The sequence below is a fragment of the Jaculus jaculus genome, chromosome 14, assembly GCF_020740685.1.
Source record: "Jaculus jaculus isolate mJacJac1 chromosome 14, mJacJac1.mat.Y.cur, whole genome shotgun sequence".
Taxonomy (NCBI): Eukaryota; Metazoa; Chordata; class Mammalia; order Rodentia; family Dipodidae; genus Jaculus; species Jaculus jaculus.
In genome coordinates this window covers 12,817,723-12,873,729 of record NC_059115.1, presented here as the reverse complement: position 1 = coordinate 12,873,729, position 56,007 = coordinate 12,817,723, and the positions used below count along the sequence as shown (strand labels likewise).

General features: G+C 42.7%; 3 protein-coding genes and 1 pseudogene across 3 annotated transcripts; 2 read left to right on the top strand and 2 right to left on the bottom strand.

Annotated features, from left to right (window-relative positions):
• Positions 1–5,338: 5,338 nt before the first annotated feature.
• Positions 5,339–9,873, top strand: Znf582 (zinc finger protein 582). Its single transcript, XM_045133320.1, is given in 4 exon segments — positions 5,339–5,372; positions 5,716–5,811; positions 8,361–8,732; positions 9,002–9,873. Coding segments are annotated over 4 exon segments (1,374 nt in total).
• Positions 9,874–13,653: 3,780 nt separating this feature from the next.
• Positions 13,654–21,643, bottom strand: LOC101612441 (annotated as a pseudogene).
• On the top strand, positions 16,927–54,655 carry Zfp28 (ZFP28 zinc finger protein). Its single transcript, XM_045133318.1, is given in 14 exon segments — positions 16,927–16,996; positions 24,479–24,571; positions 27,383–27,509; positions 29,353–29,448; positions 31,292–32,927; positions 33,335–33,357; positions 36,038–36,286; positions 36,906–36,997; positions 41,468–41,594; positions 42,038–42,133; positions 42,599–42,759; positions 43,805–43,919; positions 44,211–44,306; positions 49,713–54,655. Coding segments are annotated over 13 exon segments (4,545 nt in total). The 5' UTR covers positions 16,927–16,996; positions 24,479–24,538; the 3' UTR covers positions 51,407–54,655.
• On the bottom strand, positions 39,843–41,419 carry LOC105945011 (uncharacterized protein C15orf65-like). Its single transcript, XM_012952017.1, has 2 exons — positions 41,413–41,419; positions 39,843–40,153 (listed from the first exon to the last, which is right to left on the bottom strand). The coding sequence occupies exons 1-2, from the start codon at positions 41,417–41,419 to the stop codon at positions 39,843–39,845; spliced, it is 318 nt and encodes a 105-aa protein (XP_012807471.1).
• Positions 54,656–56,007: the final 1,352 nt, after the last annotated feature.

Sequence of the window (56,007 nt, the reverse complement as noted above, 5' to 3'; positions counted from 1 at the left end):
ACACTTCCCGTCGACCCACGCGCGCTCTGCTGGCCCCTCCTTCCTGTGTCCATGGTCTCAGCCCTGCTAGCAGGTGGACTCCCTCCCGGGCTGGTGTGGAGAGGTTCCCCTACGCCCTGAAATCTGGAGTGTTATACATACAGTAGTATGTGTGCTTTTGTTCGGTCTAGGATGACGTCTTGTTTTACGAGGGCCTCCAAGAGTCGCAGGTCTTCACAAAAATTAGAAACATTAGCTTAGAAGCAGTACTTGGGAACATTTAAAAGAACAAAACAACAACAAAAACCTTGCTTAAGTTATGTCCAACATTGGAGAAACAGTTAAGTCACAGGCTGTCTATATGGAATAGGATAGTGTAACCACAATAAAATAGTGCTTATAAAAGTGGCTTATGTGGGCTGGAGAGATGGCTTAGCGGTTAAGCTACTTGCCTGCAAAGCCTATGGGCCTACGTTCGATTCTCCAGGGCCCACATAAGCCAGTTGCGCATGGTGGCGCGTGTGTCTGGAGTTCGTTTTCAGTGGTTGGAGGCCCTGGTGCATCCATTCTCTCCCTCTTTTTCTGTGTCAAAAAAAAAGGAACTAAAAATTATTAAAAAGTGTCTACAATGAGGGGAAATGCCCTATTATATTATGTTAAGTAGCTTTTATAATTTTTTTCATTTAAAAATTTAGAGTAAAATTGCTGGGTGTGGTGGTACTGAAAGGCCCAAGAATTCAGAAGCCCAGAAATACTATCACGCTCCAAAGGGAGCTTAAGCGGGCCCCTGCATACCTCAAACTCCAGGCTTTACTCTCTGTTGAAAGCAAGTAAAGAATCCCTCTTCTCATTATATCAGAGCCCGCTCCTAATATAAAACTAGGTAAAAAGGGCATGAGATAGCCCTCAAGGATGGGAAATGAGTAATAAAGTAAACCACTTATTTGGTTTCTGTAAATAAGCCTTAATAGCCCACATTGTAAGCCTTAGTAGCCTGCACCATAAGCTATAGCAGCCTGCCTCAGACCACCAAGGTCATAGGAGACTGATACCACACTCTGCTACCCCCACCCAAGGACCTGCGCAAATGCTGACCTCCAAGGTCATAGGAGACTGATACCACACTCTGCTACTCCCACCCAAGGACTTGCGCAAATGCTGACCACCAAGGTCATAAGAGACTGATTGGTCCACGAGGGGCTTGAACAAATTAAACTAATTGGCTTAGAAACTATGGAGTGGCACAAACTGACTGGCTTGCACCCCGCGGGCTCCTGATGTTTAAAAAATGATTGGCCTAATACACAGGCTTTGTTAGAAACCCTATAAAAACTGTCCTGTTCCTGCATTCGGGGCTCTGCAGTCCTCTACCCCTGTGTGGTGTATGACTGTGGGCCCCAGCACGCTTTGAATAAAATCCTCTTGCAGTTTGCATCAAGACCGCTTCTCATGAGTGATTTGGGTGTCGCCATATCCGGGCAGAGCGTGGGGTCCTCGTTTGGGGGGGGTCTTACAGTACACACCTTTAATCCCAGCACTTGGGAGACAGAGGTAGGATCGCCATGAGTTCGAAGTCACCCTGAGACTACATAGTGAATTCCAGGTCAGTCTGGACCAGAATGAGACCCTACCTCAAAAACTGAAAAAAAATAAAATTAAATTAAAAAGAGTAAAATAAATAATTGTAATGTACAAAGTACCTCCCCTATACTTCTTACAAAGTACTATTTACAATGAAATTAAGAAGTAGTTAAATCATGACACCAAATACCAAAGTGCCTGTGTATTCCAGTGGGATGTTTTTATTTTTAAACCCATGTGTTGGTGGGTTGGTTGAATGTTTTCATAATTGTGCAAAAGATCTAATTGTGAATAAATTTGTTGATTAATAATCTTAATGTCATTTTTTTCCTTTTCTTTTTTTTTTTTTTATGGGTGCTCCAGAGTTTCTAGCCACTGCAGACGAACTCTAGACACATGTGCCAACACATGAACCTGGCTTTACGTGGGTACTGGGGAAACAAACATTGGTCCTAAGGGATTTCAGGCAACACCTGAACCACTAAAGCCATCTCTCCAGCCCTTAATGCCATTTTTATTTTTACATGTGTGTAGTATGTATGGTGTGTATGTTTAGTATTTGCACACAGTATTTGCACATGTGTGTGCATATATATGTTGGGGTTAGTGGAGAGCATCTGGTGTCCTCTTCAGTTGTTCTTCCGTGTTTTCTTTTTACTTGAGAATCTCACTGAACTTGGAACAAGCCCCAGGATTTCTGCTGTGTCCACACCCACAGCACTGGGTTTACAGGCAGGTGTTGCCATGCCCAGCCCAGCTTTTATTTTTATTTTTTATTTTTGTAATGCAAAATGGGATTTATTTTGCTCCACTGGGACTGGAAGAATGGGAAGGAAAGGTGTTTCCGGAGGCAAATGAAAGGGATCAGAATGTGTTAAGGGCCGTCTGTGCCAGGGGGGTTGGTCTTGCTGCCCTGGGGCATCTCTCCAGACTGGTGTAGCTCTAGCAGACTCTTCAGACACGCCTGCTCTTTCTGTGCCTGCTCCTCTGTTTGCATCTCATAGTTAATTTGGCTTTTCTGATAACTTTCATTCCTTTCCTGTTTATGCAGAAAAATCCTCTAGAAGGACTAATAGGTCCAGATCCCTCGTCCGGGTCACTAGGGTGTTCACGTCTTTCAAGAGCTTGGTTAATTCTTTTTCCATCTCCAGAACCAAGGTCAGGGCTTCCACAGAAGTTCCCCACTTTTCTATTTTAGGCCTATCAATAGATGGGGGGCTGACTTGACCATTTAGTTTTTTTACATATCTCAGGATCCGTCTAGTCTGAAACCTCTTCACTTCAGCCCGGTCATCAAAAAATGATGCAAAAAAGGACTTTTCCTTCTCTTTACTGTAGTGGGAGCTCATAGATAAATAAATGTCACTGATATTGATCTGGTGAGTGGCTATTTGGTTTATGAGAGGAATTGAGTTTTCAGGAAGAGATGCCATGCTTTTCTTTTCCTCAGCTTCTCCCTCAGCCTTGGGAAAACCCAACCTCAGATTACACCCAGCCCAGCTTTTAACATGAGTTCTGGGGATTGAACTCAGGCCATCCCATAGTTGTGTGGCAAACACTCATATCTACTGAGCTATACCCCCATATCATTTTTTTAAATTAATTATTTATTTATTTGAGAGCGACAGACACAGAGAGAAAGACAGATAGAGGGAGAGAGAGAGAATGGGCGCGCCAGGGCTTCCAGCCTCTGCAAACGAACTCCAGACGCATGCGCCCCCTTGTGCATCTGGCTAACGTGGGACCTGGGGAACTGAGCCTCGAACCGGGGTCCTTAGGCTTCACAGGCAAGCGCTTAACCGCTAAGCCATCTCTCCAGCCCCCCCATATCATTTTTGATAGTTGAGTGTCATTTCATTATATGGCTATGCCAAAAATAAGTTAACCTCTTGGCTGGTATTGGATTTGCCTCTTCATGCACTCATTTTGTATTCTTCAACAGATATTGTGTGGGCAGATTTGTACAGCCTTTCTCTGTGGAGGGGCACGTTTATATACTAATAATAAAGTACTGGGCCTGCTCCATCTGATTTGTCGAATTGTCCCTGGCAACTTAACCTTATTGGTTGACATGAGGCGAGCCCATGAAGTGATGTTCATTTAAACTTGTTTAGGTCGTGGGGTTCTCTGTGCATTTGGAAGTTGGAAAACAGCCAAGGAGATTTTTGAAGTGCTTAAATTTGATGCATGAGAAAATTAAATGGGAGGTCCTGGGAAGGTGTTGCTCTGGGCTGGGGCTGTGCAAATTTTGCAGGCTGTTTATACTCTCTGTGTGAGGACCTTTCCCTCTCTTGAGGTACATCTGGGTCTCAGTCATTGGAACAGGTCTTAACATTCCTGTCTTAAATTTCCATTAGCTATAAGTTTGAACCTCAGGTATTTTTGGGTAAATGAAAGGGAAATAACCAATGGTTCTGTGTTTCCTTGGCGGCAGCCATGGCAGGTTTCCTGGTGTTAGGAGAAGATCAAAGTTTTCCCCAGCTTTCTGTAATTTGGGGGCTAGGTGAGGACAGTCATCCTGGCATCTTTAAGGCAAGTTTAGCCTCTCATGTTTGCTCTTTGCTTTCTCAGCTCTGCCATCTAAGGATTCTGTCCTTCCTCAAGAGAGAAACCTGGAGGAGGACCCATCAGCCCTTGAAATCCTAGAAGTCATATCCCTTGTGAGTTTTTAAATAATGTAAATATTTGTTTTCCTTATCCTGAAACTTTTTTTAAAATATTTTTTGTTTATTTTAATTTTATTTATTTGAGAGCAACATACACACAGAGAGAAAGAGACGGTGGGGGGGGGGGTTGCGGGGGACGGGCGTGCCAGGGCTTCCAGTCACTGTAAACAAACTCCAGATGTGTGTGCCCCCTTGTGCATCTGGCTAATGTGGGTTCTGGGGAATCGAGCCTCGAACCGGGGTCCTTAGGCTTCACAGGCAAGCGCCTAACCGCTAAGCCATCTCTCCAGCCCTCAGCATTGTTTTGTAAGAGATTGATAGTTGCATGAAATTGAGGCTTGCTTGGAAATTTGTGAAAGATTGGTTGCCAGAATTAAGAGCTAATCTGTGATTGCACAGAGCAATGGACTGTGAGTTGTTTTCCATAGCTTCAGTTTAGAAGAGAAATGCAGACCTGAGCATAGAGGATGATAGAAGGTGAGATTATCAGCCCTGAGAGTGGATTTTCAGTCCTTGGAAGAACTTCATAGATATGGTCCAGCATCTGGAGTCAGAAAGCAAGGATGCTTGACTTGTCACTTAGAAAATTGTCAATAAAATTGATCTTCATCATTTTTCTATGTTCTGGCACACTGATCAACTGAGGTCTTCAAAAAAAAAAAAAAAACTCAGCTTTTTTTCCCACTGTTTTTGTTTTTGAGGTAGGGTCTTGCTCTAGCCCAGGATGACTTGAAATTCACTATGTAGTTTCAAGCTGGCCTAGAACTCACAGCAATCCTTTTCCCTCTGCCTTCTCTGCCTCCCAAGTGCTGGGATTAAAGGCATGCAACACCACGCCTGGCAAAGTTGAGTCTTTGAGAACATTTTATTGTTCTCTTTTCCTTGTGCTCATTTTGTCTGCTACTTGCTGATATCCAGATCCAGGGTTTTGTTCACTGGAACCCTACACACAGAGATCTTCAGCCACTCTCACCCACATCTCCTTGAAATATGCATATAGCATTCATGACTGTTGTTACAGGGTTCAGGATTGTTCAGGGATGTGTCTGTACTTTTCTCCCAAGAAGAATGGGAGTGCCTGAAGCCTGCTCAGAGGATTTGTACAAGATGTGATGTTGGAGAACTACGGCAACCTGGTCTCACTGGGTAAAGTGATCTGGCTGTTTGGAGCTTACTCTTGCACACTGTTACTGGTCTTTTTTATTTTTTGTAAGGTAGCGTCTCTCTAGTCCACCCAGAATTTACTATGTAGTCTAGTCTCAGGTTGGCCTTGAACTCAGCAATCCTCTTACTTTGGTCTCCCAATTGTTGTGTTTAAAGGTATACACCACTCTGCCCAGCATTACTGAGCTTAATGCAATGTCTACTGTCTGATGCTATGTCTTCCTGTAGCCATTTAATTACTTGTCCTGTTCAGTGACCAAGTGCTGGATCTGAACTCTGAGGACCCCCATACTGTGACTGTTGATTGTGTTTCTTTTCATCCCAGGTCTTGCCATATCCAAGCCTAATGTGATTTCCTTCCTGGAACAAAGCAAAGAGCCCTGGATAGGGGGCAGGGGGACAACAAGAGGCCAGTGTTCAGGTAAGTGAGGCACCAGTGGAAAGAGAACAGTCCCTGTAGGTAAGTCAGCTAGCAAATCATTGAGTAAATGAACCCATTACATTAGAAAGTTGTCCTTCCAAATTGCCAAATTCACAGGTTATGCCTTAGTATCTTTTTGTTTGCTTGCTTTTGCTTTTTTGAGGTAGCATCTCACTCTAGCCCAGGCTGACCTGGACTTCACTATGTAGTCTCAGAGTGGCCTCGAACTTATGGTGATACCCCTTACCTCTGCCTCCCAAGTGCTGGGATTAAAGGCGTGCACCACCACACCCAGCCCATGTCTTAGTATCTTATTGGCTTACTAATAAAAGTAGTTGTTCCTTCCTTCCTGAGACATTTATTAAAAATTCAGCCTGCATTTAGGGAGTGAATGCAAATATGGTGATTCCTAAGGAAAGCATTTTCTCTTTAGAAATATATCTGTATCCTTTGACTACGTTTGTAAAGGAATTTATGTTACAATTTTGGAGTGCTGAGACAGGACATGGATCCTGCCAAATACTTTCCATCATTTGAATTTTAAAATTGTAGTGAAGATACCATCATAGCAATTTAAAACATTTTATTTATTTATTTGAAAGAGATAGAAAGAAGAAGGGAGAGAAAATGGGTACACCCTGGTTTCCAGCCAGTGCAAACAAACTCCAGATGCATGTACCACCTTGTGCATCTGGCTTTTTGTGGGTTTTGGTCATTAGTAGGCCTTAACTGCTGAGCTATCTCTCCAGCTCTCATCACAACCTTTTATTTGTTTTTGTTTTTTTTGAGGTAGGGTCTCACTGTAGCCCAGGCTGACCTGGAATTCACTATGTAGTCTCAGGATAGCCTCAAACTCATGGTGATCTTCCTACCTTTGCCTCCCAAGTGCTGGGAATAAAGGTGTGCACCACCATGTTCGGTACAACCATTTTTTTAATAGAGGCTGGATGTGGAACCACACACCTTTATTTATTTTATTTTATTTTACTTTTTATTTTTATTTATTTATTTGAGAGCAACAGACACAGAGAGAAAGACAGATAGAGGGAGAGAGAGAGAATGGGTGCGCCAGGGCTTCCAGCCTCTGCAAACGAACTCCAGACGTGTGCGCCCCCTTGTGCATCTGGCTAACGTGGAACCTGGGGAACCGAGCCTCGAACCAGGGTCCTTAGGCTTCACAGGCAAGCGCTTAACTGCTAAGCCATCTCTCTAGCCCTTAATTTATTTTTTTTATTTATTTATTAGAGAGAGAGGGAGAGGGAGAAAGAGGCAGAGAGAGAGAATGGGTGCACCAGGGCCTTTGTTCGCTGCAAACGAACTCCAGACACATGTACCCCCTTTTGCATCTGGATTATGTGGGTCCTGGGGAATTGGACATGGGTCCTTTGGCTTTGCAGGCAAGCTCCTTAACTGCTAAGCCATCTCTTCAGCCTCCCATTTTTAACTATGCAAGTCAGTACTATTCATTCACAGTGTCATGTGTCCACCCTTATATCCATTCCTAGGGTATCTTGCAAAATGATTTCTGGATTTCCTGGCTGTCTGTCAGACTGGTCTTTGGATTCCCAACCAGTTTGGAAACTTGAGGACTCAAGACTATAATCTGTAAGGCTTTCCATTATCTCCCACCCGGGCGCGAGTCTACTTCATCAGCATGTTGCTTCAGAGATGATATTTTGGTATTATATCCAGGCTCCAACACTAAAAAATACAACAAAAACATGTTTCCTTTTTCCTTTTCCAGAAAAAGGAACTATAGTAAAAATTGGAAGGTTCAGACTAAAAGTAATACCTATAATCTCTTGAATGTGGCTAAAAAGTTATGAAGTGGGCAAACAGAACAGAGAAAGAGGGAATCCTATGAATGAAATGGGGAATGGAACCAGAAAGATAGTTCTAATGGTTCTGTAATGTTAGCAGAGATCTGAATTACCTCTGACTCACATATTAAAAAATAATAAAAGGATAGATTCTATGAAAATAAAATATAATCTAGAATGACTTCTGAAAATTGCAGTTTGTAATGGATGAAGCAAGAGAAAACCCCAAAAGGCACGAGGGAAGTGTTTTTGGTTTTGATTGGGTAGAGGTTACATGAGTCCCAGGCTGGCCTTGAACTTATGGCCTCCTGAGTGCTTGGATTAAAGCAAAGTGATGTTTTAAAATGTACTCTACTAGGATGGGCTGGAGAGATTGTTTAGTGGTTAGGGCATTTGCCTGTGGAAGCCTAAAAACACATGTTCGAATCTACAGGTACCATGTAGCCAGATGTAGTGAAACAAGTGTGCAATGTCACACATGCACTACAGGGGACACACACATCTGCAGTTCATTCACAGCAGCTGAAAGGCCCTGGTGCACCCAGTCTATCTCTCTCAAAAAAAAGTAATAATAATAAAGTACTCTACTAGGATATAATTTATATGCCACAAAATATACATGTTTTGAGTGTAATATTGATGAATGGTAGCAAGTTTCTACATTCATGTAAGTGTTCAGGTAAGTGAGGCACCAGTGGAAAGGAAACATGTTTTTGTTGTAATTTTTAGTGTTGGAGCCTGGATATAATACCAAAATATCATCTCTGAAGCAACATGCTGATGATGTAGACTCGCCTGGGTGGGAGATAATGGAAAGCCTTACAGATTATAGTCTTGAGTGCTCAAGTTTCCAAACTGGTTGGGAATCCAAAGACCAGTCTGACAGACAGCCAGGAAATCCAGAGAAACCATTAAGTCAAATGTTCATCAGTCATGAAGAAATGCCCACCTTAAACCAGCAAGTATCTCTTACTTATTATCACAGAATTCATACTGGAGGGAAAGCCTATGGATATTATAATAAATGTAGACAGGCCTTCTGGCAAGAGGAATTCCTGATTAATCGTCAAAGAATTCATACCAATGAGAAACCCTATAAATGTAAGGAATGTGGGGCTGGAGAGATGGCTTAGCGGTTAAGCGCTTGCCTGTGATGCCTAAAGACCCTGGTTTGAGGCTCGGTTCCCCAGGTCCCATGTTAGCCAGATGCACAAGGGGGCGCACGCGTCTGGAATTCGTTTGCAGAGGCTGGAAGCCCTGGCGTGCCCATTCTCTCTCTCTCCCTCTATCTGTCTTTCTCTCTGTGTCTGTCGCTCTCAAATAAATAAATAAAAAATTAAAAAAACAAAACCAAAAAATTAAAAAAAAATGTAAGGAATGTGGAAAGGCCTTTAAATATGGTTCCTGACTAATTCAACATGAAAATATTCATTCTGGAAAGAGACCCTATGAATGTAAAGAATGTGGAAAGGCCTTTAATTCTGGTTCAAATTTCATACAACACCAGAGAGTTCATACTGGTGAGAAACCTTATGAATGTAAGTATTGTTCAAAGGCCTTTAGTCGAAGCTCACAGCTAATTGAACATCAGCGAACTCATACTGGAGAGAAGCCCTATCAATGTAAGGAGTGTGGAAAGGCCTTCAGTCGGATCTCCCATCTTAAAGTACATTATAGAGTTCATATTGGCGAAAAACCCTATGAATGTATGGAATGTCAGAAGACCTTTAGTCATTAAGCTCAGTTGATTCAACATCAGACTGTTCATACTGGCAACAAACTCTATGAATGCAAGCAATGTGGGAATGCTTTCAACCAAGGATCCACTCTGATTTGACATCAGAGAATTCATACTGGTGAGAAACCCTATGAATGTAAGGTGTGTAGAAAAACTTTTAGAGTAAACTCACAACTTAAGCAACATCAGAGAATTCACAGTGAAGAGAAATCCTACCAATGTAAGGTATGCAGTAGGGTCTTCAAATGGGTCTCACATCTTACTGTACATTGCAGAATTCATATGGGCAAGAAACCATATGAATGTAACGACTGTGGGAAGGCTTTTAGCCATTGCTGTCAACTGATTCAACATCAGGCAATTCATACTGAGGCAAAGCCCTGTGAATATAAGGAATGTGGGAGAACATTAAGTCATGATTCAATAACTGTTCAGCACCAGCGACTGAATAATAGAGAAACATGTAAGAATGTAATTGTTGAAAAGCCTTCCATCAGCACTTAGCCATTATTAATCATCAGAGAACTTATGTTGGTAAGCAACCATGTGAGTGAAAAAAATCAGGAAAAAGCCATTAGCTTAGGCTAATCACAGCTCGGGCACTGTGGAGAAAGACTTGAACATAATGCAAATGAGAGTGGCCTCCATTTAGAGCTTGTAAATCAAAAAATTTCACCCCAAATTTTGTAATAAATTGCTTAGACCACCATTGTTAAAGAAGCAGGGAAAAGCTGGAAAGAATTTTGTCTCACATTTCAGAATCTCAATATCTAGCCAGTTTATTAACTTCAGCAAGTCTGCAGTTTTAGTTTTTTTTTTTTTGTTTTTTTTTTTTACTGGGGAGGGGGAGGAGAAGCCAAATGACTGTTAACAAGGAAATAAATATGTAGGTACTATGAGTAAGGAAAAGAATGAATTGCGAATCTTCTTTTCCTGTGTGGTATGGAACATATATGGCATATGCACGTGTGGGGGCTGATGTGGCACCACATGGTGATCAGCAGTAGTGCCTGCAGCAGCCAGAGGAGAACATCGAAGGTTTCCCTCCGTCACTCACCTACCTGCCTTTCCTTATCATAATAGAATCGCTTCACTGTTTCTGGAGCTTGGTTTTCACAAGCTCCAGTGATTCTGTGAACTTTGCTCCCTGCTGGACAGGTTGCAGGCATGCATGTCACTGCTCAGCTGTTTATGTAGATTCTGGAGGCTGACACTTGGGTGGTCTCAGACCCTCATGCTTGTGCAGGAAGTCCTCTTGAGTGCTGAGCCACCTCCTTCCTGTTTTCAAAGTTTTCCTGTGAAAATGTGATGCACCTACCTTGGAACCAAGAGGACAAAACAGCCTCAGAGAAGCTGACAACACTCAGCTTCCAGGCGCCTTAGCCTCTTGCCATTGCACATAAACTCCAGATACGTGTGCCACTTTGTTCATCTGGCTTAAGGTGGGAACTGAGGAATTGAACCTTGGTCATTGGGCTTGGCAAGCAAGTGCCTTTAACCAATGAGCCATCTCTCCATACCCTCTACCATTTAGTTGAGCATATTGTAAATTTGCAGCTCAAAGTATCCTACATTCATCTTCTTCTTCTTTTTTTTTTTTCAAGGTAGGGTCTCACTTTAGTCCAGGCTGACCTGGAATTCACTCTGTATTCTAAGGGTGGCCTCTAACTCACAGCACTCTTCCTACCTTTGCCTCCTGAGTGCTGGGATTAAAGGCGTGTGCCATCATGCCTAGCCATTCAACTTCAAATTTTAAAAAATGTTTTTATTTATTTGAGAGACAGAGAAATAGGGAGAGACAAAACGGCCATACAGGGGCATCCAGCCACTGCAAATGAACCCCGGGTGTATGTGCCTCCCTGTGGGTGTGGCTTATGTGGGTCCTAGGGAATAGAACCTGGGTCCTTTGGCTTTGCAGGCAGGTGCCTTAACTGCTAAGCCATCTCTCCAGCCCCAAATTTCTGTGTTATTATGATTGGTAAATACTACCTAAAAATACCTGTTTTCTTAAATTTTCTTTATGGCTTGGTACAAAACTAATTTTTGTATGTGTTTCATCAACTGAAAAAATGCATATATTCTACATTTTCATACAAGTTTCTAAATAAGTCCTTGGATTACAATTATGAAATTCTCTATGCTGTTATGTCATTTGATATGCTAGATCAGAATTTTCTAAAAATTGGCTTTTTAAATGAAAGATCTTTAATTTTAAGAGATTTTTGCCTATAGTTTATATCTTGTCTATAAAGATATTATTAACCCTCCACTTATAAACCATACCTTAAACACCCATTCTGCCTGCTGCGGGAATCTACAAAAATAGATCCTGCCGCCTATTTTATAGATAAAGGTTTGTTGTAGTGCAGCCATACTCATCTCACTGTTTGTGAATGCTTTTGCATCACTACAGTAGAGCTGACTACTAGCAACAGAGGCTGTGTGCCACAAAAACCGTATCGCTCTTTAGATCAAAAACTTACTTGGTCCTTTTGGCATTTTATTTTCTCATTTTGTAATACTAATGAATAGCAATGACTTTTTTGTTTTATCGAGGTAGGGTCTCACTCTAGCCCATGCTGACCTGGCATCACTCTGTAGTTCCAAACAGGCCTTGAACTCACTGAGATCCTCCCACCTGTGCTTCCCGAGTGCTGGGATTAAGGTGTATGACAGCACACCCAGCTAATGATTTATTTTTCTTTATGGGGCAGATTTTCTCCCCACCCACTTATTTTCAGTTCCCCTAATATTCCCTCCCTTTTTCACCCCCTTCTTTCCCTCCCCTCCCGAGAGATAGAGGATGAGAATGAGCTGATTTTTGCAAACTTTTTCTTTTAGTAATTCACATTTTCACTTCGTGTAATAATTCAGCTTTTAGCTTTGCTTCTTTCGTATCATGTGTGCTAATGTGTTACTTTGGGCTTTTCCTTTCTATATGTTGGGTGATTATTACCCTTTCTCACTGAAGTAGAATTTCTACTGTGCTTGGGATAGTGACTATGTGATGGAAATATAATGGACCCAAATTCTACCTCCTCATTCTTAAAAAAGAAAGAAAGAAAATTGGGTGTGTGTTGTGTATATGTGTGTGTCCAGAGGTCAATATTGGTTGTCTTCCTCAGTTGCTGTCCACTGTATTCACTTATTTTTATTTTGCATGGATGCATTAGTATGTTTGGTATGTACACGTGTGCAGATGCATGTGCCACACACATGAGTGTGGAGACAGAGTCTGTAGTGATTTGGGAGCTTGTCATTTTCACAGACATGTGTGGCTACACTCAGATGTGTATGTGGGTGCTAGGAAATCAACTCAAGCAGTTTCAACGCCTCCTTGGGTCCTTATGCTTGCACGAGCAGTGCTTTTAACCACTGAGCCCTCTGTGTAGCTATTCCACTTTATTTATTTTAGTTTTAAAATGTCCACGTTATTCTATGACATGTTCCAGATTTCACATCTGAGGAGGAAATAACCTATGAAACTTTATGATAACACCCTAAGAAATATAGTTCAATTTTATACATTTCTAGGCATCCTCAGACAAGTGTACCACAATGCAGAAATATGGGTATCACTACTACATTATACATAAAAGGAAGTATCAATAAACTTCAAAAGGTAGCAAATTCATCTGCCCCTTAAAATATGGGTATTCAATTGTTACAAAGCCATAGTAAGTGGTTTTATAAAATGCAATTTATTTTGTTACTCTGCTGTTATATTTGAGCAACATTTTCACAAGGCTTTTTGTGGGGACTACAGTCAATGATTAGCAATGCATAATATAGTGGTCCAACCCTCTAAAAATCAATCACTACACAAAGTGGACACCCTTTTACATGTGCACAAATCTGCATGGAAAAGTACTAAAATTTTACACGTGGACTTGTGGACTTTACTTCCCCTTTCTCCTGTCTTAAGAAATGGCATGCACTGTAATTTGTCAAAAGCAGGGCTTGCATTCTGGCAGCAACATGCTATTTCCACTACATGGTGAAAGGAATACCAGAACTACAAAGGCGGTGGGTGTGTGTGTGAATTTTTATTGGAAAGGGAAGATCTCAACTCAAACAGAAAATGAGGAATGAATAAGGAAACTTCCTGTTGTCGCAGACAAACATGACCTCCAAAATATGTGACATAGGAGGCATTTGGATTTGTGACCCCAAGCCCAGATACAGTAAGTGCTTTCCCATTCCATCTAATACTTCTGGATTCTTACTAAAAAGGGATATTTGGTAAGAGCATCAAAAAGCTGCTTTCTGAAAGGAAATCCCCAAAGAAGAGTCAGGGAGGGAATGTAGAAATTAAGAAGTTATGCATAATACTCTTTCAATTGTAATTGACTACATTTTCATATCTTCACAGTAATACAAAACATAGTCACTTGGTAGAACTGGTTCAGTTTACTTAAATTCAAAATAAATTTTTAGTCCTTTACATAAGTATCTAGAAGTTACTTAAATTTATATGAAATTAAGTTATTATACTGCTCTACAGCACTAACTGCACACCAGGAAGGCCAAGACAAACAAATCAAGGAATGGAGTTTTCCCAAAGCTGCAGTGTGAAAAGACTATGAACAGTTGATTCCATACAAATGAATGGGTTTCTGTGCTATGGGAAATCCGAGTGGAGTAAGGAATGGAGATGGAACAGGGTTTTCTTGACTGGAAGGAGGACACCCTGTATGCCTTTAGTGTTCAGCACCCTCTCCTGCAATGTCTGGTGTCCATAATGTCTCTAAGTAACTGCACAATGAGGCTGTTGTCTTTGTAGGAGTCTTCATTCAGTGTATCAAGTTCTGTGATGGCCTCATCAAAAGCCATTTTAGCTGGTGTGCAGGCAAGCCCCAGGTTATTAAGGATCTCATAGTAAAATACAGAGAAGTCAAGAGCCAGTTCCAGGCAGATTGGATGCATGGGCTGCAACTCTTTCTTGTTTATATCAAAATGCCTCTTGGTAAGCTCCTTGAGAATTATCTATTGTTGGTTTTCCATTATCACCACATGCAACTTCAGCAAGGTACTGGGAATGATCTCCCTTCATTTTCAGATAGAAGACCTTACTCTCTGGATTAACTGCATTGGCTATTAAATACTTATCCAACAATTCCTGGATCATGTTGCAAATCGACCTCAGCTCCAACTCTACTTTTTCCCCCACAGTCTTTACTAAGCTGCAACTTCTTGTTGGAGGTGTTGGTTTTCTGCTGAATGCTGGAGATAGCCCTCCAGGCGGACCTGCCAGCCCAGCCATGTTCTTGTAGGCCACTGAAACCAGATTGCACTCCTCACTGGTGAGCTCAGCATCCTGCCCTATCATGTCCTTCATGCAGGTGGCCCTATCATGGTCGTAATGCTCCGCTTGCTCCACCACCTTGCCCTTCTGGACCAGCTCCACTTTACCCGTGGCTGCTGGAGGCGGGTGCTGAGGGCAAGATGAGTGAGGATGAATGCCGACCTGGATGGGAGGAGTCCTCTAGGAGAGCTTCAGGTCTCCGCGTCCAGCACATTCCTCTTCGTTTTTTTGAGACAATTCTCTTGATGTCCAGTTTCTGCTTTAACATCTTTTCCTGCCGTCATGGAGCTTCCCTTCAAGGCTATAAGCTAAAATAAACCCTTTCCTTCCATCACCTGATTTTGGATTTAGGTGTTTTGTCCCAGCACCATGAAGGTAACTACCACAATGAACAAGCAGTGGATCCTTCCAAATACAAAATCAACCAGCCAGGCCAGATGTACACACCAGTGCCATAGTGACACATAAGTTATTGGGGTAATCAACCGAGGTCCACTCAGTGTGAGGGAATTCACCTGTGGTACTGAGAACTGAGTCAAAAACCATAGAAGGAAGCTTCCATTGTTCTTTGGCTAAATAGAGACAGTATGTCCATCAAAAAGCTTTCTAAATGTATATGTTTATCCACTTTGATTAATATTACTGTCACTCTTGGTTAGAGAATCTGCATTTTCCAGGTGGCCACGAATACTGGGAAGACCCAAGGCTTACCAAAATGACAGGAAGATAAAGCCATGTGCCTAGCACTGGAGGAGTCATCTCTGTCACATCCAGCAGGACCCTGGAAACATTGCAAAGGAAATGGCAAGATGAATATGGATGCTGCTCCCACTGGTAGCCAGAGAGCAAAACAGACAGAACTGCCTTGAAAGCTGAGGGTCCTCAGTGGAAAGGGGACAGAGAAGAGGGGACGAAAGATAATAGCCCCAAGGAAATATGACCAAATTACAGTATGTCCATATATTAAAGTGTGCAATAAAAATTCAAAATGAAATTTTCATTTTGACAAAGGACAGATAGAACAGTAGTCCCTCTGGTTCCAATGATAATATTTTATTGATTACCTCTCAACACTAATGATTCCCATGTTGGAGTTGAAAAATGTGGTACAATGTGCTAGTCACAAAGGTGATCAACATGACCGGTGAGGAGCCATAACAGTTGCCATTCTTTTATTCTTTATTTTTATTTTCGAGGTAGGGTCTCATTCTGGTTCAGGCTGACCTGGAATTCACTATGTTGTTTCAGGGTGGCCTCCAACTCACAATGGTCCTCTTCTGCCTCCCAAGTGCTGGGATTAAAGACCTGCGCCAGCACACCCAGCATTGCCATTTTTTTAAAAAACTATTTTATTTTTATTTGTTTATTAGAGAATGAGCACATCAGGGCCTCCAGCCATTGCAAACAAACTCCAGATGCATGCACCACCATGTTCATTTGGCTTAAGTGGGTACTGGAGAATCAAACCTGGAGTCCTTTAGGCTTCACAGGCAAGCTCCATAACCGCTAAGCCATCTCTCCAGCTCAACACTTGTCATTCTTACTGTGGCAAAGCTTAGCTTCAAAAGATCACATTTCTTCTGGCAGGAGCACCACGACTGTAATCCCAGCCCTTGGGAGGTGGAGGAAGGAAAGTCGGAAGTCTCAGGTCGTCCTTCGCTATATAGCAAGTTGGGAGGCCAGCCTGAGCTGCATGAGATCATCTGAAGCCTCTCCCCCGGGCAAATAAATGATATTCCCGCGGACGAACACGGAAGGACTGCGTTCAAACGGGTATAGGTCACAAAACCAATGGCCAGAGTAGCGCGGCGCCACCCTCCAGGTTCCAGGATCTCATCACCAGGGACGCTCCTGGTTTCCGGGCAACGAAGGGACGCGCACACCCAAGCGCTTGCGCGATCTGGTCCTCGCTGTCAGGGCCCCAGAATTCCTAGGCCACACCCTCTGCCACACGCTCTCGCCCGTTGCTCCACTCCTTACAGCGCTCTCGCTCTCCGCCAAGTCCCCCCCTCACCTAGAACGCCCTCAACTCGTCTTTCTCCACTCAGCATTGAGTCTCACCTCAGGCCCCGCCCCCAACGCGCCCTTCAAGCCCCGCCTCCGTCATGAGACTCCGCCTCCAACGCGTCCTTCAACGCCAAGCCCCGCCCCCTGTCCCAGACCCCGCCTCAGGTCGCGCGCCTTCTCTGGCAAGCCCCGCCCCTCACTTCCTGTCCCGCCCCCTTTCTTGGGCCGGGCGGCGCGTGCGCACTGGGCGCTCCACTGTTAAGCTGGCGGCGTCGCTGGGCGGACCGCTCCCGGGGTTTGGGAAGGAAGCGGCGGGTGAGTTGGGGCGGGGTAGGGGATCTGGAGCCCCGCAGCGTCGCGCAGGGGAGGCGAGCCGCTCGGAAACGGTCACGGCCGAGGGGGGTCCTCGTCGTCCCCCAGAGGCCGGCGTGTGCGAGTAGTCTGCGGCGGAGGACCGGGGCTCTGTTGGCAGGACTGACAGCTGTCCTCCGAGGGAGGGACAGACTTGGGGACAGGCCGAGGAAACCCGTGACGCCACGGTGTCGTCAGAGCTCAATAAGCTCCCGTGTGCGGCTGGCTCGGGGGGCAGGGAGGGGACGCACCGGTTCGGTATCGTAAAAGTGTGTGGGAGCTGGAGAGATGGCTCGGCGGTTAAGGCGCTTGCCTGCGAAGCCGTAGGACCCAGGTTCGATTCTCCAGGTCCCACGTAAACCATATGCACATGGCGCAGGCGTCTGGAGTTCATTTACAGTGGGTAGAGGCACTGGAGTGCCCATTCTCACTCTTTCCCCCACCCCGCTCTCTGTCTCAAATAAACAAATAAATAAAAATCTTTTTAATAAAGTGTGCGGAGGAGGGGCTCTGCTCACATTTTCTCTGGGTCACACTCAGACTGGGGGGCTCACAAACTGAGGGGTCCAGGATACGTGGGCTTGTGGGAGCGTTCTATTGCCCGGTCTTCGTGATCATCCAGTTGCCTCGCTGGGAGCAGATGATGGTGGCCTGGTAACCATGGCAACCACCGGATCAAAGCTATAAGCCGAGCTAGCTAGGTCAATGGCTATGGCAACGGAGCTGTTAACGCTGGTACCCGGAGAAGGAGCGGGGGGGAGGGTCCCTAACCTGGGCTTCCATCCAGTTTATTTCCTACTCCCCCCCCCCCCCCCGCACATCAGCTGCAAGTGATCTTGAGAGAGAGTTGGACGTAGGAAAACGTAACTCAAAGGAAGACTTGATGATGCACCATCCATTAATTAGTCATGATCATGTTAGGAAGAGCCTGGGGTGGTGAGGCAATTTTGGGGTGACCTATAAGGAACTCCTTGCAAGCCCAGATTGACAATGTCACGTTTGTCCTTTTGTTGGTCTGTCTGGGGGAAATGGACGTTTGTTCATCTCCCTAGAGTAAGTTCACACGGTGATATATACATATATATATATATATATATATATATATATATATATGCCTGAAGGTGAAAGATGAACACGTGCTCCTGTGATAGAGGGTGAATGGGAGGGACAGACAGACACAAGGCTGTGAAGACCAGAGAGTACGTTGGTATGTGAGAGAGAGACAAGTGGGCAGTGAGACTGACCTATTTCCATGTTGTAGTCTGTGAGGTTGTGTGTTTACCAGAGGCTGGTGTTATTAAAGATTCCACAATGTATTATGTGTATTAAGTAATTGGAATGAATGTGGACTACCACAGTGTGTGTGTATATATACATACATGTATCTGTGAAACCAAAGCTAGACTGTATAAGCAATCAGTGTATTTCTGAAAGATATCATTGTGTATGTGAGAAAGATATTTTATTTTATTGGTTTTTCGAGGTAGGGTATCAGTAGCCCAGGCTGACTTGGAATTCACTCTGTAGTCTCAGGTGGTCTTCAAACTCACAGGATCCTCCTACCAAGTGCCTCCCCATTATGTTTTGAAAAATCTATTTTGGGTTTAAATCATTCTATTGTTTGTTAAAATTAGCATACAAAATCATGGCTTTTATTATGGTATTTTCATATGTATATTATTCTTAGTGATTTTCTTCCCAAATTTTCCTAACTGGTCCCCTTGCCCCTCTCCTGTTATTCCCCAGTCACCACCTCCTCTGCTTTCATGTCAGTTTGTTTTAAAGATTAAAAAATATGTATTTATTTCTTTGTGTGCATGTGAGAGAGATGGGAGCAAATGAGAATATGGGCTCACCAGGGTCTCTGGCCACTGCAAATGAACTCCAGATGTATGCACCACCTTGTGCATCTGGCTTACATGGGTCCTGGGGAATTGAACCTGCATTCTTTGGCTTTGCAGACAAGCACCTTATATTGCTAAGCCATCTCTCCAGCCTCCCACACACACCTTAGACTTTTTTATTTTTGTTTTTTTGCTTTTTAAGGTAAGGTCTCCTTCCAGCCCAGGCTGACCAGGAATTCACTATGTAGTGTCAGGCTTGCCTTGAACTCACAGCAGTCCTTATACCTTGACCTCCCAAGAGCTGGAATTAAAGGTGTGAGCCACCACACTGGGGCCTCAAGTCACATTTTATTTATTTTTAAATATTTTATTTTTATTTGTTTATTAGAAAGAGAGATACAGAAATAGGCAGATACAGAGAGAGGGAGAGAACATGGGTGCTCCAGGGCCTCCAGTCACTGCTTATGAACTCCAGATGCGTGCGCCCCCTTGTGCATCTGGGGAATTGAACCTGGGTCCTTTGGCTTTGCAGGAAGATGCCTTAACCGCTAAGCTCTCTCTCCAGCCCTCACATTTTATTACTTTTTAAAATATTTTATTTATTTGTTTTCAAGCAAAGAGAAGAGAGACTCAGAGAGGGAAACAGAGAGAGAGAGAAATAAAGAGAAAGTTGGTAGGTATACCAGGGCATCTAGCCACTGCAAATGAACTCCAAATGTGTGTACCACTTTGTTCATCTGGCTTTACATGTGTGCTGGGGAATTGAACCTGGGTCAGTAGGCTTTGCAGGTAAGCACTTTAACTGCTGAGCCATCTCTTCAGCCCTCAAGTCACTTTTTTTTTAAAAAACCCATTTTTATTTATTTCTTTGTGGAGAAAGAGACAGAATTTGGGTGCCTTGGGATGTAAATGAAATTCACATGCAGGTGCCATTTTGGGTATCTGGCTTTACATAGGTACTGGAGAATTGAGCCTTAATGGGCAGCCTTTGCAAGCAAGAACCTTTAATGGCTGAGCCATCTCCTTAGCCTCTCATGTCATATTAAAAAATATTTTATTAACTAATTAATTTATTTATTAGAGAAAGAGACAGAGAGAATGTGTGTGCCAGGGCCTCTAGCCATTGCAAACAAACTCCAGACTCATGTGCCACCTTGTGCATCTGGATTACATGGTTTCTGGGGAATTGAACCTGGGTCCTTAGGCTTCACAGGCAAGCACCTTAACCGTTAAGTCATCTCTCCAGCCCCTCATGTCACATTTTTATGTATTGTCATTTTCTTTTCCTATTTCCTTAACATCTTTTCTGTTGCTCTTATGCTCCCCTTTCGAGTTTCATGACCTCCCCCCATATACATACCCACATGTACAAAAATTAAACTCTGGGGTCTGCATGTGAGAGAAAACATGGGGTATATGTCAACGTCTAGCTTATAAATTTATTATTTACATATTTTGTTACCTATAAGTCATATCTCCTATGTGCTTCATTACTGAAGGAAAATATCAAGATGTAATAAGTGCTTGCTTGTAGGCTTGCGGACCAGAGTTTGGATCTCCAGCACCCATGTAAAAGGAGCATGCCTGTAATCCCAGTGCTGATAGGGGTGCAGAGGTGGGATCCCCGTGGCTTGCTGGTTAGCAAATCTAGTTAAATTTGTGAACTCCTGGCTCAGTGAGAGACCCTGTCTTAAAAAACAAAAGGGAGCCAGGCATGGTGGCACACGCCTTTAATCCTTGCACCCGGGAGGCAGAAGTAGGAGGATCACCGTGAGTTTGAAGCCACCCTGAGACCACGTAGTGAATTCTAAATCAGCCTGGGCTAGAGTGGAATCCTACCTCAAAAAACCAAAATAACAAACAAACAAAAACCAGAAAGATGGAGAGTGATTGAGGAAGATAACATATGTTGACCTCTGGCTTCCACAGTCATGCACATGCATTTGCACACACATAAGCTCCGGCACACTAGAGACAAATATACAAGCAGGTTAATTTCTGCTCTGGCTCTCTATTTAATTACACTGGTCTACATGTCAGTTTTTGTGCAAGTGCCACGCTGTCCTTGTCAGTGTGGCTCTGTGGTAGAATTTGAGGTTAGATACTGCGATATGTCTAGCATTGTTCTTCTTTGGATTGTTTTGGATATATGGAGTCTTTTGTTTCTATGTGGATTTTAGGGGTCCTTCCCCCCACCCCCAGTGCTGTGAAGAATATCATTACAGTGGATAGTGATTGTGTTAATAGGTCACTTTTGGCAATATGCGCATGAAAAGTTTCTATATTCTACTATCTTTTAAAATTTATTTAGTGACTGAAAATTTTCATTGTAGGGTCTTTTACCTCCTGTGTTATATTTATTCCTAGGTAATTTACTATTTTTTTTTATCAAAGGGGTGGGGAGAAAATGGGCACACCAGTGCCTCTAGCCACTGAAATCTAACTCCAGACATGTGCACCATCTTGTGGGCATGTATAGCCTTGTGTGCATGTGTCACCTTGTGCATTTGGCTTACGTGGATTCTGGGGAGTCAAACCTGGGTCCTTAGGCTTGGTGGGCAAGCGCCTTAACCACTAAGCCATCTTGCCAGCCCTATTCATAGTAATTTTAAAAGTTATTGTGAATGAGATTGTTTTCTTTTTCTTTTTCTTTTTTTTTTTTTTTTTTTTTTGTCTTTCTGGCCTTGATCACCATATAGATGAGGATGACCATTGACTTCTGATCCTCCACTTTCTGAGTGCTGGAGTTGTAGATGTTTGCCACCATGTCCAGTTTATGTAGCACTAGGGATTGAACCTAGGGCTTTGCCCATAGGAAATAACTATTTTATCAACTGAGTTACACCCCTAGCCTCTTTTCCTAAATTTCTGACTTTTCTTGGCAAGTTTGTTAGTTTTGTATGTTATGTATATTGCTACTTTGCTGGGAGTGTTTATCAGATCTAAGAGTTTCCTGTGGGAGTCCTTAGGGTCTTTTGAGTATAAGATCATGTCATCTGCAAATATGAATAATTTGACTTCTTCCTTTCCCATTTGTATCACTCTTACTTCTTTCCTCTATTTTATTTTGCTTTATTTTATCATTATTTCCTCATTGCTCTGGCTAAGACTACAAGCACTACGTTGCATACAGGTGGAGAAAGGGGCCAGTTTTGGATTCTTTAGACGGGTTTCATTGTGTAGCCCAGACTGGCTTGGAACTCCTTATTTTGCTCAGGTGAGCCTCAAATTATCCTCTTGCCTCTTATTCCCCAAGTGCTGAGATTTCAGATGTGTGACACCATGTCCAGAAACAATCATGTTTTTTTAAATTAATTAATTAATGAATGAATTTATGTGAGCAAGCGAGAGAGAGAAAGAGGCAGATAGAGAGAATGAGTGCTCCAGGACCGCTAGCCACTGTAAATGAACTCCAGATGCATGCACTCCCTTGTGCATCTGGCTTGTGTGGGTCCTGGGGAATTGAACTGAGGTCCTTAGGCTTCGCAGGCAAATGCCTTAACTGCTAAGCCATTTCCCAGCCCCTTTTTTTTTTTTTTTTTTTTTTTTTTTTTTTTTTTTTTTTTAGAGTGAATAGGGAAGAAAGATTAGGAATTGTGAATGAGACCAAAATGAGTGGGAAAGAGACTATGCAAACCACAGTATGTTGTAAACAACAGTGTTTTTCAAATATTGTCTCTGTGAGGTTGTGGAATGTTTGCATCTGAGTGAGACATAAGAGGCTGTGAGCTGTGTGTGTGTGTGTGTGTGTGTGTGTGTGTGTGTGTGTGTGTATAAAAGAGAGAGAGCTGGACGTGGTGGCACATGCCTTTAATCCTAGCACTTGGGAGGCAGAGGTAGGAGGATCACCATGAGTTCAAGGACACCCTGAGAATACATAGTGAATTCCAGGTTAGCTTGGGCTAGAGTGAGATAAGAAAAAGAATAAAAACAGACAAGTGGGATTTCAATGTATTGACTGTGTCAAATCATGGAACAGAACCCCCAAAGGGAAGAATTCTGCCTATACTTATAAAATAGAGGAAATACCAGCTGGGTGTGGTGGTGCACGCCTTTAATCCTAGAAGACATAAGAGGATTGCTGTGAGTTGGAGGCTCACCTGGGACTACAGAGTGAATTTCAGATCATCATGGGCTAGAGTGAGACCCTACCTTGAAACACACACACAGACTTACATTCTACAGGAAATAACAGATAATGGGGAGGCAATTAAAACAAATTAGGACTTCAAGTGTAAAGGAAGCAATTGTAAATTATATTGCTTCAGTGACCACTGATTACCTATTGAGTTCCTTTTCTCATGAATGTGACAAAAGAAAGACCTGATGAAATAAGCTTAAGGAAGAAAGGGTTTATTTTGATTATGATTTGTGGGAATACCGTCCATCATGGCAGCAAAGCATTAGGAGGCTGGTCACGTTGCATCCACAGACCCAAAGCAGAGAGAGAGAGAAATGCAACTGTTTGGTTGGTTTCCCGTTCATCCTTTTTGTGTGTGTGCACATACATGCAGTTTGGTGTAGTGTGCAGATGTGCTTGCCCTGTGTGTGCGCACATGCAAATGACGAGAATTTGCGGTGACCTCTTATTGCTCATCCACGTATTTCCTTGAGACAGGGTATCTCTCTCTGAACCCAGAGCTACAGTCTTGACAGCAAGCCCCAGATACTCTCTGTTCTCTGCCCCCAAAGACTGGGTTTATAGATATGCATAGCTATGTCCTGCTTTTTAAAAAATATTTTATTTATTTATTTATTCATTTGTGTGTGTGTGGGGGGGGAGGCGCAAAGAAAATGAGAAAGTGGGGCTGGAGAGATGGCTTAGCGGTTAAGCACTTGCCTGTGAAGTCTAAGGATCCCAGTTCGAGGCTCGATTCTCCAGGACCCACTTTAGCCAGATGCACAAGGGGCGCGTGCGTCTGGAGTTCGTTTGCAGTGGCTGGAAGCACTGGCGTGCCCATTCTCTCTCTCTCTCTCCCTCTCTCTGTCACTCTCAAGTAAATAAATAAAAATGAACAACAACAACAAAAAAAAGAAAATGGGCATGCCAGGGTTTCCAACCACTGCAAGCAAACTCCAGATGCATGTGCCACCATGTGTATCTGACTCACGTGGGTTTTGGGGAATCAAACCTGGATCCTTAGGCTTTGCAGGCAAGCACCTTAACCATTAAGCCATCCCTTCGGCCTCTTCCCTGCTTTTTATGTGGTTTATGGGGAGTCAAACTTGGTGGTCTCTAGCCTGAGAGGCCCTCATGTTTAGGTGGCAGGTGCTCCTAACCACTGAGCCATATCCACAGCCCCCTTTCCTTCTTTGTTCATTTTTTTACTACAGCCCATGTCATGGTGCCACCCATGTTCAGAATGCTCTTCCTCAGCAATCCTTTCTGGAAGCACCCTCACAGAAATGCCTAGAGGTGTGTCTCCTCCTAGGTGATTCCAAATCCAAGTTGACAGTGAGGTTTATAGCCATTACACCCATTATTGAATAGCTCTGTAGACTTGAGACCAAATAAATGTTGTAATAAGATAGACTTCTTAGGCTGGTGATTCTGGGAGCACAGAGAAGACCTTGGCTTTCACTACCCTTTCTCTTCCTCTAGGCTGGCCCTCCCAAGAACACTGTTGTTGTTCACCCAGAGAGAATCCAGAAGAAGGCAAAAATGACTGTTGAACTAGTGAAAGCCATGTCCCAGGTTAGTTTTTATGTGCATTCTTGTCTACAAAAGGCAGTCTTGCTGATAAACACTTAGCAATGCCTCTCTTGAAAATTATAATTAACAGTCTTGTTCAAGGGCCTGGTACAGCTTTCCCAGAGGACCTGTCCTTAACATCAGCTGCTTTATAGCTATGTATGATGAGGTATAGAGCTTGCTTTGAAATGCTTTTCATTCATACCTTGTGTACTTTTTTTTAATTTTTAATTTTTTTTGTGTGTTTTTGAGATAGGATCTCACTCTGGCTCAGACTGACCTGGTATTTACTATGTAGTCTCAGGGTGGCCTTGAACACACGGTGCTTCTCCTACTTCTGCCTCCCAAGTGCTGGGATTAAAGGCGTGTGCCACCACTCCTAGTTTATTTTATTTTATCTTTATTTGGGACAGAGAGAGAGGCGGGGGGGGGGGGGGAGGAGGGAGGGAGAGAGAGAATGAATGGACACACCAGGGTCTCTAGCCTCTGTAAATGAACTCCAGACACATGCACCACCTTGTTCGTCTAACTTACATGGGACCTGGAAAATCGAACCTGGGTCCTTAGGCTTCACAGGCAAGTGCCTTAACTGCTAAACCATCTCTTCAGCCCTCCCCTTTTTTAGATAGAGCCTCATTATATAGCCTAGGTTGTTATCAAATTGTGGCAATACTTCTGCCTCAGTCTCCTGAGAACTGAGATTGTAGACATGCACTACCCTGTGCTAAGTACTGTGTTCATTTTTAATGCAATGTTGACACCTGACAGGGTGGCGCATGCTATCTCAGTACTAGTGAATTGTGTTCCAGGGTAAATAGAAATCCAGTGCCCCTCTCCTATTAATAGATGACACTGGAAATAACTTTTTGAAATGTTATTTATTTATTTGAGCAAGAGAGAAAGTGCCATAGACCTTGCAGGCAAGCACCTTTAACCACTGAACCTTTTCCTGGAAATTGCTTTTTAAAAAACATTTAAATTAATTTATTTATAAGCAGAGAGAAATAGAGAAATAGAATGATAAAGGGAATGGGCACGCCAGGGCCTTTTGCCACTGCTAACAAACTCAACTTGCATGCACCACTTTGTGCTTCTGGCTTTATGTGGGTACTGGAGAATTGAACCTGGGACATCAGGCTTTGTACGCAAGCAACTTTAACCACTGAGCAGTCTCTCTAGACTCAGAATTTCTTTCTGTTGATTTTTTTCCCCTCCATGTCTCTATCCTTAAACAACCTACAGCATTAGTTTGCATCAGCATTTGAAGAGGTACTGTGGGAATTGGCCCTCACCCTGTGGCACCTGATATGATTTCCGGGTATTTTATGTCAACATTGTATTAAATTAGAGGACATCCAGCTGCTGTCCATTGCAGAGCTGACTGGTCACCAATAGGGAGGTCCCCACATACTGGTGACTAGAGGTCACAGAAGTGTTGTGAGAGTGTAAGAGAAAAGGCATATCTATATTTATATAGCTAGCTAGCTAGCTAGACCTCTCACTCCTCATTGAGTTATTTTATGCTTTTCTTTTGTGTGTTTTGTTTCAAGACAGTGGGGTAGGGGAAGTCTCATGTTGTTTCCCAGGCTAGCCTTGAACTAGACTCAAGAAGTCCTTGGGCTGGAGAGATGGCTTAGTGGTTAAGCACTTGCCTGTGAAGCCTAAGGACCCCAGTTCGAGGCTTGATTCCCCAGGACCCATGTTCACCAGATGCACAAGGGGGCACACACATCTGGAGTTCGGTTGCAGTGGCTGGAGGCCCTGGCAGGCCAATTTTCTTTCTCTCTCTCTGCCTTTCTCACTCTATCTGTTGCTCTCAAATACATAAATAAAAAATGAACAAAAAAAATTTTTTTAAATGTCCTTATGTCTTGTTTCCAATTAGCTCACTCACACTTACTCCCTGTTTCCACCTCCAGCCAACTACTAATTTGTTCTCTAACTAGAGTTTTGAATTTTCATTTCATATAAAGAGGAATAACATATTTCATAGAAATGGTGTTGCAGTTGCCTTCTCACTGCTAGAACAAAGAACCCTAACCAAAAGCAGCTGATAGGAGGAAAGTATTTGTTTTGGCTTACAGTCTCAAGAGGATGCTACTTGATGGCAAGGAAAAGGATGGCATGAGCAGAGGCTGGGCATCACCTACTTGCACAGCAGGTGGAAAGTAGCAGCAAGAGACTGAGCCAGACTCTGGAAATAAGAGGGGCTATAGCATCCTTAACTTCACCCCAATAACACATCCTCCAGCAAGTTCCAGCTCCCAAATTGCCATCAGCTGGGAACTAGCCATTCAAAGCACATGAGTGTATAGGGGACTAATTCAAACCACCACAAATGGAACAATATATGGCGTAGACTTCTGTATCTTGCTTCTTTCACTCACTGTAATGTGTTTGAAATTCACCTGTGTTGTAGCATATGCCAACATTCCATTCATTTTAGTGCTGCACAGTATTCTGTTGCAAAGTGCATCACATTGTAGTCTCAGGCTGGTCTCGAACTCATGGCGATCCTCTTACCTCTGCTTCCCAAATGCTGGGATTAAGGCATGCTTCATGGACTTTTTTTTTTTTTTTTTTTTCGAGGTAAGGTCTCACTCTGGTCCAGGCTGACCTGGAATTCATTATGTAGTCTCAGGCTGGCCTTGAACTCATGACAATCTTCCTACCTTTGCCTTTCTACTGCTGGGATTAAAGGAGTGCACCACCACACCCGGCTTCATGGACTATTTTCAACATTGAGACACTTTAGCACATTGAGTTGGACTCGTGTGGGCAATCAGCATTGGTTGGTCAAAAATGTCATTTCAGGACTTGGTGACCTTCAAAGATGTGGCAGTAGACTTTTCCCAGGAGGAATGGGAATGGCTAACTCCTTCTCAGAGGAGCTTATACAGGACTGTGGTATTGGAGAACTATCAGAACCTGGTTTCAGTGGGTAAGGATCTTTCCCCCATGTGCAATTTAGAATCTACTTTAAAGCACTGTCTATGTATTGTGTGTATGTGTGCAAACTATTGAAATAACTTCAGATGCCTGCTCTTGGGGAAACTAATATAGACCCTTCTAAGTTCTGGGCCCACTTCATTAGATTAGCCATATTGTCTCTAGAAGTTTTTTGTCCCTATCCTATTGATCTGCTTTAAACTAAACATATCTTTAACAAAATCAGGGAAATGGGACTTTTTTTCTTGATTTTTTTTCTCCTTTTTCATCTCCTTTTGGGGACTTCATTTGCATTCAAATTGAGTCCTTTGATATTATGCTCACTTTCTGGTCTTTTAAAATATTTTTCAGAGTAATTTCTACAATTAACTTCCACCTTCAGTCATTAGGTAGCTAGTAATTTTTTTTAAATTATGCATGGTGGCACATGCCTTTAATCCTGGTACTTGGGAGGCAGAGGTAGGAAGATTACTATGAGTTCGAGGCCACCCTGAGCTAAAGTGAAACCCTACCTCAAAAAAACAGAAAAAAAATTTTTTTTGAAAACTATTTTGCAAGGAGAGAGAGAGTGAGAGAGATTGATTGATTGAGAGATAGAGAGGAGAGAAAATAGGTACATCAAGGCCTTCAGCCACTGCAAAGGGATTCCAGATACATGGGCCACTTTGTGCTTTGGGTTTTATGTGGGTCCTGGGGAATAGAACTTGGGCAGGTTTTGCAAGGAAATGCCTTTAACTGCTGAGCCATCTCCCCAGCCCTACCTGGTGATTTTTTTTTTAAATTTTTATTTGAGGCAGAGAGAAAGAGAGAGAGAAAAAGAATGGGCACACCAGGGCCTCAAGCCACCACAAACAAACTCCAGACACATGTGCCACCTTGTCCCATCTGGCTTTTGTGGGTCCTCAGGAACCTGGGTCTTTAGGCTTCACAGGCAAGTGTCTTAAGCGCTAAGCTATCTCTCCAGCCCCTTACCTAGTGATTTTTAAAGATACGTTATTACTAATTCTAGAATTCCATTTGGTTCTTTTTGCAGTTTCTGTTTTTTCCTGCTGAGATTTCTGTTTATTCGTGAGTGTGTGCGCACACCTGTATGTATAGATGTATGTGCATGCACGCGTGTTCATGTGCAGAGGCCAGAGCAGAATGTTGGTGCCCTCTTCTACTGCAAATTCAAATTCCAAGCAGTCTCAGTTACTACTGTGATAAACCTTTAAAAATAACTGAGCTAGAGATGGGCGTGGTGGTGCACACCTTTAATTCCAGCACTCAGGAAGCAGAGGTAGGATTGCATGAGTTCGAGGCCATCCTGAGACACATAGTTAATTCCAGGTCAGCCTGGACCAGAGTGAGACCCTACCTCGAAAAACAAAAGCAAACAAACAAACAAAATACTGAGCTAGAGTAGTTAATAAGGCATTTGCCTACAAAGCCTAACAGCCCAGGTTCACTTCCCTAGTACCTACATAAAGCCAGATGCACAAAGTGGCACATGCATCTAGAGTTCCTTTGCAGTGGCTGGAGGCCCTGGTGTGCCCATTTTTTTCTCTCTCTCTCTTTCCTCTCTATCACTCTTTGCTTGCAAATAAAAACATTTAAAATAGTACTGAGCTAAAATTTCTCCCTTCCCCCCACCAGTAAGAAGTAGTTTAACTTTTTTAGGGTTCGCTATTGGCAGCTCCCAGTAGACTATTCCAAAGTTTTACATAGTATGTCCTTCAAATGGGTTTTGTCTCTTTAACTGATCATTCTTATATGTAGATGTATCACAGTTAAACTATGCTGAGGTCCTGAAGTAACCCTAAATACAGCCCACTAATGTTCTTTTTTATATGCAGGAGCTTGCCTTTCTAAGCCACATCTAATCTCCTTGTTGGAGCAAGGGAAGGAGCCTTGGGAGGTGAAGAGCGTGATGATAAGAAGCCCATCACCAGGTGAGAATGAGAGATTGGATGAGGAATCCTTTCCCTAGGGTGGTTCAGCCATCTTCAGAGGGCCTAACCTCCTCACTTAGGCTTTTCAGAAGCTCTTCTTTAGCCTTACATGCCTGCTGGTAAAGTGAAACTTTTCTGTGGATGAACTTGCCAAATCTCTTCTACACTACTCTAGGCTCTCATAACTTGTTTTTCAATAAAGGGATCAACAAGACTGTTAACTGGCCTAAGAAGTGACACTTTCCCTAAGTTGTTGCAAGTGAGAAAATGAGTGAGGCCTGGTGGCACATACCTTTAATCGCAGCATTCAGGAGGCAGAGGTAGGAGGATTGCCATGAGTTTGAGGCCACCCTGAGACTACATAGCAAATTCCAGGTTAGCATGAGCTAGACCCTACCTCAAAAAACTGAAAAAGAAAGAAAGAAAGAAAGAAAGAAAGAAAGAAAGAAAGAAAGAAAATGATAAACTGGGCTGGAGAGATGGCTTAGCAGTTAAGGTGCTTGCCTGTGAAGGAAGCCTAAGGACCCAGGTTCAATTGCCCAGAACCCATGCATCTGGAAGTTTTTTTACAGTGGCTGAAGGTCCTGGTGTGCCCATTCTCCCTATCTGCCTTTCTCTCTCTCTCTCTCTCTCATAAAAATAAATTATTTTAAAAAAGGAAAGGATAAGCCCAAACATACAGAGGATGAGACACAGGCTCATCATTGTCTGATTGTAGAAAGATAGCCATAGGATTGCCTGTACATCCCAAGGGAAGTCACAGAGCATAGTGTGTGTGGTTGCAGGATATCTCTAGAGAGTTTTGAGCAGCAATGATAATGATATTTAAATATACTTATTTCAACTATAAATATAGATCAGTTAAAAGTGGGAGACCCTATGAAAGTGAATTTAAGTTATAGTCTAACATAAAATACCATTATTGTTGCAGGCTACTTCTCTAGGTCCTCTTATCCTATACTTAGTTTTCTGAGTAATTTTTGCATGTTTTTTTTCATTATTTTCTGTTTTCCTTCATGTTTCTTTCTGTGCTTTTACATTGCTGTGACGGAGTGCTTGTTATTAACAACTGAAGGGAGAGAAGATTAATTTTGGCTGATGGTTTGAGAGGTTTCCATCCATGATTTGTGGCTCCATTGCTTTGGGCTGGGTAGGAGCAGAAACATGGAGGAAGGGCATGACAGAGGAAAGTTTCCAACCTGATTGGAGCAATTCAGGAAGCAAACAGAAGTATGCCTACCTGCTTGTGGATTTCCACATTATTCTCTTATTCTGTCTAATCTTGGCAGCCTATTGGATGGTGTCACTCACATTCAAAGGAAGCCTTACCTTCTAAGTTAATCAGCTTTGGAAACCAACTCATAGATATATCCAGAGGACTGCTTTGGTAGTCTCCTATGTACTTTATTTCTGGTGATTTTTTTTTTTTTTTTTTTTTTTTGAGGGAGAGAGTGCGTGAGTGAGCGTGAGGGAGAATTGGCATGCCGCAGTCTCTGGCCACTGTGGTTGAATTTGCGCACCCCTTGTGTGCTTATGCAACCTTGTGCTTCTGGCTTACGTGGGACTTGGAAAGTCAAACATGAGTCTTTAGGCTTTGCAGACAAGCGCCTTAACTGCTAAGCCATCTCTCTATCCCTCCTGTGTACTTTCCATCCAGTCAGGTCATAGTCAAGGTAAATTTCAGTGTTCTTGTCCTCTGGGAATTTCTTGTACATTTTCCAGTTCAGATGCTTGTACATGACAGATGTGGAATTTATTAAAGAGTTTTGAATTATCTTACTTTAAATATTTCCTTTGTTAATAGTCCATGATAAAGGAAGCCCCTTTTTTGGACATCTTTCAGATGGGGAGCCCAGATATAAGACACAGAAAGTATCTGTGAAGAAATTCCTCTCTGATGATGTGTCAGTGGAGAAAATGACAAGCTCTCGAAAAACGTGGAAATGTAAAGAACTTTCTGAGAAGCAGATGGTAAGTCCAGAGACATTTAGCAGGCAAGAAACTATCACTCATAACAAAACCCTCACAAAGAAAACAAGCTGCAAATACACCCGACCCTGGAAACCTGTCTATCTGGACTATGTAGAAAATAATGTTTATAGTCACAGGTCCACTAAGAAAAGCTTCTCCAAGAATTCCACAGTGCAAAAACTCAAGAAAGTCTATACAGGAAAGAAACTTTTTAAATGTAATCAGTGTGAGAAAACCTTTACCCATAGCTCATCTGTTACTGTTCACCAGAGAATTCATACGGGTGAGAAACCATATGAATGTAAGGAATGTGGTAAAGCCTTCAAGCAGAGGCATCATCTGGCTCAACATCATACGACACACACCCACGAAAAACTCTTTGAGTGTAAGGAATGCAACAAAGCCTTTAGCCAGAATTCCTACCTTATTGTTCATCAAAGAATTCATACCGGAGAAAAACCATACAAGTGTCAGGAATGTCGAAAAGCTTTCAGGCAACTTTCTCACCTGACTCAGCACCAGAGGATACATACCGGAGAGAAGCCGTATGCATGTGAGGAATGCGGGAAGGCGTTTAGGGATAGCTCTACTTTTGCTCAACACCAGCGGTGTCACAGCGGCAAGCGGCCCTATCAGTGTCTCGAGTGTGGTCAAGCCTTCAGGTATAACATGTCCCTTACGCGTCACTTTCGACATTATCATACTGGAGAGAAACCATTTGATTGTACTGATTGTGGGAAAGTCTTCAGTGTTCACAAAGGACTTACAATGCATAGGCGAATTCATACCGGAGAGAAACCCTACAAGTGTAGTGTGTGTGGAAAGGCGTTCCGCAGTGGTTCATCTCTGACTGTACACCACCGAATTCACACGGGAGAGAAGCCTTACAAATGCGATGATTGTGGGAAAGCCTTTAGCCATCGTATGTCACTCACTGGACATCAGAGAGTACATTCTGGAGAGAAGCCTTATGAATGTAAGGAATGCGGGAAAGCCTTTAGGCAGAGTATACATCTTGCTGTTCATTTGAGAATTCATACTGGAGAAAAGCCCTATGAATGTAAGGAGTGTGGAAAAGCTTTTAGAGAAAGCTCCCAGCTGACCATTCATCATAGAATTCATTCAGGAGAGAGGCCTTTTGAATGTAAGCAATGTGGCAAAGCTTTCAAAAGGAGGACATATCTTGCCAGACATCAGAAAATTCACACGGGAGAGAAGCCGTATGAGTGTAAGGACTGTGGTAAATCCTTCGCTCATGCTGCTTACCTTGTAAGACATAAGAGAGTTCATACTGGAGAGAAACCTTACAAATGCCCCGAATGTGGAAAGGCATTTGGTGATGGCTCATCCCGTGCTCAACATCAGAAACTTCACAGTGACCAAAGGCCCTATGTGTGTGTTAAATGTGAAAAGGCGTTCAGAACAAGGTCATCCCTTACTTGTCACCAAAGACGTCATACTAGAAAGAAATCTTAAAGCTGCAGCACATGTGGCAAATCTTTCCTTTAGTAACTGTCAAACCCTTACTGTTCATCAGAGCATTCAGCCTAAAGAAAACATTAGGGATGTAAGAGATATAGGAGACATATCAGTCCTACTGTTGACCTTCATTCACATGGAGGAGTTCACAGAGCTCTTAGGGGCATATGGAATGCGGTGTCTTCAGACAGCATGTGTCTTGTTCATCATCAGGGAGTCTATGTTGCAGTCATTTCAGGCTTATTTCCCATGTCACCAAGTCCTGTGCATACATCTGCTAAGTATTTTTTGGAATTTATCCTTTTATTTTGTTTCTGTTGTCCTACTCCCAACACATGTGTTCCAAAACAGTTGTTTTACCTGAACTTCTCCAGTTGTTTGCAATTGATCTCCTGTATTGTTTTTGTCCCTTTGAAATGAATTCTTCACTTTGTAGTCAGATTTTTAAAAAATGTGAATGTATTTATATTCTCTTCTTATAGGCAATTGTTATAAAATGTTTAACATGTATAAAATTCTTAGTGTCATGGTCAACTGGACTTAGTTCGGGTGGAGAACACTCATCCATCAACTAGGAAGTACATATGTGTCCAACACATGCATAGTTGCAAACAAAGAGGCCAAGTGCTACAAGAAGAGAGAGAGGGAGGGCGGGCGGGCGGGAGGGAGAGGGAGGGGGAGACCCAAGAACCAGTCCCTTTATTGAGTCTAGGGGCACAAGTTTTGCCATGGAGTGTTTGAATTGTTCAGTTGGAGCAAGCAGGCATGAGTTCTTGGAGGTCATTTTGGTGACTGAAAGGCGGAATATCTGCACAGTCTATCTATGGTATGAATCTGGATGGTCCATTTAAAAGAAATGGTGGGAGAAGGGAGGGAGAGCAATGATAAGTTCTTGCTGTTGGCCCAGCTTGAGCTATTTCTAAGTGCTTGTTTCTTCTTGGTAATACGTTACATGTCATTGCATCTATGCACATGAGGGATATTGGTCTATAATTTTCAATGAATATAGGGTTATTCAAGTGATATTTTTGTTCCTGAGAAAATTTTGCTAAATTGAGCTCTTTCCAAGGGTTGGTTTACTTCACCTTTTATCTAATGGGCCAGCATTGCTCACAGTATTTGATTGTTTACTTTTTTTCAAGGAAGATTAGTTTTGCAGCCTTCATATTTTTTAAATATCTGTACTGACTACTGTTTTCCACAAAATTATTGTAGTTGCTGTCTACAAGTCTTGACACACAGTTTCATTTTACCTTAGTTCAAAACATTTTCTAATGGCAACATAATTATTTAATTTTCAAAATGATAGAAGTATCTTGTTTCCTTTACTTAGAAGGAATCACATGGTACCTTTATTGGTATCATGTCTTTTTTTTTTCAAAGTATGTTTTTTTTTAAAAAAATATTTTAGATGTGCTCTTTTACTCAGTGGTTATAGATGTGGTGTTTAATTCCAAAACATTTTGGAAATTCCTAGATGTCTTTATGTTAGTGCTGTACGTTCTGTTTGTTCTATATGTAAAGCCAAGAATATTATACCTTCATTGTGTGCCTTTTGTGATCTGTTTCTTGGAAAAAGTACAGAAGAGACACCTGAGAGGGCAACTAGCAGCGCCTTCCAGAGCTCAGTCAGTGGCTGGATCATCTGCCCCTGAAACAGCCACCCCCGCCTTTTTTTTTTTTTTTTATTTGAGAGCGATGGACATAGAGAGAAAGACAGATAGAGGGAGAGAGAGAGAATGGGCGCGCCAGGGCTTCCAGCCTCTGCAAACGAACTCCAGATGTGTGCGCCCCCTTTTGCATCTGGCTAACGTGGGACCTGGGGAAGCGAGCCTCGAACCGGGGTCCTTAGGCTTCACAGGCAAGCGCTTAACCGCTAAGCCATCTCTCCAGCCCCCGCCTTTTTTTTTTTCCAAGATAAGTTCTTGCTCTAGTTCAGGCTGACCTGGAATTCACTCTGTAGTCTCAGGATGGCCTCGAACTCAGGGGGATCCTCCTACCTCGGCCTTCAGAATGTTGCGATTCAATGTATATACCTCCTGGGTTGGCTGAAACCGCCTTTTGTTTGAGCCTGAAGTGCACTGAAGGGTAAATGCTGAACTTGTCCATTCTTACGCACATGGATCAAGGGCCCTTGGATTGCTCCGGGATGTAAATCCTCATAATTCAGCTCAGGTCCCAAGGAAAAGGAGACAAATGCAGTCAGAAGAGTGGGTGTCTGGGCTTGACAGGTCGTGTGGAGGTCCTTGAACTTGTGATGGTGGCCACGGAGGCCTCACTGCTCCATGTGCTCTGGCTCGGGCATTCGAGTTGTCTTGATGCTGTGCTAAAAGATGGTATCCCTTTGGACTTGGATCTTTAATCGGAGCACTCGGGAGGCAGAGGTTCAGGAGGATTGTTGTGAGTTCGAGGCCAGCCTGAGACTGCAGAGTGAATTTCTGGTCAGCCTGAGCTAGAGCCAGACCCTCCTACACATGAAGACACACACCAGAGGAGGTAATTGAGAGGTAGGCAGCTCTTTGTGAAGCGATGAGTGACAAAGAGGAGCAACACTAATGTGCTACCACACAGTGACAGAATTATGGAGGATGAGCATTGGGGGTGAGCACCCTCACCCCATAATTCTCCATCAGAAGCAGTAGGGATATAGCCCCCATAACAACGTGCCCCTATTCCGCTGGGGACGACAGGTGAGTACTGCTCCCGCCTGGACCCGAGTTAGCCGGCGGGTAATACAAGTGCACCGGGCGCGATCCTAGAGGAAGTGGGGGACACCATACCAAGAAAGCGCCAGTTCGCTCCTGGCAGAGCCCCAACGGGAGCACTTCTGCCGCCTTTGCTCAGACTACATTTCCCGTAGGGCTTTGCGCCGAGGCTACACTCACTTCCGGTAATGTGTGGTCCAGGCCGGGCGGGGCTGATTCGCGCCTTACGGCTTAAGCGGCAGTAAGCCCCTGCGTCGTCTTAGCGTGAGACTACACTTCCCAGAGGGCCTCGCGTCTCCTCCGGAGAGCGGCCGGAGCTGGATGGTTGGGGCTGGGCGGGGCTGGGCTGGGATGGGCTGGGCGGGGCGGGGCGGACTCGGTCCAGCGGGTGCCCACTCGGCCCGCAGGTGTGGCTGGGGGTGTGTCCCCGTGAGGGCATCCCGGGGGCCGTCCGAGTCGTCCTCGCGGAGCATGTGCGCGCCCCTCCGGTGACATGCGGGGCCGCGAGCTCGGGGCCCTCCAGGGACAAGGCGCCCCTTACACAAAGCCCGGCCTGGGCCGTGGCGTGACGGCGGGGACTGCGACCGCTCGTGCCCGCCCTGCCCGGGGAAGGCCGCCCTCGAGGAATGGTCTCGCCTCCAGGGGCCGGCGAGGAGCAGTGACCTCGGGGCCTGTGCGCAAAGGTGAGGGTGGCAGGTGTCTGCGCGGGGTGGACAGTCACCATCCGTCTGGATGTGAAGGGAGGGCGAGGCCTAGGTGGTCTCCAAGTGTGGTGGATCAGGAAACATCCAAGTATCTGGAAGTTGAACCACAGCAGTGAAGTAGCAAGCGAGGGACGTTGACTTCTTTGGAGTCACTCTATCTAGACATGTGCCCGTTTCCATGGTCCCTGAGATAGGAATTTCCCCATTCCTTCCCTCCCAGTTCTGACAGGACTCCACCTCTTCTAAAAGTGTCCCCAACTCGCTCATACAGGGAGGGACATTTCTTTTTTATTTTTTTAATTTTTAAAAATTTTTTTATTTGAGAGCGACAGACAGAGAGAGAAAGACAGATGGAGGGAGAGAGAGAATGGGCGCGCCAGGGCTTCCAGCCTCTGCAAACGAACTCCAGACGCGTGCGCCCCCTTGTGCATCTGGCTAACGTGGGACCTGGGGAACCGAGCCTCGAACCGGGGTCCTTACGCTTCACAGGCAAGCGCTTAACGGCTAAGCCGTCTCTCCAGCCCAGGGAGGGACATTTCTAAGCTGGTGACTTGAGACTCTTGTATAGACTTGATCTCCACCCCTTCCTCCTTTCTAGTTCTGCCCCCCAGAGAGAAGGCCCTCCACCAGGAGAGAAACCACAAACAAGAGCCTCCCTGGATCGGAACTGAACCCCAAAACACGTCTCAGGTGAGTTTGGGGGATTCCTCTCTCCTTTCAAAAATGATGTCACTCTTCAGCATTTGATGATGTTTATTTTCTCTGAGAAGTTTTCAGTTTAAGAGACCTGTCCTGGGTGCTGGTTTCCATTCCTCATATTCTGGTGAGTGACGGACTACAGAGATAGGTGTAAAATGATCAGGGATTAGGATTTCCTTCCCTGGTTCCTTGTTGTCTTGGGGAAAAAAACTTTTCCCTTGGGGAGATGCAAGCACCCTCTCCACCAGATAGGGCACAGAAGACAGACCAAAGGGCAATTACACTAAAACCAGGTTTGGTGAGTTTATTGGGGTTATTTACAGAGCAGGGTGAGGGGTTACTTGACGGGAGCATGGGTCCTTCAGGGACAACTGCATCACCACAAAGGCCCACCCCACCGTCGATGGCAACTTCATGGACACTGCAACTTGGAGTCCCGCTACTGGTTGACCTTCTGCCTCCTATATAATCTAGCTCTTCCCAAGACCACCTGCAGCTGGGTGGGGGCCAGGCAGGAGCTGTAACTTCAGGTGAGGATCTTGTGACCCTCACTTCCTCCATCCACTAGGGAGTTGTCAAAATCTCCATTACCATTATCTTGTACCATTGCATTGTGCCATTCTAAAGCTGTCATGTCTATCTGCCCAAAACATTTTTTACCTCAAAATGGCTCCATGTTATTATGCCCAGAAGGAAAAAACACCATACAACACCCGTTATCCCAACCCATGTCCCTTCTTGGTCAGCCCATTTTTTTTTAAAAAGGCACTATCTATCTATCTATCTATCTATCAATCAATCAATCAATCAATCAATCATCTATTTATTTATATTTTAGAGATAGAGAGAGAGATTGACAGACAGAATTGGCACTCCAGGGCCTCAGCCACTTCAATGGAACTCCAGATGCTTAAATCACCTAGTGGGCATATGTGACCTTGTGCTTGCCTCACCTTTGTGCGCTCTGACTAAGGTGGGATCTGGAGAGTGGAACATGGGTCCTTAGGTCTGTAGGCATGCGCCTTAACTGCTAAGCCATCTCTCCAGACTGATTCAGCCCATTCTTTGTTCCACTTATCTTGAATGATTTCTCATGGTTGGAAATGCATAAGCCAGAGGTACAAGGTGGTACATGTGTCTAGAGTTTGTTTGCAGTGTCTAGAGGCTCTGGCTCACCCATTTTCCCTATCTGCCGCTCTCTCTGTCTCTCTCTCAAATAAATAAATAAAAAATATAAAACTATATTTATTCGAGAGAAGTATAGATTAGACAGATAGATGATAAATAGAGCAGAAGAGTTTACTCTCTACACACAAGTCAAGACATCATTTACAAAACCCTTTTGACTTACCTTTACCTGATTGAGTTAAAATGCCTTCAAAGTTGGTGGCAGGTTAATGATATGGTAGTGTCTTATTCATAGACACCAAGCTCTGGGGAACATCAATTTCTTTTAGCACACATCTTTCAATAAAGAGTTTAGGAATTAGTCAGTTTTATGGCTTTTTTGGGTGGATATTTAAATTAGGTTTGGTGTAATCACATGTGGCATAGGGAGGGAGACTCAGATTGGCAGGGTGAGAAGATTAGGATTAGGATTCACAGATACCAGAGAGAAAAGGACAATGTGTCTTTCTGTTATCCACAGATCCTCTGTGTCAGAGTTTTTTTCTTTTCCAATTCTTTTTCTATGTAGTCTCAGGGTGGCCTTGAACTCATGGTGATTCTCCTACTTCTGCCTCCCTAGTGCTGGGATTAAAGGCATGTGCCACTATCTCTAGCCCGTGTCAGTGTTTTAATGTGATTTAAAATTTGTTGGCGTGGTGGCTCATGCCTGTACTCTTAGTACTTGGAAGTTGAAGGCTGGAGAATCAGGAGTTCAAGGTCATCCTTTACTACGTAGCAAATTTGGGGCCAGATAGGGCTACATGAGACCCTGACTCAAAAAAAAAAAAAAAAACACCAAAAACAAACAAACAAAAAAAACCAAGAATAACAACAGAACAACAAATTTATTGGAATGTCTATCAGAGTTGTATGCCAAAATCATAAAATGTACTCCATAAACGTCTACCAGTCAGACATGAACAGTGTCACTAGCTACTGGGATAGGAAAATGCTGCTTGTGCCCCAGCTTGTAAGTGGATGTGCTTGTGATGCCTTTTAATTCTTCCTGCATCCCTGAGCTGCTCATTTTTCTTTCTTTCTTCTTTTGCTCATTCATTTATTCTTTTTTGTTCTTGTTGTTTTTCGAGGTAGGTTCTCGCTCAAGCCCAGGCTGACCTGGAATTCACTATGTATTCTCAGGGTGAACTGAACCCGTTGTGATCCTCCTACCTCTGCCTCCCGAGTGCTGGGATTAAAGGAGTGCACCACCACGCCCAGCCCCATTTGTCATTTTTTTTTGCATATTTTTATTTATTTATTTTTTATTTTCACAATTTTTATTAACATTTTCCATAATTATAAAAAATATCCCATGGTAATACCTCCCCCCCCTGCACTTTCCCCTTTGAAATTCCATTCTTCATCATATCCATTTATCATTTTTGAGACAGGCTCTAAGGCGGTCCAGGTTGGCATAGAACTCATTATGTAGCTGAGGCTGGACTTGAACTCCAGATCCTCCTGCTTCTGCCTTCCAAGTGCTACCATTGCAGACATGTCCTATTTGGTACCTTGGTTCTTTTTTTGTTTGTTTTTCAGTTAAAAAGTTTTATTTCTTAAAGAGAGCTTAAAAATATGTACTCAAGTACTTTTTATTTAAATCTTTTCATATCCCAATTTAGCTACTTTAGTTGTACATTTAATACCTGCTTTCTTGAGTAGCACATCTTCACAGAGTGTGTTGAAATCTAGGACAGTCAATGGTTCGGCTTTGGTCAGGCCTGGTGTTCAGACTGTTGTTCTGATAGAAGCCTGTGGCTCTGATGAAGCTGGAGAACGCCTGCTCCTTGGGCTTGTAGTTGCATGGGAGGAACTGCGGCAGAGGAGAGAATGCACCACAGTGGCCTGCGCTGGTTTTATACATAATCATCTGAGGCTCGGATAGAGATGTTGCTGTACAGAGGGTCTTTGGGTACACCATACAGGAAAACATGGGATTGCCAGGGTTCACACAGGGTGGCACAGGGCCAGCTTTGGTATCTTGGTTCTTAAATACATTTTATCAATTTTTAAAAACTATTTATTTATTTGTAAGCAGTGAGAAAGAAAGATAAGAGAGACAGACAGAATGGGCATGCCAGAGCCTCCAGCCCCTGTAAACAATCTCCAGTTGTATGCTCCACTTGTGCACCCGGCTTTATGTCGGCACTGGGGAATCAAACCTGGGTCCTTAGGCTTTGAAGGCAAGTGCTTTAACTGCTAAGCCATCTCTTCAGCCCCATTTTTATCAATTTGAGTACAGTATATAAAAAATTATAGTGGGTTTCACTCTTACTAAATTTATTTTTACCCAAGAAAAAATATTGTTAGGTTTTGTTTTTGTCTTAATGAAAATCTAGTAAACTCTAAAAGTAAAACAGAAATTCTGTAGAGTATGGTGGTGCACACTGTTAATACCTATGCTCGGGAGGCAGAGGTGGAGGATCTGTGAGTTTGAGGCTAGCCTGAGACCAAGTCAGCCTGGGCTAGAGCGAGCTCCTACCTCAAACAACAACAATAATAATAACATGAGATAGAAATCCTTAGGTTACAGTTTGAGGAATTGCCATGTTGGTCTTTTGAAGTTCATCTCCTGTATTCTGGCCATGTTCTTATACTGCTCTGGGCCACACATGTTCCGAGGCTGAGAAATGCTTGAGTATGTATGGTACTGGACAGTTTAGCATTCATTTTGTTTAAGCTGGATTTGAAATATTTTATGTATGTGCTTCTCAAAGCTGCAGATTCTCCAAGGGCAGAGATTGTCTCCACATTCCTTTCTTTTCTTTTCTTTGGTTTTTTGAGGTAAGATCTCACTCTAGCCCAGGCTGACCTGGATTTCACTATGTAGTCTCAGGTGTAGCCTCAAACTCATGATGATCCTTCTACCTCTGCCTCCCAAGTGCTGGGATTAAAGGCGTGTGCCACCATGCCCGGCCACATGTTACTTTCTTGACTCTGGAGGTTATGACAGCAAACAAGCTTCCCAGAGCTGGGAGTGTAGCTCAGTGACATATGTGCTTAGAATGTGCTAGGTCCTGCAGTGTACATACCCCTGGTGTCTCTTTTTTCTATTATAGGGGCACCAGTGAGATTGGATGAGGGCCCTACCTTTTTATGACCTCATTTAACATTACGTCTTTAAACTCTATCTCCAAGATACTGGGTTTGGACCTAAGCATAGGAATGTGAAGTGGGGTCGCGCGGGGTAGGGGAGCAGTGTTGTTTTTTTTTTTTAATTTTTTTAAATTAGAACATACCAGTCATGTGGGATGTGAATGCTGGTTGAGCAATGATGTGGTTTTATCCTTTCAGGGCTTAGTGACATTTGGAGATGTGGTTATAGTGTTCTCCCAAGAGGAGTGGGAATGGCTGAATGCCACACAGAAGAGTCTGTACAGGAAGGTGATGTTGGAGAACTACAGAAGCCTGGCATTACTAGGTGAGGGAGTCTCCACCCCTACTCTTACCTCTTGAGCCTCATCCACTACTGTGACTTTGTTTCTTTGCAGTGAGTCCTTCACTACCCTTTTTTAAAAAGATGTATTTATTTGACAGAGAGAGAGGGAGAGGGAGAGAGAATGGCACACAAGGGCCTCTAGGCACTGCAAGTGAACTCCAGACGCATGTTCCACCTTGTGCACCTGGCTTTCATGGGTACTGAGAAATCAAACATGGGTCCTTAGGCCTCATAGGCAAGTGCCGTAATCACTCAGCAATCTCTCCAGCCCCATAGTACCCTCTTACATTGAGTCAAGGGCACCCGTAATCACTCAGCAATCTTTCCAGCCCCATAGTACCCTCTTACATTGAGTCAAGGGCACTACATCCTGACGATGGGCAGACCTCGAGCACGACCACGTCTTGTTCTTCTTACATGTGCAGGCCTTTGTGATTCCAAGCCTGATATGATTCTCTCGTTGGAGCAAGGAGAAGATCCCTGGATTATGAAAAAAAAGATGACAAGAGGCCAGTGCCGCGGTGAGTACGCAAGTTCTGGGTCAGCCTGGGCTTCATCTCAAAAAAACAGGACCAGGGCTGGAGAGATGGCTCAGCAGTTAAGGCGCTTACCTGTGAAGACTAAGGGCCAAGAGTCTTAACCATCAGCCATCTCTCCATCCACAAGCAAATCCTTTATCCCTTGATTTTCAATTGTTTTTCTAGCCTTCTATCTAACGCATAGTACATTCATATTGGACCCTAGAGAATGATAGCTGCACCCATTTATGGAAAAGTAAGATTTATTGAACATTGTTAGTCATATAAAACCTTCCAAAATGCCATGCTTTTATGAGGGGTTTAATTCTTCTGGTTGTATTTTTGAAGGTTTTTTTTTTTCCTTTTTTTAAAAAATTATTTTTTTATTATTAATTACTTGGTAGAAGGTTTTTTTTTTTTCTCATGCCACACATAATAAAAGATATTCACTTTCTTAATATTTTTCAGGCTTGAAGGCTATGCAGGAGATCAAGGAATTTCCTGTAAAGGACTTAAATGAAGAAAAGGTATCCCAGGCAGAGGAAACAAAGAAACTCACAGGCTACAGGCTGGAGTATTCCATGTTAGGGGAAAAGTGGGATTATGATCCTCTGTGTGAGAAACAGCTGGTGAGTCAGGAGATAAACTTCAGGCAACAGGAAATACTCTTTTTTTTTTTTTGAGGTAGGGTCTCGCAGTAGCCCAGGCTGACATGGAATTCACTACATAGTATTAGGCTGGCCTTGAACTCACAATTATACTTTGGAAATATTCTTTATAAAGCAGTCCTTTATGAAAAAATTGAGTGTGGAGAAGTAAGCTTCTGTCTGAATATAATAATTTGCTTTTTTTGTTTGTTTGTTTTTGAGGTAGGGTCTCACTCTAGCCCAGGCTGAATTGCAATTCACTATGTAGTCTCAGGGTGGCCTTGAACTCACAGTGATCTTCCTACCTCTGCCTTCCAAGTGCTGGGATTAAAGGCATGTGCCACCATGCCTGGCTGCAATATGTGTGTTTGTGTGTGTGTGTGTGTGTGTGTGTGTGTGTGTGTGTGTGTGTGTATATATATATATATATATATTGAGAGAGAGAGAGAGAGAGAGAGAGAGAGAGAGAGGAATGAGAGGTGAGGGGAGAGAATTGGCATGCTAGGGCCTCCAGCCACCACAAAGAAGTCCAGACACCACACGTGCTCCCTTGTGCACATGTGTGACCTTGTGCTTACGTATCATTGTGTGTCTGGCTTACGTGGGACCGGGGAAGTTGAACATGGGTCCTTAGGCTTCACAGGAAAAGCCTTAACCACCAAGCAATCTTTCCAGCCCTGAATACAGTATTTTGTGTGGTCAGATTTTGCAACCCAGAAGTGTTAGTACACACTATCTTGATACACCTAAGAAGAGTGTTGAGAGGAAGGCGTATGCATTGGGACGAGCCACAAAAGGGCTGTTGAGGAAAGACATGTTTGACTTCACTTGAGCAGGATCTCAATCATTCCTCCTGTTTTTCTCCTCTTGCACCTAAGCATATATAATGTATCTCATGCCAGGTCATACTGGTTTACTCAGCACTCGAGGGACACATTTTGTTACAGAATGTGCTGTTTACTGTGTGTGGACACAGTCCACTTCACCATGGCCATGCAGGTTTCTGAATGTGTTTGAAACTTTTCAGGGCTTGGAGACCATCACAACTACATCTGTAGTCTTCTCCCAGCTGCTAGACCCAGCTCAGAACAGTTCCCATAAGACTGTGATGTGCAAGAATCATAATGACCGGGGGTCCATAGGTAAGGCTGTCCTCCTTCCAGATCTGAGGCTACCTGCAGGTGCTCTTCCTTTTCCCACCTCAGGTTTTGATTACGGAGCAGGCAGAGGGTTTCTGAGTGCTGCCTGAACTTTTTCTCCAGATTGATAAGAGCTTGACTCTTTGTTCATTTGTATCTTCATTGCACTTACAAAGTGCCATCTTGTAGATGTTCATTTTTCCTGCAATAATACTTCTGTCAAAACCATGGAAGCTGCTCCTCAATCACAGAATGACAAGGCATAACCAAACTCTTATCTCTTTTTATTGCTAGGAAATTGTGTTTCTAAGACAAATTTGGTTGCCTTACTGGACAAAGGGAAGGAGCCCTGGGTGAGGCAAAGAGAGCTGGCGGCAGGCTTGTTCTCAGGTGAGTGTAGAGGGGTGGTGGAGTCACTACAGGGGGAGCTTAGCTGTTACTGTGATCTGAACCCTCCTCACTCAGCCACCGGTTCCAGGAATGGAGAGGAAATGAAACTCTGGGATTTCAAAATTACTCTTTGCTCTGCCTTCTCTTAACTCATTTCCTTGTCGTTTTTCTTTTTATTATTAAGAGCTTGTGTATGCCTTAGCTTCTCAGTTTCCTAAGTGAGTTTTCCTGACTCATAAGTATGTATCTTTCTTTTTTCTTTTTCTTTTCTTTTTTTTTTTTCAAGGTAGGGTCTCACTCTAGCCCAGGCTAACCTGGAATTCACTATGTAGTCTCAGGGTGGCCTTGAACTCATGGTGATCCTCCTACCTCTGCCTCCCAAGTGCTGCGATTAAAGGCGTGTATGCCACTATATCCGGCTCTTTTTCTTTTCTTTATTCCCTCCTCCCTCCTCTCTCTCTCTCTCCTTTCTTTCTTTCTTTCTTTCTTTCTTTCTTTCTTTCTTTCTTTCTTTCTTTCTTTCTTTCTCTGTTTCTTTCTTTCTTTCTTCTTTCTTTGCAAGCAGAGATAGACAGAAATACAGGGAGAGAAAGAGAGAGAGAATAGGCATGTCAGGGTATGTAGCCACTGCAAATGAACTTCAGACACATGTGCCACTTTGTACATCTGGTTTTATGTGGATACTGGGGAGTTGAATCCAGGTCCTTCGGCTTTGTAGACAAGAGCCTTAACTGCTGAGCCATCTCTCGGTCCCCCTAGTGTATTTTTAATTTAATTTTATTCATCTGAGTGGGGGAGAGAGGCAGATAGAATGGGTGTAACAGGGCTTCTAACTACTGCAAACTCCAGATCCATCTTGTGCATTTGGCTTTACTTGGGTACTGGGGAATCAAACTCAGTGCAGGCAAGTGACTGAGCCATCTGTCCAGCCCCTGTCCTTTTTTTTTTTTTTTTTTTTGGTCTTTTGAAGTAGGGTTTTGCTCTAGCCCAGACTGACCTGGAATTCCCTTTGTAGTTTTAATGTGGCCTTGAACTCACAATCCTCCTACCTTTAGTTCCTTTTTTTTTTTTTTTTTTTGAAGTAAGGTCTCACTCTAGTCCAGCCTGACCTAGAATTCACTATGTAGTCTCAGCCTGCTCTGAAACTCACAGTGATCCTCCTATCTCTGCCTTCTGAGTGCTAGGATTAAAGACATGTGCCACCATGACCAGTCCTAATGTACTTTTGAGCCTCTTCCAAAGGCTGCTTCTTCTGTGGTCACATGGGCATTTGTTTCATATGCATCTCTGATTAGTGCTCGTAGGCAGTGGAGAAAGCAAGAATTGACTTGTCTTGTGTGGACTATTGAATTATTCTAGTGGAGAGGGTGAGATGTGCTTGCGGATAACTTGTGTTTCCCAGGGATTGCAGAGAAACATGGCAGATATTCTTCCCAGTGACTCCTGTGTTTCAGCAAGCCAGGATGAGCAGAAGTCTTACTGAAAGATGACAGAAGCAGGTCCCTTCTTCCTCTTTTTTTTTTTTTTCTTGAGGTCTCACTCTAGCCCAGGCTGACCTGGAATTCACTATGGAGTCTCAGGGTGGCCTCAAACTCACAGCAATCCTCCTACCTCTGACTACCGGGTGCTGGGATTAAAGGCGTGCACCACCACGCCCGGCTCCCTTTTTTTTTTTTTTTTTTTTTTTTTTAATGAGAAAGAGAGAAAGAGGGAGAGAGAGAGAGAGAGAGAGAGAGAGAGAGAAAGAGAGAGAATTGGCATGCCAGGGCCTCTAGCCACTACAATTAAAATCTAGATGCATGCACCACCTTGTGTTGGCGTCACCTTGGGTGTCCGGCTTATGTGGGATCCGGGGAGTTGAACATGGGTCCCTCAGCTTCTCAGGCAACCATATTAACTACTAAGCCAGCCCTCAGCCCTCTAATCCCTCTTGCGCACAAGGAATGGAAAAGAAATTTCCTTTGACAATACTAGTTTGAAGAAAATGCAATTATGTTCCATATTTAGAAGAAGAATGGAAAACCATGATTAGTTATTTTACCTGTTTTGGTTCACAGTATGAATTATAATGTAACTCAGGTATGTGTACGTGTTTCCCATAGGCATTTTAAGCAGGTATACCATTGCTTATTAGGTTACTCACATTTCTTAATACTTAAGGTAAATTTATGACAAACTTCTCTATGTCCATGAAAACTACATGTTTTGGGGTTACTGTTTCCCTGGATAAAATGATCTGCTGGGCTCTCAAAGCATTGCATATTTATATGCCTGTGCCAACTTTTACTTACTTTTATAGTTACCTTCTTGTTGCTTGGACAGAACATCTGGCAAGAGCAGCTGATGGGAGGAAAGGTTTATTTTGGCTTTTAGTCTCAAGGGGAAGCTTCATCGTGGCGCAGAAAGGATAGTAGAGCAGAGGTTGGGCATCCTGTTTTGCCATAGCAGCTGGCGGAAAGCCACAAGAGTGATCTGAGCTATCTCGCACAGGCAAGCTGGGCTAATAAACCTCAGGATCCACCCCCAGTGACACACCTCCTCCTGGCAAGGCTCCGCCTCCCAAATTGCACAAGCTGGGGACCATATATTTAAAACACATGAAACTATAGGGGGATGTCTCATTCAAGCCATCACACTTACCATTTGGTGAAAGAGTATATAACATAAAGTTATTATTTTATTGCAAAAAAGATTGAATATATTCCCCTAAAATTTTTTATTTTTTGGTTTTTTGAGGTAGGGTCTCGCTGTAGCCCAGGCTGACATGGAATTCACTCTGTATTCTCAGAGTGGCCTTGAACTCACAGTAATCCTCCTACCTCTGCCTCCTGAGTGCTGGGATTAAAGGTGTGCACCACCATGCCTGGCTCCCCTAAAATTTTACTTTTTTGTTATAAACTGTCCCTTGTCTAACTCATTTCTTAATTTTTAAAAAATTTTTTGTTCATTTTTATTTTATTTATTTGACTGTGACAGAGAGAGAAAGAGACAGAGAGAGAGAGAGAGAGAGAGAGAGAGAGAGAGAATGGGCACGCCAGGGCTTCCAGCCACTGCTAACGAACTCCAGACGCGTGCGCCCCCTTGTGCGTCTGGCTAACGTGGGTCCCGGGGAATCAAGCCTTGAACCTGGGTCCTTAGACTTTACAGGCAAGCGCTTAACCGCTAAGCCATCTCTCCAGCCCTCATTTCCTAATTTTTTATTAAATATTTTCCAATCTCAGTAATTTTTACATATAAACATATTAATTCACTGCTGTATTGTCTCAAACTTTTTCACATATGTTATTCAGAGCTATAAGTAAAAAACAAAAAAATTTAAGGGCTGGAGAGATGGCTTAGTGGTTAAGTTGCTTGCCTGTGAAGCATAAGGACCCAGGTTCGATTCCCCAGTACCCATGTAAAAGCCAGCTGTACAAGGTAGTGATGCACCTGGAGTTTGTTTGCAGTGGCTAGAGGCCCTGATGCACCCATTCTCTATCTGCCTCCTTATCTTTCAAATAAATAAATAAATAAATAAATAAATAATTTAAATATATTTAAAACATTTTTAAGAGCTGGAGAGATGGCTTAGCAGTTAAGGCACTTGCCTGTGAAGCCTAAGGACCCATGTTTGACTCTCCAGATTTCACATAAGCCAGATGCAGAAAGGTGAGGCAAGCATAAGGCTGCAATAACCACTAGATGGTGCAAACATATGGAGTTCGATTACAGTTACTGAGGCCTTGGCATGCCAATTCTTTCTCTCTCTCTAAAAATAAAAATAAATGATTTTTTTAAAGATAAGGTCTTAAAAGGTATACACTGGCCTCATACTCCCTATGTAACTGAGGATGATCTTGACTTCCTGAACTTTCTGACTCCGCTTCCCCAATCCTGGATGACAGGCCTGCACCACCACACCCATACACGCATCAGCTCTTTCACACAGCAGCTGCACAATTTTACATTCTCACTTTATGTAAGGGTTCCAATTCCTCTGTGTCTTCATGAACACTCTCCCAGGTTAATTACGTCAGTAATCACAAGAACCAAGTTATAGAATGAACCCAAGTGTTGAAATAATGAGTTTAGTGTGCACACACATGCCCTCACACACATCCATGCACACAGATTATTCAGTCTTTTAAAAGAAGAAAATCCTACCATTTGCAGTAATGTGGCTGATCCTAGAGGGTAATGCTACATAAACCAGATATGAAAAGAGAAATACTGCTTGATGTCATTTATATGTATATTCTCATAAAATTTCAGAAACAGAGTTGAATAGTAGTTACCATATATTAGGAACTCAGAAAAAAAGGATGCTATTGGTCAAATGACACACATTTTTAAGTTCTAAGATGAATCAGTTCTGAAGACCTAACGTAGTGAATATAATTAATAATACTGTATACTTGAAATTAGCTATGAAATTAGAACTTCAATAGTCTCACCACACACACAAAAATCTTCCTCTATTTTAGATGATGGATATGTTAGTTAGTTACATTGTAATAATGAGTTCACAAGGCATATATATATCATGATACATCAATACTTTAAATATACAATTGTTTGTGAACTCTATCTCAGTAATGCTGTAAAAATAGTTATCTAAAGAAGAGTGAACTAACAATGCTCCATTAATTGTTGAAAATTAGAGGTTGGGATGGTTGGAAAAATAATTAAGATTTTAGCCGGGTGTGATGGTGCATGCCTTTAATCCCAGCACCGGGAGGCAGAGGTAGGAGGATCGCTGTGAGTTCAAGGCCACCCTGAGACTCCATAGTGAATTCCAGGTCAACCTGGGGCTAGAGTGAGACTCTACCTCGAAAAAAAAAAAATTAAGATTTTTTTAAAAAGATTTTAGGAGTAAGCAGGAAATTTGAAAAATTTATATGAATACTGACTTTGAACAATTCAATTGTAATGTAGCTTTTATTCACATGCATAAATAAAATATGATTGCTAGAGACACCATTTTCAGGTTGTAGAGAAATGTCTGGGCTTTCATTCCTAATGAATGTCATAGGATACTGTGTGTTTTGCATGCTCCTGTGGACAGCTGTTGTGATATGATGATTTGTCCTGTAATGATGACTGCCCAGGGACCATGCAGCGTAGATGGGAAGTGAAGAAGAAAGGCAGTGAGAATTACCGCCTTTCAGTTCCTTCCTCCTCTGATATTTAACTGATGTTATATCCATTTGATTGTTTTTCTATTTATCTCCTAGCCCCATGTACAGATTCAACCTGGAGTCTTCTTGCATACACTGTAGGCTGCATGTATAAATATTGTAATGTTGGGAACTACAAGATTTGTATTTATTTCGCCCGTCAGTGAAGTAACTAATCAGCTTTCCTTTTACCAGATTCTTTTCCTCCTAGCACATGATAAATGGGATGTGCTTTCTTGATATATTTCAGGCCAGCAATCTGTACATGAAGCCCAGGACTTAATTCCCAAGCAAGACTCATGTGCTGAAGGGGTAACAAACAGAACTTCCAATGCTGAACTTGGGTGTTCCACTCCCAGAGAAAATTTGGATTCTCAGTGTGTGTCTGAAAGGAATGGTCAAGAGATGCCATTTGGGCAAGAAACAATTACTCATAGCAAAGCTTTCTCAAGGGAAAAAGAGCATATATATATCAAATCTGGAAGGTGGTACTGTTTAAATGATTCAGAAGACAGAATTCGTGATTGTGATTCAGGTAGAAGTTTCCTAAAAACTTCAGTGATATTAAAACAGGATGGAATCTATGCAGGAAAAAAACTTTTCAAATGTAACGAATGTAAGAAAAGTTTTACCCAGAGCTCATCCCTTACTGTCCACCAGAGAATTCATACTGGAGAGAAACCCTATAAATGTAATGAATGTGGAAAGGCCTTCAGTGATGGTTCATCTTTTGCACGACATCAGAGATGCCACACTGGCAAGAAGCCATATGAGTGCATTGAGTGTGGTAAAGCTTTCATACAGAACACATCCCTTATTCGGCACTGGAGATACTATCACACTGGGGAGAAGCCCTTTGATTGCATTGACTGTGGGAAAGCCTTCAGTGATCACATAGGGCTTAATCAACATAGGAGGATTCACACAGGAGAGAAGCCCTACAAATGTGACGTGTGTCACAAATCCTTCAGGTATGGCTCATCCCTTACTGTACATCAAAGGATCCACACCGGAGAAAAACCATATGAATGTGACGTTTGCAGGAAAGCCTTCAGCCACCATGCGTCACTCACTCAGCATCAAAGAGTGCATTCTGGAGAAAAGCCTTTTAAATGTAAGGAATGTGGGAAGGCTTTTAGGCAGAATATACACCTTGCTAGTCATCTGAGGATCCACACTGGGGAGAAGCCCTTTGAATGTGGAGAATGTGGGAAGTCCTTCAGCATCAGCTCTCAGCTTGCAACTCATCAGAGAATTCATACAGGAGAGAAGCCCTATGGATGTAAGATTTGTAGCAAAGCATTCACCCAGAAGGCTCACCTTGCACAGCATCAGAAAACTCATACGGGAGAGAAACCATATGAGTGTAAGGAATGTGGCAAAGCCTTTAGCCAGACCACACACCTCATCCAACACCAGAGGGTTCATACTGGAGAGAAACCTTATAAATGTGTGGAATGTGGGAAGGCCTTTGGTGATAACTCCTCATGTACTCAACACCAGAGACTTCACACTGGCCAAAGGCCTTATGAGTGTGTGGAATGTGGAAAGGCATTCAAGACAAAGTCATCCCTTATTTGTCACCGTAGAAGTCACACTGGGGAGAAACCTTATGAGTGTAGTGCATGTGGGAAAGCCTTTAGCCATCGTCAGTCCCTCAGTGTCCATCAGAGAATTCATTCTGGGAAGAAACCATATGAGTGTAAGGAATGTAGGAAAACCTTCATCCAAATTGGACACCTTAACCAACATAAGAGAGTTCATACTGGGGAGAGAACTTACAACTACAAGAAAAGCAGGAAAGCCTTCAGGCCGACTACACACTTTGCTCGCCATCAGAGAATTCATTCTGGAGACTCAGCACACCCTTTGCCTTCTACATCAAACCCTGTAGATCTGTTTCCCAAATTTGTCTGGAATCCAACCTCACTGCCATCACCATAGTGTCAGAACCTCGTCATTTCAGCTTCACTCCTTTCACAGCTCATCTCTCTGTCCTTTTGTTTGTTGTCACAAATCGGCTCATGTAACAGATTGTGTTTGTAAAAGTGTAAATGCAATGAATTGGCTCATATAACACTTGTATTCAGAACTTCTCAATTGGTTAATGTATATGAAATGCTTCCCACAGTGCCTGATCTATATTGAGCATTCAGCAAACTTAGCTCTTTTACAAAGCATTCTTTTTGAACATTGACAACTTATAGTCAGCTCCAGTAAAAATGATTCAGTAGACTGAGATCAGGAAAGCCCAGATTATAGAAGAAAGGAGGTTTCCCAATAGTTTATTAGGTTTTGCCCATTTTCCTGTAAAATTTGATCCCATACCAAAAGTATAGTGGTATGTCCTGTAATCCTGGTAGTTAGGAGGCAAGGCAGGAGTAGCAGGAGTTCAAGGCCAGCCTGGGCAACTTAGTGGAACCCTGTCTTAAAAAATTACAACAACTTGATTCTATAGTGCTGACTATATTGTGATTTTCCATTTGATCTACATGAATGTAAGGTACTGCAACATTTTTGGTGAGAAAATAATGCTTTAATTTGACAACAGTCTTAGAAAGTTTAGAAAACATGGGTAAGTAATGAAAGATTTATAAAGTTAAAAGTACAGACACTATGAGAAAAAAAAACTGGATTTATCTATTTAAAGGCACTTGAATTATGAATGAATTCTTGTTGAACTTTCAAAAAAAACATTAACTGAAGTAAACTGATATGTAGTATGGCTCAGCAAACTGTCTTATGGTTAAAGCCTAACTGTTTTTGTATGATCCATAAATGAAATTTTCTAGAAGTATGTATAAGTTGTTAAAAATGGGATATTTCCAACTGTGAAATTTCTTTTTCAGTGTCTATAAGTAAAGTTATGAGACACACAGAGACACACTCCTTCACTTGTATAATGCATATGGTATTTTCGCTCTACAAAGGTAAAGTTGTGTGAATATGCCATGTGGAGTTAAGAGCCCAAAATATGTGTGTCCTAAACCTTTATAGAAAAATGTTTGCTGATCCCTACTATAGAGTTTGTATGTGTTTTAAAAAATAATTATTTATTTACCTATTTACTTGAGAGAGGGAGAGAGAAAGAGAATGGGCACGTCAGGGCTTCTAGCCACTGCAAATGCATGTGCCACCTAGTACATCCAGCTTTAGATGGGTACTGGGGAGTCAAACCTGGGCCCTTAGGCTTTGCAGGCAAGTGACATAGCCACTGAGACATATTTCCAGGCTTCCTGTGTTTTCAAAAATATTTTTATTTATTTGTTTGCAAGTAGAGGGAGACAGAAGAGAGACAAGAGAGAATGGGCACACTGGGGCCTCTAGAAAATGGACTCCAGATGCATGCACCACATTGTGCATTTGGCTTTACGTGGGTACTGGGGAATTGAACCAGGGTCCTTAGGCTTTGCAGGCAAGCACTTTAACCACTGAGCCATCTCGCAAGCCCTGCCTGTGTTTCTAAGTGGGTTTTACTTGACTACAGCCATACTTACTGGTTTATCTACTGTCTGTTTATGCAGCATTGGCTGAGTTGAGTAGCTACAATGAGGAGTGCATAACTTTTCTAAGCCTTAAATATTTATTGCCCTACAGCAGGAGACAATATAGAACAGTTTATAATTTTATGGAGTACTACAACTGATATCAAAAACAAAAACAAAAAATTGTAAAGCAATTTATACAGATTATAGGAAATTTCTAAATTATATTGAAATAGAAAAGCTGTCAATAAAAGGATATATGATTTTCAGAGGAAATTTTAATAAAATGTTGATAAATTATAATTTAAAAAAAGGGCTCAGGAGCATATTCTTGTTTTAGCAGTTTTATCTGAAACAATTTCAGCAAGGAATAATTAGGGAAGAATATTCAGGATATTTTTGAAACAGTTGCTTTGCGTATGAGATTTGGTGTATAATACTGGCATCTTCATACTGGGAAAAGGACATTTACATAGTCTTCTTTGCACCTTTCCAAAAACAAATGCATTTATGCCTTTCAGACAGATGCAAAATATCTTAATATCTCTAACTCTAAAATAATGTTGGGGCACCCAGGAAGGAAGAAACCTTTACCCAGTTGAACATGTAGCCCCAGAAGCTGTGAAGGGAGACATTGGCTTATACAAGGATGTAAGTCTTTGGCATGGTGAAAAATAACAAACCATGGAAAAGCCTATTTATAGGAAATCTAGACAATTCAGCGAATATGCCAGTTAGGTATTTTGCTGTCAAACATGCACAGCAGTGGAGGAAGGCCAACAATGAAAACAAAGCAGCTTAAGCATTTAGATGATTCAAGATAATTTGTGACGTTGACCACCTCATTAAACAGAACATAAAAAAAAAAAAAGTTCCCAGTTCAGTGGATCAGAAATCTAAAATTTGTATAATATCTGTTTCATCACTAATGGTGTAAATTTGCCTCCTGTCTTCAAATGCCAATATGTTATGACCTGTCAATATTATCAATGTGTATTCTTTTCAAGACAGAAATTCCATAAATGGATGCTTATGTTTATCAAGAATTTAAAAGATCATGATAAGTGGGAATTATGTTTCTGCCAGATTGATTAAATGGTGGGTATATAGTACTCTATTACACAGTTAACCAAAGAGGTTAAGCTCTGTGTATACTTCTGTAGAAAGTTGTTCACAACATATTAAATGAAATGTCATTTGCAGACCTTTGTGTGTAAAAGGATCTTGTGTTCAGTCAGAGCCAATAGTGAATACCCCTGTACAAATCCACCAGATATGTTACACTCTGTTTTAACCCTTAACACAGTCTGCTGGTTAGCTTTCTTCAGTTTATATTATTTTAGTGAACTAACAGTCACATGTGGCTTCAGTTAAGCCAAACAATTTTCCATTCTCTGTATTTTGACTGAGGATATAGGACGGAACAGGGCCCATTTTCAGTTTTATGAACACATATGGCATAATTGAGGGTTTTGGTCTGTATTGCCATTGTTTGAAAACATTGATGTGTCAGCTGTTGAGTATACTGAATCTCACTCTTGGATAGGAAGTTATTCGAATTGCCCTCCTTGTGTGAATGGAGGCATTCTTTGACAACAATCTTAGGTTTCTTGAGTCTATCTTTGGGGCCTGCTGAAATTATTCCTGCTTTCTCACGGTGGTCTTTTCAGTTAAGTTTGCGTTAAAAAAAAAAAAAAAAAACGTTTTGGAGATAAGGTCTCATGTAGCGGAGGCTGCTGTTGAACTCCTGGTTCTTGTCTCAGCCTGCCAAGTTCTGGAATTACAGACATTGACCGGGCCATCATCTAATGTTTAGTTTCTAATTTTGAGGCTAGGTTTCTTTATTTTCAGCCAAAGAAAGCTAATAGAGAAGATTATGGTTGAGAATGATTACTAGCCTGTTTGAGAAGCAGAACAGTGAGGATAGATTTATTTTATTTAATTAATTATTTGGTTTTCCGAGGTATCACTCTGGCCCAGGCTGACCTGGAACTCCCTATGTAGTTTCAGAGTGGCCTCAAGCTCACGACGATCCTCCTACCTCCGTCTCCCGAGTGCTGGGATTAAAACAAGTGCCACCATGCCCTGTGAGGATAGACTTTTGAACCTGATAAACCAAGACAGAGAAACTCATCCTTTGGTTTGTACTAGGGAAGAATATTCCCCATACAGCAGTTTTAAGCTCACTGTGCATTAGTGGCTGGATATCATCTATCAAAAGCAAAAGTGATGAGAAATCCTACTTTCAGAAATGCCTGTAACATGTTTATGATGAAATTGGAAAAGTAAAAGCAAAAATATCAAGGCCTGGCAAGGAAGTGGAATCAGGAACTTGATTGTGATGGGGAAGATCTCATGTTGCTTCCAACCATGAGCGGAAATTGTGAAAACCACATCAGCAGATGCAGGTAGGTGCTGAACTATGAAGATTACCAGATTCCCAGCCTTGCCATTTAGTAAGGAAATAAAGCTACTGGGAACAATTTAGGGAGTGTGCAAAACTTGACTCCTCCTTCAACCCTCAGGAAACTTCCCTGCTAATTTTACTCACCATGCCTCTCTTGCGGACTTTCTTGATGATGACAAAGGTGAAGACTGTGGCCCACGAGAACAGCGTGAAGTCTTTGAGCCTAGTAGTGGGAGTCTGCATTGCAACATGGGCAAGGGGTGCTTATATTAAGAATTTAAGGGGATGGAGAGATGGCTTAGAAGTTAAGGCACTTGTCTGCAAAACCCAAGGACACAGGTTGAGTTCCCCAGTATCCATGTGAGCCAGATGCACAATATGGTGCATGCACCTGGCATTCGTTTGCAGCGGCCAGAAGCCCTGGTATGCGTGTGCTTGCTCGCTCTCTCCTGCCGCTTTCTTGCTTTCTAACAAATAAAATACTTTTAAAAAAAGAATTTGCCAGTAACACTAGTAGTGAATTAATTAAACAACTACCCAAGTATCTCAAGCTTGTATGGGTCCCCTTTATCCCATCCCAAGAGTTTAGAGAGAATAGTCCCCATTAGACCATTCCTTCTGGGTGTTTCCTGCTGTCAACACCTCCTATGGAT